Raw genomic sequence first — 72,089 nt, 5'->3', positions numbered from 1 at the left:
GAGGGGGACTCAGTAACTTGTGTTGTTACAAGCCCTCCAGATGATTCTCACATAGACTGAAGTTCCAGACCACTGACTTAGACCAACCCTTTCCTGTTGTCCTCCATTTTACAGACGAGAAATGTTGGCACTCTCTTCTCTCACTTTGGGACCTTGAGTGTTTCCGGAGGGATAGTGCTATGATCCCTAGATGATTGTGAACAGGGTGGGATGACAGATGGTAGGGAGCTATTGAGGATGGGGCATCAGTGAATATGGCCCTTAAATCCCTCTCCCTCCCTTCAGAGTGAGGGGTCTTGCCTGTGTAGATAAGGACTCATGTTTGCCAAGGGGATTGCTGAAAGGCACAAGCTTCTGAAGAGCCGTGCCCCTGTGGTAAAGCAGAGCCTGGTGTTAATAGTGACTTCCCACTGAAGAAATCCCCTGAGAACCCAGACACCAAGAAGCCCCAGTTCCCTCTAGACAAAGACATGTTTCACTCTTGGAGAGGTTTCAGCTCTGCTTTTGGTGGTTAGTCTCTGCTCATTCTCAGGGTGGTTGATGAAAAACTTCTAATTAGTGCTGACTAAGAATCATCTGAAATTGTAACTTATGGGTAGACACTGATGTGGTTTGGTCACATATCTTCCCAGGTCACACTGGTGAGAAAGAATGACATCCCTGGTAAGCTCAAAACCAGTGTTCCTGAATTTCAGTCACTGATTACAATTTTCACAGTGTTTTCAATACTCAAGTAAAATATGTTCTATAATTTATTTAACATTTCTCATTTACTCAACTTTAAAAAACTCTTTTAAAATAGTTTTACATTTACAAAAATTTTACGAAGATAGTACAGAGATTTCCCATATACCCTACACCTGATTTCCCTTATTATTATCTTACACTGGTATTCTATACTTGGAATAATTAATGAACCAATCATGATACATTATTATTAACTAAAGTCCATAGTTTATTCAGATTTCCTTAGTTTTTACCTAATGTCCTTTTTTTTCTGTTTCTTGATCCCATTTAGGGTACCAATTAAATTTAGTTGTCATATTATAATTGGGTCCTAACCCAGACCTATTCTTTTTTATAACTTATTTATTTTATTTATTTATTTTTGGCTGCGTTGGGTCTTCGTTGCTGTGCGTGGGCTTTCTCTGGTTGCGGTGAGCGGGGGCTACTCTTTATTGTGGTGCCCGGGCTTCTCATTGCGGTGGCTTCTCTAGTTGTGGAGCACAGCCTCTAGGCACGCGGGCTTCAGTAGTTGTGGTACACGGGCTCAGTAGTTGTGGCGCACAGGCTTAGTTGCTCCGTGGCATGTGGGATCTTCCGGGACCAGGGCTCGAACCTGTGTCCCCTGCATTGGCAGGCAGATTCTTAACCACTGAGCCACCAGGGAAGCCCCTAACCCAGACCTACTGAACAGTGAACTGATGCAAAATGATGATACTCTGGCTAATGCTATTGCTGTGAGTGTTAAAGCTCTTTGTCTCTGACCCAGGAGTCTCATGTCTGCTGCTAGCATTGAAAAGATGTTGACAGGCTAACTTGTTAGCTTCTGAGTAGGGTAAGCTACCAGACCTCTTACCGTTCTTGACAACCTGTGTGTTATACAATTGAAGTGTTCAAAAGGATATGGAATATATTAAATGTATAAATATCTAAAATAATTCAATTAAATTGTAAAAGCCCTCTTAAAAGTGATTGTTAAAAGTTGACAGATTTGTAAACAGGAGTAATAAGGTTTATGAGTTGAACTTAAAAACAAAGAATAACAAGGGATTTGAATTTGCAGTTTTCATAAATCAAGAATTAATTAAAAACAATCCCAATATCCCCTGAATAATTTTTTCTGGCAAAAAAAGCCATTGCTAAGGATGCCATAAACCTCATATAAATAATCCCAAACTGTGTGATCTTGGGTTGCTGTCCTGTGAGAACCCATCCTAGAAATGAATTTACACCATGAACACCTACCTCAACCCTATATTGAGAACTCTCTCTAAAATTCCTTCTCATCAAAGTGGGTATGTTTTTTCACAATCCCAATTTCACTCCCTCTCTCCTTTTAAAGAAAACCTGGGGCGGGACTTCTGGACTTGGCCTCTATCCAAGGAGAGCAAACAATGCCTAGGAAATGACATTCAGTTGGAGGAAGAAACAATTACTCCAGAATAGCTCTGCTCAGAATTGCCCAAGACCTTGTCTCTGCTTATCTCCATCGTTGCATCTCTGTAAAGAATGGCTCATTCTCCCACACTAACCTGTGGAGGAAGATAGGCAGCAGATTGTACAAAATGATAAGAAAGACCTCCCCACCCCGTCCTCCTCACGAACTTTCCCATGATGTCAGTGGTTCCACTCTTGCTTCATTAAATTATCTCACAGATATTAATTGAGCACAGATATTAATTGAAGAGACAGCTGTGGGAACAGAACAAAACAAAACAAAACAAAATGACAGACCTGCCTTTACATTCTAGTGGAGGAGGGAAAGACAAACAATAAACAAGATGAACAAGTGAACAACAGTGTGTCAGGTGGTTTAAGTGCTGTGAGGGAAAATGAGGGGTAGAGAGAGTCACGGCGGGTAGTTTGCCATTTTAAATCGAATGGTGAGGGAAGCGTCACTGATAAGGCCACCTTGCAGCAAAGACCTAGTGGATGTGAGGGCGCTAGCCTATGGATAGCTGGCACAGCTTTCCAGGAAGCAGCTGGTAGAGAGGCCCTCAGGCCAGAACATTTGCATTTGAGGGCCAAGCAGCAGGGTCTGTGTGCTGGAACAAAGTGAGAGTGGCCAGAATTAGGGAATGAGGTCTGAGCGATTAGGAGAAAAGGAATCAGATCACCCAGGGCCTTAGAGGTCATGGGAAGAACTTTGGTTTTTTACCTCTATGAGACGGGGAGCCATTGGAGGGTCAGGAGCAGAAGAGTGACATGATCTGATTTATGTTCAAAGCATCACCCGGCTACCCTGCTGAGACCAGACTAGAACGAGGCAAGAGCAGAGAGGGAGACCAGCCAGGTGGCTCTAGAAATCATCCAGATGAGAAAGGATGTTGGCCTGGAATAAGGTAGGTGTGAGAAAAGTTATATTTTGGAGTTTAGAGCCAGTAGAATTTATTGACAGATTGACTATAGGATGTGACTGAAAGAGAGGAAACAAAGATGGCCCCAAAGCTTTTGGCCTGAGAACCTGTAAGAGTGGAATTGCCATTTGACCATCAGGCAAGATCAAGGAATGCCTGAAGTCCTGCTCAACACCGTTTGCTCATTTCTGGCTGGAACTTAGTGTGGGTCTAAGAAGTCTAATTAGGATTTCATCTGACAGAATTTACAAGTCTATCCTTTAAAAAACCCAAGTAACAGATATTTCAAAATACAAAGCAAAAAAATTAAAAGATTTATTGAAATAGTACAATATATTCCTAACACAATGAAGAATGTAACAGTTATCATTTTTTACAAAGTATTTTATTCTTGCCTAAGCATGCCTAAGTAACTTGCCTAAGCATGAAAGCAAAGACAAAGTACAACAAACATAAAATAAAACTTGATGCTACCTATTAACTTTCGTGAGGCAGCCATAACTGTTTTTATTTATGTATGTATGTATGTATGTATGTATTTATTTATTTATTTATGGCTGTGTTGGGTCTTCGTTTCTGTGCGAGGGCTTTCTCTAGTTGTGGCAAGCGGGGGCCACTCCTCATCGCGGTGCGCGGGCCTCTCACTATTGCGGCCTCTCTTGTTGCGGAGCACAGGCTCCAGACGCGCAGGCTCAGTAGTTGTGGCTCACGGGCCCAGTCGCTCCGCGGCATGTGGGATCTTCCCAGACCAGGGCTCGAACCCGTGTCCCCTGCACTGGCAGGCAGACTCTCAACCACTACGCCACCAGGGAAGCCCCCATAACTGTTTTTAAATCAGTCTTCAGGACTATTGAATTTCAAAAACTTAAATGCTGTTGGCCACGCACAATCCTTACTCAATACCCATCCCATTGCTCTTAATTCCCCCTCAAAAGGACAGCAAGCAAAAAACAAACAAACAAACAAACAAACAACGTAATTCAAAAACATAGATTAAAGTAATTTTTATCTCGAGATGTGTGCTCAAATTCATTTTTTTTGACCACATGGGAAAGCGGTGAAAATAATTCTCTAGCTCTTTCTCTGTCTCTTACTATCTCCCTCCACACATTTCTGAATTTTTAATCAGTTTATTATTGTGTGTAATTGTATATAACCAGAAACACTTAATATATTTTTATCACATTTTGTAGCAATGTTCATGAGGAATCGTACAAATGTTCTACAATTCATATCTCTTCACAAAATAGACAGCCTTAAACACTGAACCCAAGGTGAGGAAGGCAGCTTTCTGTTGCTACACTGAGCCCGAGCCCATAGACCTTCACTTGTTGGGGCCTGGAGCTGCTAGGAGATTGTTGGTGGGCTTTAACTGGCTCTACAATCTCTGCCAGCACCAGCCCCTCTCCCCAATAAACTCACCACCCATGCTATGCTTTCAGCTGCAAGTCAACTTCTTAACCTGGTCCCCAACCATACCCTATGTCCCCAACCAAACTGTCATTCAAAAGATCCTTGTATATAGAGATTATGAAGATACCACTGGCCAGGGATCCTTCACCAGGAGGATTGAGTAATGAGTGTGGTATAAATTAGAGTTAAACGTTCTTTTTTACTTTGTTGCTGAAAAATCTCATACCTGACTTTGAGAATAAAGATACATTCTTCTCAGGCAATATTAAAAAACAAACAAAAACAGAAAAGAAAACCTTAATGTGAGTATGTGTTAAATGAAGGAAATTGTATTGAGTAGGCATCCTTTGGTATTTAGATGTTATTGCTGATAAACTTAACCTAGATATCAATCCAGAAATCATGAGAGGCTTTTTTTCAAATATTATTCTTATTTACATAGAATAGAATTTAAAAGAAAATATTGGTTCATTAAATAAGAATATTATATAATAGAAAATGAATATATGGAAAGTATATTCATATAAAATAGAAATATATGGGAAGATACTCATTCACATAAAAATTCCACTTATGTGAAAGTTGAAATATCTACGTCAAGTTAACTGTCAATAGATAGTGAAAAAGGATTGCATCAGGATTGCTTGTCTGTGATGCTATTTTAAAAAATTCATTCAACATTTAAAAACATGCCTACTGCTCCTTGGTTCTTTAATTTTTATTTAGCTGACTTAGAAGAATGGGGATTATGTTAGAGATGTTACAGTCAGAAATAAAGTTCTGTATTTCACAGAGCCTTTTGTTTTCTGCCTCTTCTTTAAATTCTAATGGTTTTTTTTGGGGGGGGGGAACTGCTTAAATTTAGTTTACACATAAAATATAAAGGAAGAAAGAATGATTAAACAAAGAGTTCTATGAAGTATAATGGTGAACATTGCATTAAGAATATATAAAAACTAACTAGCACAACATTGTAAATCAACTATATTTCAGTAAAAAAAAAGAAAATATAAAAACAACTTTCAATGAGATTCTTCAAAACGAGCCGTCCTGTTCTCAGAGAGTTTGAATTGCCAGTCTGCAGAGCACTTCAAGGACTTTCCACACATCTCTGTTGGCTTCTCTGACTTCTTCTGTCTAATGTGGGCTGATACATTTCAGCCACTATACAGTAACCAGTGTGAGGTGTTAGAGCTTCAATTTCAACAACGCTGTGAGCTCCTTCATATACCTTTTGCTCCTACACACAAGGGGGAAAAATGAGATGATAAATGGTTTCCAGTAAGTCATTGACTTGCTCTATTTTTGATAAAACTAAGTTGTTCATGACCAGTTTAGATGGGCTGTAGGGTTTCTTCCGAGACACATCTTCCTTCTCCAGAGTCCTAGCTCACAGACTGAGAAAGGGACAGGTCACATGGCTGTGGAGGAACCACAGGACTTCTCCCTAGTGATGCTGATTGATTGACCTAGTGGTCAGAGTCTCTTTTTTAAGAATTTGAACTGTGCAGTGAGGAGAATGGAATCGATTTGGAGACAGTTGTAGACATGTGGCATGTGACCACAGAGAAACAGAGTGAGATTCTTTACAACTTGCTTCTCCATTTCTCCTTCCCAGTGACTACAAAGCCTGGCAGCACTTTATTTCTTGCTTCTGGCTGTTGTAAGATTGATCATTACCTCCTAGTAAAAATCCTTCTCTCCCCTCCACTTTTCTATTTGAACCAGTTTGAATGGATTTCTGTTTTTTACAGCCAAAGGAACCCTGTCTTATATGACACTAAAAAGAAAAGGAACATTCAATTAACCACCAAACCAAAATAAAGGCACCAATGGAGGATTATAATATCAGAGCAAAACTGGCACTAATATATAATGCTCTGATCCAAAAGCCACTTTAAAATAAGGTGTGTAAATTTCATAGAAATGAATATTTGTGACAATCAAATGGAATTAAATATTGTTAATACCAATCTTTAGATATGCAGGGAAAATCAAAAGGAAACCAGCTGAATGACAGAAAAGGTGCAAACACACGTACACACAATTCTGATGGCGATGGTAACCACTAATTGCTTATCAATGAGGGTGAAAGTGAGAAGGAACTAAAAAAAGATAAGGAAAAATAAGAGGGGATAGAGTAGCAAAAGACAGGACCTATTTTATGGCTAAAATGTTGCTTAAACAAAAGAAAAAAATACCAAACTTATCTATTCATCTGAACTTACCTTTTCCAGTGAATTGTTAATTACAAAGACTCGGTATACTAGCCCATAGTATTCCATTGATACATTTTTTCTTTTTTGGTCTCTATATGGTAAGTTGGGAGCATGGAGATTCACCAACAAAGATCCATTAACTTGGGTTATATTCATGACTGGAGGATCTAGTTTTGCTGAGGAAAGAATAGGAAAATTTGACAATATCACTCAATAATGTAATATTTCATATGGACACATTATGCATAATAACAAATCATTATTAAGTTCAGGGATCTGGCAAAAATCATTATGAAGAGATACTGCTAACACCTAAAATATAAATATCTGAGAAGTTTCTTTGCAGATGATTCTTTATTTGCAAAGACATATACTCTGAATCAGCTTTAAGAGGACATTTATCAATCATTTCCACAGCCTGCAGTGATTGTTTTGGAAAACGAAGTGTAAAAAGTTATTTGGGTGAAGATCTTAGTGTAAGGCAAATATTTTGTAGGTCCTTAAAGTTGTAAAATTTCAAAGCAGCTTGAAAATGATTTGAAGACTTGTTGCTATAAAATTATTTCAACAGAATTATGTTATATACTATGGAATAGCAGGAGAAGGATCAAGAGAGAATTTTTGTTTCTTGCATTTGGTGTCAATAATCAGATGATCGTTAACTAGGAAAGAAAACTAAATAAATTAATAGTCACTTTAATTTCCCCCAGATTAACTATAGTAATTCTAAATGATTTAATTCGTTAATGGGTTTTGTTGTTGTTTTCTTGTTCCGCATTCATTATGTATTTTTAGTTTGTAGATCCATATCTTTCATAATTCTTGAAAACTAGCCATGATCAATCAATTTAGAGATAGATAGAGATAGAGACATACATGCCATAGCCTTGGATTTGGCAAAGAATTCTTAGATATGACACCAAAAGCATGAGTAGCAAGAGAAAAAATAGGTAGATTGGACTTCACCAAAGTTAAATACTTTGGGGCTTCAAATGACACCGTTGAGAAAGTGAAAAGACAAATCACAGAATGGGAGAAAATATTTGAAAATCATATATCTGATAAGGTAATGGTGTCCATAATATACAAAAAACTTAAAACTCAGTAATTAAAAGACAAATCATTCAATTTAAAAATGGGCAAAATATCTGAATGGACAATTCTCCAAGGGAGATAGGCAAATGGCCAATAAACACATGAAAAGATGCTCAACATCACTAATCATCAGGGAAATGCAAATCAAAATCACATGAGATACCATTTCACATGCACTAGAACTGCTATAATCAAAAAGTGACATAGTGATGCTAAGGATGTGGGGAAACAGGAACCCTCATACACTGCTGATGGGAATGGAAAATGGTGCAGCTGCTTTGGAAAACAGTCTGGCAGTTTCTCAAATGATTAAACATACAGTTACAGGGTGACCAAGTGATTCCACTCCTAGGTATATACCCAAGAGAAATAAAAACATGTCTACACAAAAACTTGTACATGAATGTTTATAGGAGCTCTATTCACAGTAGCTAAAATGTGGAAACAACTCAAATATCCATCAGCTGAGGAATGGATAAACAAAATGTAGTATATCCGTGTACTGCAATATTATTCAGCCACAAAAAGGAATGACGCACTGATACATGCTACAAAATGGACAAACCTTGAAAACACTATGCTAAATGAAAGGAGCCAGTCACAAAAGATCACATATTATATGATTCTATTCGTATGAAATATCAAGATGAGGGGACTCTTTAGAGACAGAAAGTAGATCAGTGGTCACCTAGGGCTGAGAGGCCAAAGGAGGGAGAGAATAGGAGGGTGATAGCCAAAGAGTATGCAGTTTCTTTTTTGTGGGGATGAAAATGTTCTAAAATTGACTATGGGTGATGGTTGTACTTATCTGTGGATATAGTAAAAAATTATTGAATTGTACACATTATATGAGTAATCGTAAGGGGCGTGAATTATATCTCAATAAAGCTGTTTAATAAATCTAGGTGGAGGCAATGAAAGCTTGTCTGCCCGATGCCCCACACTTGCTCGATAGGCTCATGAATACAATGGCAGTGTGAAAGGGATGGAAGCCATACAGACTCAACAATGCGGACTTCTTCTTGCCGAGACTGGACTGGCACTCCTGCGTGTTCAGCTTCCCAGTTAGGAGGACCAGTGCTGAACCCCTAGTATAGTTCACTTTATATAGCAGACTTTTTTGATCCCTTCCAACAGGGACGGGACAAGAGACACTGGAATAGATACTTTTCTGACTCACTTTCCCACCAGGGAGAGAACCGCTGTGTCATGGTCCAGCCTGAGTGGACCCCAGCCAGGGTCGTCCTCACTCTCCCGTAGTAAGGTTCCCATATGTCTGACGTTTCATTGGTAAGGTCACAGGAGAACTCTCGAATACCCCAGCAGTCCTCTTTATTTTTCCATTGTCTCTGTCCATACCTATAGAAGGGAAAAGACAAAAATCTGAATTCCTTTATTCCACTGAAGGAGTCTTCAGTTTTTTCGGTCTATTCAGTTTTCAGACTGGCTGTAATTTGTCCTCCAATATCAGCACCACTGTCAAAGTTGACAGCTGCTCTTAAGTATCTTTAAAAATTTTTTTCTTTTTGTTAATCAAAGTGCTATCTTGTTGAAATATAAACTCAAGCTTGATACCTTCTGTAACATTAGCATAAGGGTTTTTGGATTTTTAGTACTTAGTGAAGTTTTTCTTCTGGGGTCTGAACCAACTTCCATTTTTGACTACGAGCTCTCCACGTCCTTCAGGCTCCTGAGGTTTCAACACTTTGTGGTTTTCCTCACTTCTCATCAGCTTGCTGTTGAGTAATGTGGCTGATTCTGAGAAGTTGCTACCACTTTTCATCTCAGGTGACACCCAACACATAACGTCAATCTCTTTTTTGACAACTGAACGAGGGGTTGTAGGAAGGGCTCTTTAAGGAGTTTTGTAATTAGAGGCTGGGAGAGACCGAGGAGAACCCAGGAAGAAAAGGTAATGAGGCAAAGCGCCAGATACGTTGATTCAGCCTAAGAGTGTGGGATGGTGTAACAGCAAAAGGGAAGATTAATGCTTCCCTTCCTTACCAGTCACAAATCAAAGAAAATGCAATAAGATGATGGTGGGAACAGAGCAGGAATTAGAGGCTGGGGAGAAAGCTTCCAAAATATTTGTTGAAGGACTTGAAATATAACTTTTTAGCCATATAATGAAGAGTATTACTGATGTCTGTACTCTGTAAACTATATGCTGACAGCAGTTTCATTATATCAGAAGACACCATAAGAGCAGAACCAACAACATATATTAAGCACAATTTAATGTTTTCTAACTCTTATTAGACATTGCCTTTGCTAGCTGAATTTAGCTGTAATGACTGGCTTCTTTTTTAGTGTAATACCTCATTTTTTGTCCTATCTTAAATGGGACAGAAACTTTCAGTAGACCCATGAGAACTGGATAGACCCAAAATGAAAGATTTTGAAAATATAAATCTGCATTGTGCTATTGAAAATATCACATAGGTAGGAATGGATCCAGGTATTCTGAATTTTATACAAGTTTAAGAGCTCTATTTAAGAAAAAGAATTACAACTATGAAATTTTTCCATGGGGCCCTAAAGTTTAATCTTCATTAATTTCATGGAAAAGCAACGTCTAATCCACTGTTTATGTTGAACCATAAATAGGTCCACTTTGGATATGTTTATACTGCCTACAGGGGAAGAATAAAAAGATCACCAATCCCCACTTCCTACAGGGAAGCATTTCCAACGATGCACAAATCTGTTTTGGAGTGGAGAAATCTTTATTGTAAAGATTTGTGAAGTTTACAGTTGCTACACAAAATATGTTGAGAAAAGCAGCAGTTAAAGACTGAGAAACTTCTGGAGATAGTCCTTCTGAAGTCAGTGAGAGCTTGATAAATGGAAAAATCTGACTTTGGATCTACCCCATGCTGGAGAGACATGAATGAATTTATGGCATAAAAATTGCTACTTTGGTCCGTAGCTACATCTAATCTTCTGAATTTCTAATAGAAAATCATAAAAGCTAAACTGTAATATCTCCTTTCTCATGTTCAGCTAGAATCTCAATCTATGTAAGAGAAGGAAGAGCTTCAACTCCTATCTGCATACTCCCACCCCCAGGCCCGTGAACAGAGATGTGTGAAGGGGAAAACTTGCCATTTGCAAATCAGGAGCTTCTGTTTCCAGGCCTCAATCCAGGAAAGGAGTAGATTATATCTGAGTTTTGGCAACGATCCACTAGAATTAGTCTGAAGATCACACAGGAGGAACATGCCTCAGCGTGTTCCAATTTGCATTCATGCTTACAGGAGGCATTCGTTTTTGAAAGGAATTTTCTAAATAGTAAACCCACTCTAAAGAAATGACCTTTACATTGAAAATGTAGTTTACACACTCACATCCATGTGTCCCACAACTTCTTTTTCAACTATCAATAGCTTCAATTTAATTGAGTACCTATTAGGTGCTAAACAAGTCTCTTCTAACATTCAGTGGACAAATGTGTATTGAGAGTCTCTGTTGTGAAGCCAAAGGCTGAGCCTGTGAAGTCTCGGTGCTGGGTCTCTGAGGGATGAAGTATCTCCCGTCACAGACTACACGTCATCATGCATTTTGTGTCACCTTCAGGGAAGACACACTCCTGCCCCCACCTCTGCTTCTTCTCAACCCTTCTGAAACCGACAAAAGCTCAGATCCTAACACTCCATCACCTTCTAGAACATGGAATCTTAGTGGCCATCTCTACTAGTTGGAGGAAGCTCAGATTACTTACGTTTTATACTGCACAAAATAGATACTGCTGTTGCCGGGACAAGCCCGCCCAGGCTGCCAGTGCAAAATGTTGTGAAAATTTTGGGACTGAAAATGTACTCGTTGAGGTTTCAGAGACTCGTGGGCTGGCTGAGTTTCTAAAATAATAAGAAACGGAGCAACACTGAACATTGACATGAGCGCCATCGTTATTAGCCATAATTTTCAATGTAATAATACCTGCATCAGGATTCCTTGAAATAATTGCTATAGGGGCAGATGGTGGAAGTGGAGCCCAGAAATCAACACTTTTGATCTTTGATGTGATGATTTTGATGCATGCTAACGTCTCAGGACGGTTGTGATCCAGACCATAAAAACATACGTGATAAACTCCCACCCCACCCCTAAGCTGGAGAGGAAGTAACGGCAGTGAAAAGATAGTACTGTCCTTAATTCCACCCCTGGTGGTGATGGAATGTAATGACTGAGATGAAAGGCCTCACCAAGGCCACTTTGCCCACCTTCCTAGGAGACCCTGCATTACTGCTCCTCTGAGGCAAGCTTCCGCCTGGATTCTATTCTGCCTCCAGGACCTCAGCCTGGAACTTGTCCCTCCTTTTCTCTGGTTCTTGCTTCATCTCTTCGTCCTGCTTCATTGTCCTCCGCCTCTCTCCGCTGACCTGGCTTTATTGCATGGAGGCCGGTTCCACTCCTGAGTGGATGCTCTTACCTGCCTGCATCCTGGTGCCAAGTGCCCGAGCATAACTGCTCAGGTGGACGGGTCCAGGCTGCGGAGGGAAACTGCCCAAGGGCTTGCCGTGGAGCCCAGCATTCCTGAGAAGAGTCTCGACAGGGGTCATGGCAGGAAGGGGGATAATTTCGCACTGGCATAGTTTGTGCTTTCTTGGTCAATTCATGGGACAGGAGAGCTTAATCTCACCTACATTTAGTCCACTGGAGGCAAGAGACCTTTGACAAAATTTTGTTCTAGGGTCTGAAGAAAACCAGAATATATTACCCCCAAATATGCCTCTTTGACATAAAAATTATTTTGAGCTGAAGGCAATTAAGAAACAGCAAATGCAGGAAAAGCTCTCTTGACCTCCCCCTTTTTCTGCCTAAAGGCAGGATATATAGGGCTGGCCAAAAATTTCGTTCGGGTTTTTGGTAGGCTCTCGCGGAAAGACCCGAACGAACTTTTGGGCCAAATCCAATAAATTCTCCTTTTACTTTACTGGAGACAGATTCTTATCAGCCCAAAGAAGGCACCAGAAGAATCTGCAAATGAAACTTACTCCATTAGTTTTCTCCCACGTATTTACTTTCCCGCAAATTCCTCCCTTGGAAGACTAAAACTGCTTTCCTCTGTCCTGTCATGTTCCTACAGGTGTATCGTGCTTTCTTGAAGATGCTACAGAAGCTGGAATTCTAAGCCGCCATTTTGAGTTTCTCTTCATACAGGATCCCCCCTGGTGTTGTGTGCTGCACGCATTAATAAACTGTTTTATTAATCTGCCTTTTTGTTAAAGAGTCCTAGCCGACTTTTTTATTGAATAAATTTAACATGAAACATTGTGTAAGTTAAAAAAAAAAAAAAAGAGTCCCAGCTGAAAACCTAAAATGGGCAGAGGTAAAGCTTTGCCTCTCCAATAGGCCCAGAGTTTCTGCTAAGGGATAGGTGGTGGGCAGGACGAGTGAGGAAGCACATCCCCTGTCTCTTCCTCATCTTCTACCACTTGCCACCTGGCTTCTCCAGAGCGGCCTCCTTTCTCCTGGTCCACCGTGCTGGGAATGGCCCCATCCGAGGCCTCTGCGTTGGCCCTTCCCTTTTCCTAGAATGCTCTTCCCTGGATTTCCACATGCCTCATTTCTTCATCTCCTTTAGGTCTTTGCTCAAATATCATTAAGATGGAAGCAAATTCTCCTAAGCCCATGGTCTCAGCTCTGAACATTCAAGATGTGTTATTTTCTGATGAATGGGGCTGTTTCCTTAGGTAGTTATTTTTACCAACCAAATAGTGTCATTACTGGTATTTGGTTTTTGTTTTGTTTTTATTTTTATTTTTTGGACCTCCTTCAGTGCATCAAGTGGTGATGTGTACTCGGAAAGAGTCAAATGCCACCATTGGTTTTGCTCACCCAGATCTCTACCCGATCAATCGTATTTAGCACATAAAATTGTACTTAGCAGAAGTTTTCAGGAGGTGACAAGCATGCACAATTTCTGGAAGATACTTCCTAGAGTTGATTTGCTATCCTGAAGATAGATAGTCCAGTGTCCTTTACCTCGTCTGTCTTCAGGTTTCTTCTCTCATTTTTGTAACACCACTGCTGACCTCCATCAAAGAAAATAGCAATCCCTCTGTACCAGACACAGGGGATTTTACCTGTCTTCATTGAGTCTGCCCAGCTCATCTGTGAAAAACATATTATTGTGGTCTTCCTCTTACAGACCAAAATCCAAGCCTTGGAGAAGTAAAAGAGCTGGTACAGCTGCAGACGGTGAGGCTGATTTTGTACCTAGGCTGTCTGGCCCTGGAGCCTGCCTCTCACCTGTCACAGCAAACCAACAGAAAAGCCTCAGGAGAGAGGAGCTAATGGAGGAAGCAGAGCAACGAGAGGATGAAGATACTCCTTCTTCTTTCCCTCCTCCTCCTCCCCCAGGCCGGCCTTCATTAATCACTGAACATATTTGAACCTTAAATGTATATCAGGCCCTGTGCTCAAAGCTTTACATCTTCTTTCATTCTTACAACCACCCAATAAGGTAGGTATTTTTATCAGTACGTTTTACACGTGGGGAAACTGAGGTCTAAAGGAGTTGCGTATCTTGCCCATATGGTTACAGGTCTGGTAAGATGCAGAGCCAAGGTCATTTGGGTAGCACTTGAATTCCTGCCATATTCTGCTAGTTGAGTTCTTGGTCTGACCAAAGACCAAAGGCATAGTCTACTCAGATCCGCACATTTCTGGGAAATGGAGGATTGAATTGTTTTTATGTTATCAGTCACTGGGCAACTGTACAGTCTTGTGAAAGTTACTTGAGACGCTTATACTGAGAGGTACCCATCTGTTAACTGGGGGCCCTAATGGCCTTGCTCAGAGCTATGTTGGGATGGTAAGATGCTCTCTGCTCTTGACGAGTTCTCCATGAATGCCAACAGCAAATTCTCACATGTTGTTTATGGTCTATTCTGTGCTAGGCACTGTGCTAAGCACTTGTCATGTATTAACTCATTTAATCCTCACAGTGACCTACAATCCCCACCTTACAGATGAAGTCACTGAGGCAGAGGGGGATTAAGCCAGTTGCCCCAGTTTCCCTAGATAATCAAATGACAGAGTTGAAATCCGGATTCAGGCCGTCTGGCTTAGGAGCTATGCTGGTAACCACTATGCTATCTTGTCCTTGAAGGCGAAAGAAAGGCTAAGGAGACAGAGCGGGGCGTATGTTTGTCCTGTGTGAAGTTTTTGCACCCACAAGAGTGCCTCCTCTTTAGTAGCTACTCGTGAAGTCCGCATGCCGTTATTCAGGCTGCAGAGAGAAACGGACCCCATGTCTGTCCGGACCAGTTTGTGACAGGAGAAAGCTGAAATTTTTTTGCAAAGCCCAGAAATGCACCACTGCCATGTCTAACAATCCCCTTGAGCAGACTCAAATGACAAAGCTGTGAGCAATTGAAAAGAAATGAAGCACTTACCTACCACACCAGGCAGGGGGACACCGGTGAGGTAAGCCTAGAAAGCAATATTTAGGTGTCATGGTTGCGAGTGACCGGTCAGGCGACCAGCGTTCCCCTCGAGGAGAGAACGGCTCTGGACAGGAGAGGAAACTCGAATCCTCCCACTCAACATCCCCTTTTGGTTGTAACCATGGTTCTTGAAGCAGATCCAATTTCATTTTGTTCATAAATTACATTGTATTATAATTTGGGGGTAATAAATATTAAGAATCATTTCAAAAAACATTTGCTGTTAAGTCACTTTGATGTGGACGCTTGTTTTCTTGGGAGCTTTGCTGGCTGAGAAAAGGCAAAACACTGAGGATTGGTGGCCCGGAGGGCAGGTAGGGTTAGGAATTATGCAAGATGCTCGCAGGTGAGTGAAGGAGGCCTTCAGGGATTCTGGCAGAGAGGGCAGAGGGGCTGCCAGGGTCGGGACGTGGCTGATAGGGTGATTCTGAGTAAAGGGCTTGGGCAGGTGCAATGATCAGGGCCCCTGGCAGTGGTTCAAGCAGGTGGGGTCTCTGGTTGATTCTTCCTTTTCCTGCCTTCATGGAAGCTCCCCGAGTAACCTCCCTGGTGTAGACCTCATACCCTCTGCCCCCTCAGCCTCTCTGCAGGCCTCCCTCCCACACTCCACAGCCATCCCGGTCAATGGGCTCCACTCAGCTCATGCTTCTTCCTTTTCCATTCCTACCCTCGGTTTCCAGCAACCTAGCTGATAAAGATTTTGAGCCCGTCAAACCAAGTAATTCCTTAAAAGGATGAATTCGGGGGCAATGTTCATTTTTGAACTACATTAAATCTTTGTCCTATCTTCTTATCTAATCAAACTAGGTCATCTGTTCTTTGCCCATGATTCACTACATCAGTTTTCTTCCCCCAAAAAATTTTTTTTACCACATGTTTTTAGAGACACTAAAATTATACATTAGAGCACAAGAAAGTCATAAAGATTTTTTTAAAGAGGCTTTTCGGGTCAAAAGAAGAAATATATGCTGGTTTCTTTTTCCTCTTGGGTAGTCAAACTTTCAAGTTCTTGGTAGAAGAGCCCCTTTAGTAAGGAATAGTGATGGCTGCTGAGTAGTACTAATTAATCAATAATTATTTAAGTGATCATTCATTCATTCATTCATTCAAGAACATATATTTGCTGCCCTACCATGTGCTAGGCATTGTTCTCAGCAGCAAGGATGCAGCAGCAGATAAAATAGACATTGCCCTACCTACCCAAACCAGACTTCTAAAGGGGGAAGTAGGCATACTGCCCCAGCAGGATGGAGGGTTTGCGGAGATAACGCCAGGTTTCCCAGCGCCGTCGTGCTGGGTCAGACTTCTGAATCCAAACTCCTTATCTCCTCCAGGTGAAGTTTCCATTGCTTCTAAGCTCGCTTAGGCTTTCAAAGAAACAAGCAGCCTATCTTAGGTGCCCTTTGCACCTTCTGGGGACTCCTTGTCTCCAGGCCTTCTCAGCATCTCCTTCATTTCCTTGCTCATGTTAGCCACTGAACTCTAGACTTTTCATTCACCTTGGTTTTAAATGGGGAATAGAAATCTGGGTTTCAACTATCGATGTTCAATATCTTTAATGCCAATAGCTCATGTTTTGGAGCAACCAAATTGCTTCAAATTCCAGTTAAGAAAAAAAGAAAATATCTTAATTTAGGGCTTAGTAAGTAGCAGCAGAGAAGGAAATTGGGGTTTCCACTGGGTTCCTGATATTGTAGAACAAATAAGAGGAAATGGGGGGAAGAGAGCAGAGCATCGAATATACTAAGAACTGAATTCTCTCAGAGATGTGTGAGCTTCTGTGCTATGTTAAATTTCAGAAACCAGGGACTTCCCTGGCGATCCAGTGGTTAGGACTTCACCTTCCAATGCACGGGGTGGGGCTTCAACCCCTGGTCAGGGAGCTAGGATCCCACATGCCTCGGGGTCAAAAAAACAAAACATAAAACAGAAGCAATATTGTAACAAAATTCAATAAATAGTTTAAACAATGGTCCACATCAAAAAATCTTTAAAAAAAAAATTTCAGAAACTATAAACTAGTCTTGTCACCCTTAGATGAGCTCTCTGTGTGATATCAGAGTCTGCATAAAAGCCACACTACCAACTGTGACTCAAGGTAATGAAAAGATACAATTAAATTCTAAAATCTTACCAATCTGGAAGCAGAGGAATTGGTACAGAATTGTTTCAAATGAAATTAGATTTGCTTTGGGAAGTAAGAAAATTACAGATAATGGGAGACCCTTGCTTTACTTTTCTTCAGGCATGAAATGCTGGCTTCAAACTTATTCCCTCCCCTCCCCTCTACCTCCCCCCCCACCCACCCTGCAGCCACCAGACCCTCAGCACAAAGAGACCGCCTTGACAGTGACAGTGGATGCCTCTATCATGTTGGGTCTGGAGAGAACTTACCTAAAGCCCTGCCTTGGACGGACTCGATTCTCTTCTTTTCTCCTGTGGCTTCCAGCCGACCAACAATTCATCTAATTTAGGAATCATTATTAATCTATTTTTAAGTGTGATATGGGATTTTGGTTATTATTATTGTTTTAGAAATAGATATTGAAGTATTATAGATGACATGACATAATGTCTGGGATGTGCTTCAAAATAATCCAAGTGTTTGGGGAAGGGGTTGACCAGCCATGAGCTGATAATTATTGAAACTGGGTATTGGGTGCATGGGGGTTCATTATACTCTGTACTTTTGTATATATTTGAAATTTTCATAACAAAAGAAAAAAAATTTTAAGCTTATCTACAAGTTGTCATCTTTATAAAATTTCTTACAGTAACTTTAATGACGTTTTAGTGTTGATAATAATATCTAATAATTGTGGGGCACTATGGTGGATTCTTTTCATACGTTATCTTTTTTTAAAGTTAATGAATGAATGAATGAATTTATTTATTTATTCTGACTGTGCCAGGTCTTAGTTGTGGCATGCGGGATCTTTAGTTGCAGCATGTGGGCTTCTTAGTTGTGGCATGCGGGCTTCTTAGTTGCAACATGCATGCAGGATCTACTTCCCCGACCAGGGATTGAACCCGGCCCCCCTGCATTGGGATCTAGGAGTCTAACCCACTGGACCACCACGGAAGTCCCATTTTCGTACATTATCTTACTTAATCATCACAACAAGCCCCGGAGGTCTGTATTATTATCCTGATGTTACAGATGAAGAAACTGAGACACAGAGAGGCTAGGAGAACCTGACGAGGCCCTATAGCATGCAGTGACACCGTGAGGGGTGCAGTCAGATCTCGCTGCCCTCAGGGTGTGAGGTTTATTATAAAATCATGCGTTGTTTTCACTTGTAATGTTGATTCCGTAAAGAAAGATTTGACCATTCATTCCTTTCTTTATTCACTCAGACAAATCTTTACGGAGCATGTGCTGCGTGCCAGGCCCCAGGTTAGGCATCCAGTACTGAACAAGTCAGCAGAGCCGGTCCACAGGGGGCCAACATCATCTTCTTCATCCCTCCTTGGTAATGAAGGGCTACGTGGTCCTTATTCTCTTCAGAAAAGTCTACAAATTATATTTTCTTTAGAAGAGTGTCCACTTCATTTATGCTTTTCAATGTATTTGCAGAGAGTTGAGCAAATTATTCCCTTAGGATGTATGCAATTTCCCGTTTCTGTAGTTTCCCTATTATAATTTCCTACGTTAAGTAGTGATATTTTCTCCCTTGTTTTCTTATTTTTAGTTAGGTTAGCTAGTTATTTATCTTTAAAATTTTTTCAAGGAACCAGATTTTATGCTTAGTTATATATTCTGCTTTTTAAAAATTTAATGTCTCATTCACATCTCCTTTTACCTTTTAAAATTCCTTTCTTCTATCTTTCTTCTATTTAATCTGTTTTTCTTTTTTTTACGAAAAACTCCTTTTGTCAGATGTCTATTTCATTTGTTTTATTCTTTATTTTATATCCGTACAAGTATTCACACTAGGAATCTACTCCGGAATGTATCCCACAGGCTCTCCCTTTGGCTCTGAAATATGATTTTTTTTCTCTATTTATTTCTTTAACAATTCTGCAATTTAGATTCCTTTTTCTGATCCAAGGGTTTTTACAGAGAGAATTAAAAACAAACCTTCCAAGTGGAGAAGCTTTTTAACTTCAGTTCTCATTGTTGCTTTTTCATGATTCCCAGGGAAGAAAAATATGCTGACTTTGGCAACCATTTGCAATTTGGAAATCCCCTTTCCTATTGCTTTGCTTTCTGGGAGTTGAAGGGCAGAGAAACAGATTAGTATTAATTTATTATTCATGAACAAAGGTAAAACATCCAGACAGTACAACAAGATGGACACTGAGCTTCTAAACAAAATTTTTTAAATCCTCATGAACCTCAGAGTAAGGAAAGTACCTTTCCCGTTTTAAAATAATGCCTTTATGTACTATTTTACTATAGCATCATGAGTAACCACCATAAGTAACTTATTCCAGTGTATTTACAGCTTCACTGAAGGCTGTACCTGGAGGTAGGTGCCTGTTGTCAAAGTTAAAGAATAACGTATATTCAAAGACAAGTGGAAGGGTTAGTGTCCCTTTGTTTACATAGGAAGCTAGAGAGGTCAGACCACAGTGGATAAAGCCTGGACTTTGGAGAGAAGTGAAACTCGAGTTTGAGTCTCTCAAAATACATCTCTCTGAGATTCATTCCTTTGCAGCGGGGTCCCCATCCTGGTGCTCAACGTCCTATAGGATGCCATTTCTTATCCCCCTCCCCCAGATGCCCAGACAAACCCAGAACACTGACTAAGTTTTGATTTCTGGGGTCTCTGGACTCTTTTAAACATCCCATATTCCCCAAAATAGGGACTCCACCTTCATACTGCAGAGGCCGCCTGCCTTCCCCCCATCCCTGGGGGGAGGGATGTGTCCTTCCCTCAGCCCAACAGACTCCCGCAGAGGTAGCTGCTCAAGGCCACGCTGGCTTCCTGTCTCCCACATCCCAGAGCTTGGCTGACTTAGCCTCTGAGCTGCACCTGCCCCCATGCCCTAGCTGCACAAGGCCTCAGCCCTGCTGTCCTCCAAGTTTTGTTTGCATTCTGAGTTCCTATTATATTCCCAAGGCATACCTCTGTGATTTCTAGTTTACCTAACAACCTTTAACTTTCCTGTGCCCCAGTTTCCTCGCTTGGAAAAAAACGTATAAACGTGCCTCACCAGGTCTCTAGGGGATCAGTAAGAGAAATTTGCCAAACATCTGCTTATAACAAAGACTTGATAAACATCAGTCCTACTTGCAGGCTGCGTGTGTGGGGACAGCTGTCGTAATGTTTCCCAAACATTCATCAGGAGTCAAGTGGGAATCCTGCCATGTGGAACAGAAGATCCCTAGAGATCTGGAGAGCGAGTCATATCTGGTTCCATGCAGCCCTGCACGACAACACTGGAAGTGATGGAAAAGAACGGTTCTATAGATGGCATAACACAGGTGGAATTGTTGAGGTAAAATCAGTTCACTGAGTTTGGCACCCTGTCATGGAACGTGGAGATTGGTACTCTTAAGAAATCGAAGAGCTGATTTTGGACTTCCCTGGTGGTGCAGTGGTTAAGAAGCCGCCTGCCAATGCAGAGGACACGGGTTCAATCCCTGGTCGAGCAGCTAAACCTGTGGGCCACAACTACTGAGCCTGTGCTCTAGAGTCTGTGAGCCACAACTACAGAGCCTGCGTGCCACAACTACTGAAGCCTGCACGCCTAGAGCTGTTGCTCAGCAACAAGAGAAGCCACCGCAATGAGAAGCCCGCGCACGGCAACAAAGAGTGGCCCCCGCTTGCTGCAACTAGAGAAAGCCTGCGCACAGCAACGAAGACCCAACACAGCCAAAAATTAAATCAATCAATCAATTAATTAATTAAAAAAAAGATTTATGCCCATTTGCATACGCATGGTATCTAAACAAAAAAATAATAGCAGGTACAAATCCATTAAAAAAAAAAGAGCTGTTTTTTTGTTTGTTAGTTTTGCAAATTGTCTAGCTTTTCTTAGCATCTGACTATAATTCCGCACATTTTTGCCATATTTTATTGACTCAGTTCTGGCTTGCAAGAACTTCCGTGATTCTGCGGAAGTTCTCAAATTTTCTGGAATCACAGAAACAGACTTCTCTCTCTCTCTTTCGCTCTCCATACACACACACACACACACACACACACACACACACACACACACTTTTAACTGCTGCAAGAGGAGTAAAACCGACATGGACATAATGATAAGCCAAACAGAAGTGATTGTGTAGACAATTCACTTAGTCAACAAATGTTTTTTGAGCACTTGCTGTGTGACGGGCACCGTCCTAAATTCTGGAAATATTACAGTGGATCAGACAAGTTCTTCCTCTCGTGGAGCTGACATCCTAGCATCTGCGTGTACGAGGCAGACAAGGAACAGACACGTGACTACTTAGGCCACGGCCAGCGCTATGGAGACAAAGCGGGGTGCAGGGGAGCGCGTGCCAGGAAGATGCTGCTGCAGATGGGGGGAGGGGAGGCCTCCCTGAGCAGGTGACACGTGAGCAGAGGCCTGAGTTGGGTGAGGCAGGGAGCCCTGCATAACCTAAGAGAGGGGAGAAAACAGAGCTCAGGTGAAAGAGCGGTGGCCCCGTGGCTGGTCGGGGGAGGGAGTGAGGTGCCAAGCACTGGCCGTGAGGCCAGGAGCACGCAGGAGCCTGAGCCAAAGGCCCTGGATGCCACGGCAAGGTCTTTGGATGCATTCTGAGGGAAGGGGAAGCCACTGGAAGGTTTTGAGCAGAGAACATCTGTAATCATAAAATGTCACTATGAAGGCGGTTGGGATGGGAACGTTTCGGTTGTTCCTCGTCCGAATCAGTGCCCAACAGAACCCATTTATCTTTTGCCTGTAAGTGGCCACACTTGACTCTGCCTGACAGCACTGCTGAACTGTAAGAACAAAAGGACAGTTTGAAATGGGAGAGAAAGGAACTGGATTAAGAATAACATGTACATTTAAAGAGGAAAAAAATAGTGTTTGCAGCTCAGGACCCCACACTTGTTGTCTCTTAGTTTTGGAAGTTTCTTCTCAATTCACTCTCCCTGCACCCACCATCCTTTTGAGGCTTCGATGCCACCTCCTCAAGAGCCTGACCTGATCCCCAGTCTCCAAACTTGGTCCCCTTGTTGTGCTCCAGCTGCACCCTGTGCTTACTCTTCATTACATCTGTCAGTTTGCTTCTAACTAAGAATTTGATGATTTAATTGGTGATTCCTTCCCACCCCTAGGGTAGCTCATTTTTATGAAGTGCTTGCCATGGGCCAAGTTCTGCACTAAAGGCTCTATGAGATGATCTCCTGACCATACTTACTATGTGCTAAGTACTGTTATTACCGCTGCTTCATAGTAAACTGGGACAAAGAGAAGGAATCACTCGGTGAGAAGCAAAGTTGGGGTTCTAACTCAAGTGCTCTGACTTCAGAGCCCCTGCCCTTAATGAACCACTGCCCTACACATATTCGGGACTAGGGAGCACCGTGTGTGCTTGGCTGTTAGTAGGTGCTGAATAAATGTTGGCTGAAAGAAGAGATTTCTTAGACCACATCATCATTTGAAATTGATCCATCACTGAGAGTTTACATTTAGTACTCCTCTTCTCCAGCCATAACCTCTAACCTAGGGTGGGTTAGAATCAGTGACGCCTGTTGCCACAGGCTTTGCCCTACCCATTGTGTGCGACATGCTGTTCTTGAGCCCCTACCAGCAGGAGAGAAGGGCCAAGTCCATCCTCCACTCAGTGGTGCTCTAGATTCCCTCTCCTTCCTGGAGCAGCTAGTCTGGCAATCCCTCACCACTCTCCTCATTTTGAAGAAATGGCTTTGCATTATGTGGCAAGTGGAAGTTACTCTTCCTCTCCAAGCCTTAGTTTCTTCATTTATCAAATATAGGTACTCTGGGATTTTAGCAATGAGGTAGCACGAGTGAAGCTCTCAGCATAGTGCCTGGCACATAGTCAGGACTCAATAAGTGTCCATTGTTGTTTACTCCTCAGCTCCCAGGTTACAGAATTTTCTAGAGAATCTCAAAGTATCCCCTCAAACCTAAACATTAATCTTTAATGGGGATCTCAGTGCAAGCCAGCAATCCTTTTTCCATCTCCTGTTGGCATAGATAATTTATAAATTTATCATAGATAATTTACCTTCCTCTATCTGCTTAATTCCTCCCCTTTAGTTTTTAACTATTTCTAAAATATTTCTACTTTTAGAGTGTCTGAACACAGATTAAACATCCCAGGTAACATCTCTACTCTAAGATCTCTCTGCCACTAAACATGTGAATAACCACCAGCCGGCAGCTGAGATTTACTGGGGAAAGCACTGGAAGCAGACTCCCCTTTCCGCCACTTACTGGGTAAGTCTCTTAATCTGATGGATTCCTCACCTTAAATGCGTACAGTAATTCCTCCTCATGGGGTGTTGTAAAGGTGAGACAAGGTGGGGCCCTGGGTATTTTTGAAAACAGTTCAATAATTATACATCTGTTTTTGTTTGTTCATTCATTCCCAGCTGGTAGCTCTAGTGACCAAAAGAGTCCAAGCTCCAGAATGTAGAGGCATAGAAGGGGAGAATGTAGAGGCATAGAAGGGGAGAATGTAGAGGCATAGAAGGGGAGAATGTAGAGTAAGTCCTGCACCTCATAAATGAAGCTAACTAGTCACCGAACAAACGAAGCTGGGATTGATGATCTAAGTCATCCATTTATACTCTTCTTAGGCATAAAATCCAGTATCCTAAAGGTGACACAGGCAGTAATCTTAGACAATTTAACTTGGCATGAAATGATGATGCAATGGCACGAGTTTTTGGAAAGCAGTAATAATTTAGGGGAAAAATTAGTTTAAGAATCAGAACTGTGTCAGGAAGAGGATCCCCTTATTAGTTAATGTAAATGGAAACACTGATTCTTAGAGCCAAAGGTAGAGAGAGTTTAATCCAACTCCCATTAGGCTAAGTGATTTACCCACAGTCACCAGCTTTTGACTGATTTAGTAGGTATGTTGCTCTAGAGAAATAGACTATTTCAATTTATCAAAGTTTGAAGACAAGGGAATAAAATACAAAGTATATTATTGGCAACAAGAAGGCAAGATGATACTTACAGACGACACAGTTGTGTACTGGGAAAACCAGACAATCAACTGAAACTTCATTAAAAAAAAGTTCAGATGTTGGCTGGATTAAAAACAATCTGTAACAATAGTTTTCTTACATACAGTCATTTAGAAGTCATAATGCAAGATTATATTGCCATCAGCAACACAAAGTATCAAGGACTAAATGTAAGAAATGCCATACACCTGTAGGAAGCATAAAACTCTAATGAGGGATATAAGACTTGAATAGAGAAATACTCTATTCAATACTCCATTCTTGCAGAACATCAAATTTGGAAAGTGCTAGTTATTCCTAAACATTGTACAAAGTCAATGCAGGTTAATAAAAATCCCAAAAGGACCTCCAAATTTTGGGGCAAACTTGGGAAAAATTTCTACCGCTCACCTGAAAGAACAATCATTTGTGAGAAACATGAGCAGTGAACACTGACCGAAAGTATTAAGGAGGGGCTCACAAGGTAAAACAACCCCAGTAGAAAGCTGTAAGAATTAAAACAGTGTGGTATGGCTACAAAACAATGAACAGTCCCAGGAATACTGAGAATCAGCATATGACAAATCTGACATTTGAAATCAGCACAGAAAAGTTGGATGTTTTAGTAAGTAGTGTTGGGACAACTGAGTAATTTATAAGAGGAAAATAGATGATGAGTTTGAATTGTGTGTCCTAAAAAGATATGTTAAGTCGTAACCCTTCGTAATTATGATTGTGATCTTATGTGCAAATAACCTATTTGCAGATCTAATCAAATTAAAATGAGGTTTTACTGGATTAGAGTGGGCCCTAATCCAATGGCTAGTGTTTTTATAAAGAGAGACTTGGACACAGAGACACATAGGGAAGGATGTGATAAGAGAGGCAGAGATTAGAACAATGCATCTACAAGTCAAGGAATGCCAAGTGTTGCCAGCAACCCCCAGAAGCTGGTAAGAAGCAAGAAAGGACCTTTCCAGGGAGCTGTCAGACAGAACTTGGCCCGGTCTCTGAAATGTGAGGGAATAAACTTCTGTTGTTTTAAGCCACCCAAGTTTGTGGTAATTATTATGGCAGCCCTAGAAACCAAGATAATAAAGCTGAATCCCTGTCTCATGCCTTATATGAAAAAAAAAGAAACTAGACAGATAAAAGAATTAAAAGTAGAAATGAAACAATGACTCCCAAATAGTAGAAAACATGGGTGAAAATTTTTATCTTCTTGGGAAAGGGAGTTCTCTTAAGAATGAAAGGAAAAATGAATTTGACTTTATAAACGTTTTAAACATCTATGTAGTAAGACTTGGGTGAAAGGCAAGAAATTATAAATGTGTAACTCATGGTAGACAAAGGATACAGTCAATAAAAAAAGATGTACACAGCCCAGAAAGAAATGGACAAAGGACAACTTTAGTTGTCACAGAAGTATAAACACCTAATATATAAAATATGCCCAACTTTACTAATTATGAAAGAAATGCAAATGAAGGCATTAAAGTATTTTTTCTACAAAGACTGGGAGCAATGAAAAAGATTGTTATCAGAATTAGCTAGGGTAAAAAGAACAGGTACTCTGTTTACATTTGGTGGTAATACCTATTACCATCCTTATGAAGAGTGGTAACTATCACCTTATCCTTGGCTACATCCATTATTTTCATATTTTTGCTTTTTCCCATTCTAATGTCTACATTTTTCATTTGCCTTAAAAATTTATTTTTTATAATTTTCCTACAATAGACATGAGATTCTGTAAAGGATATGGATTTTTATGGGATGTTATGTGTACTCTTACATCAGTTTAAAAAGCAATTCATAAGACACTGTCCCCCAAATGAGTATACTAGTACTTTTTTCCCACTAATAAACCAGCAACTCGTTTCAATTTGCACTTTTAAATGCGGAGAAATATTGTTTCCATGGCTTGTTAATTTACTCACGTAATTTGTATTTAACATTTTTTTTTAGTCAGTTAATTCATTTGAGTCTTAAAATTCCTATCCTCTTAGTAATTCCCAAGAACTTTTATGTGGTATATAAACTCTTGGTTTGCCTCTGGTTCGGGATTCTCGCTCCACGCCACGTGCTACTTAGCTCTTCCTCAGCCACTCCTGTGGTTCTGACCACCATCTTTATGCTAGAGACTTCTCACTCTACACCCTCTACAGCTAAATCTCTGCTTTTCCCCCCAAACAGCTTGGGACACACAGCTTGTGTGTTCTGCACACTGATTGCTAAATATTAAGATACAGATATAAAAGGACCATTTTTAAAGACTAGGCTATTTTTAGGACTATTTTAAAGATTAGAGATGAATAATTAGAAAATGATTCTATAACATTAATGGATGGAAAGAAGCAAATGAATAAAAAATATTCTAGTTAACTGAATAAATGAATACAAAAATGAACTTTGAAGTTACTTTATTATAAAAACCCTTAAATGCAATGTTCTATAAAAAATATATACATGTTTTTATTTACACACTCTATTAACACTATTGATTTCAATTCAAGTACAATTTTGAAAAGCATTCATGTTTTTTCTGAAAGTATTAGGAAAGACTATATACATAAACTTCCAAAAACAAATACCATGCTGAGGCACAGAAAGGAAAAAATCCATTTTGTCTCTTGAAGTGGTTACAAAGGACCCTGGGGGTAACACCTACCGTTATAGGAAGCAGGGTTATTAGAGACCGTTCACTGTTACTGTTCACAAATCTAGATGGAAAGGTTCACACGTGACAGTGGTTTTTGTTTTTTTTTAAAGACTCTGCGGTTTTCCGACCAAAAGTGACAGTGTCAAACAGGCTCTTTACACTTTTATCCAAACCATGACATTCCATTTGATTAATATCGAGAAGACACAATTTCTGAAATCGTGATCTTTTCATGAAATCAAAGCAGAAAAACTGTTCAGGAAAAGCAGATCCTTCCAAGCTGGTGACCTTGGTTGATCTTACGAAAACTCTTTGGAATCTGCTGTAGGTCTATAACCAATCAAGGACTCTTTACCACCTTCATCTACAAGCAGATCCACTAACACATGGGGTTTGTCATAACCAAAGGAGGTAGTAGTGTTTCTCAGCGTTATGGACTCTTCTTGTCCTTCTGTCTTTATTTCAGTTTTATTACTTGGGGGAAATTCTGAGTCAGGGCAGTTGTCCGATACCACAAGGCCACTATCAGAACCATTTCTGGAGTGATACGCATTTAAAGTGATGCTGCAGGTTTCAGACTGGTTACTGCTTGCACGGATAGAATTTTCTCCCTTTACTGGGGTCAGAGAGCTACCAGGGGCCAAGTCCGAAATATTTTCTTCAGTGATCACCACCTCTGTTTCACTAGAAAGATCTTCTCCATGTTCTGCTTTTCCTGGATTGTCCTCAGTACACACGCTTGAAATTGTCCCCGGAGAGAGCTGCTCATTTTCTATGGCAATTGGTTGGTAGGTGATGGGCGATATATATTTTGATTCAGATTTTGTCTCTGAAGAGGCACTTTTTACCACAGACAGCTAGGGGAAGAGAAATCAGTGATTAAAAATAATAATTTATTAAACTTAAGTGCTTATCCTCAAAAGAAAAATGGTCTAATGGTAATGGTTAACTAAATATACAACTGAATGGCATATTTAGGATAACAGTGTAATAGAATCTGATAGTTGCCTTTTCTTTCTTTTTAAAGGAAATATATTAAGATTAAAAACAATATTTTAGAATTTTTAGAAAGTCACTATCTCACCAACATATGTTGCTTTTTGTGTACTACCTTCGACATGTATGCATGTTACATTTGTAATGGGAGCGCAGTTACTTATTTTACGTAGTATTTCACCATTTGTCTTCATAATTCTAATCTTCATGGGCTCAGTAATTTTACACTGATGGTTAAATAATTTCTCTAATACTAAGTATTAAGGTGTTCCAATTTTCACCATTTATAGAACATGCTGAAGTGAATATTTCTATACAACTTTTTATTTATGAAATTATCTTAAGAATTAATTCTTAAGAGAGGAATTACTAGATCTAAGAGTGTGGCATGTTTAGGATGCTACTACTCTGTACACCCACTGTATGCTTACCTTCCCCTCGGGGCTATAATTACTTTTTGCCAGCATATACCAGTTTTATTACAAGGTACTAATGGATATTCAGGTTTATTTTTCCTTCTCTAGTGGGTGTAACATAGCATACTGCAAGGTTGGTTTGTGCTTAACTACTAGTAGTAAGAATATTATAATTCATAGGTGAATTGTCTACTATTGATAGTTCTTAACCCCTCTACTTAAAGATAATGTTTCCATAGCAAATTTAAATATGCCCTTTGCATATCACAGATATTTTGCCTGTCATATTTGATTTAAATAGTTATCATTCTGATACTTTTAAATGTTCTTTTCATCAGACAAAGACTTTTAAATGTTAGGCATTAAAATGTCACACTTCTTGTTTAGACTCACTGCTGGGTCATCTTTCCTTCTACCCTCTAACCACCATGAAGAGTTTCTGTATTTGCAGATTTTCAAAAGCCACGCTTTCCTGACACTGGGCCTTAGCACACACTGTCCCGTAGTATCTGGGTAAACTCCTATCTGTCCCTCAAGACTGTTCAGGCATCACTGCCTCTGGAAAAGCCATGACTAACCCTACCCTGCAAAGGTAGAAGAAAAGAAGTCCTCACTGGCATGTATATAAACGTCTATCTTTGAACCTACCGCACCGGACAACCACTGAATACTTATCTTTTTTTCCCACTAGACTTTAAGCTCCTTAGCGCTGTCTCACTATGCCTCCTCCCCATGCATAAAAAAGCATAGTGCATAGTAAAAAATATGTAGTTTTGGATGTGTGGAAGATTGAGTTATTTATGATAGGTGACATGCTGCTGAATATCATTCTACTTTAAAAAACAAATTTTAAGAATTATCAAAAATTTCAAATTAACATTTTAGTGTACATTTGACCCTTAAGCAATACAAGGGTTAAGGGCACTGAGCGCCTATGGAGTCAAAAAATCCACATATGACTTTTGACTCTCCAAAAACTTAACTACTAATAGCCTGCTGTTGGCCAGAAGGCTTACCGATAACATAAATGGTCAATTCACACATATTCTGCATATTATATTCATATCTACATCTATTTTATACATTCATAACATACCTAACTTTTTCTTAAATTTTTCAGTATTTCTCGGCTATGTGGTTTGTCTGAGAGTTTTTTCAAATTCTCACAAATCTCAAAAAAAATTTCCAGAATATTCATTGAAAAAAATTCAAGTATAAGTGGACCCACACAGTTCAAATCTGTGTTGTTCAAGGGCCAACTGTATATAATTAAAGAAAAAATATTTAAATATATTACCAAGGATTTGGGTAACATGATGTTTTCTCTCTTAAATGGATTCATCTTCTTAACGAGACAACATACAGCTACCAGGGCAAGTACTAGAAAGAGTAGTAAAGCAGCAACAATTGGAATCCAAACAGGATCTAAGAATAGGGAAAAATCACAAATTAGAATTACAATGGAACACTGCTATATCCATCAAATAGTTAGAAAGTCTTAGTGCTATTCTTTAACAGATTTACATATCAGGTAATTAAATGGTCAGAGTTTTAAAGAACACTGACACAGAAGTCAGGAGAGATGAGTAAAAAATTACGTACCTGTCCTGGATATCAACATGATTCTTCCCAGCTTTGACATTCTAAACTTTCTGTGACTACACTGTCATGATATGATGTGGCTAAAATAACTTTTTCATAACAATTTCCTTACAGCCCCAAATACAGAGTGTTTCTAGAGTTACACTTTTCTCTCAGTTGAAGAGGCAAAAGAAAAAAATTTTAAATGTATCTCTTTAGAAATAAATTCTGGCAATGTCTCTAACTCTTAAAATAATTTAGTCCCACCCTTCTGAATTCTTAAATTGTTAAAGATTACAAAAACTTATAAAAATACACAGATGTGTACACACACACACACACACACACACGCACACAGGAAAGTTGAACAGGAATAAATTCCCACTGAATGAAAACCAGATACAACGAATAATATAAAATTGGGACGATCCGTTTCAGAGCACAAACATCTATAATCACGGTTGTATATTTTTCTCTAATGCTGCTTTTTATTTTCACAGCACAATTTTCAATATTTTTTTTTCCATAGTCCTCTCTTCCAGATTAACAGTACTCGGGACTTCCCTGGTGGTCCAGTGGTTAAGACTCCGTGCTTCCACTGCAGAGGGGTGAGGCGTGGGTTCGATCCCTGGTCGGGGAACTAAGATCCCATATGCCGTGTGGTACGGCCAAAAAAGAAAACCAAACAAATCCAAAAACAAACAAACAAACAAAACAAATTAACAGTACTCTACATATTGTGGTGGTGTTTTCCCTCCTTCATAGCATTTTATTACCTTTAATTTCTATTCTAATAATGACTCTGGAAGTTACTCAAATAAATGCCTCTATCACACCTGTTACAGGAGGTGAAAAAAGTTATTACAATAGGAAAAGATAAAATAACCCCATAAGCAACACTGGCACGTTGCTTAGAAGCACTGAGCAGGCAGGTAGGGAATGCTGCGTATGAGCCACGATGGCGCCATCATGTGGACACAATATCAGCCCAGTTTGTAACTCAGGATTTTTTTTTTTTAAATAAATCTGGGGCATTTGCATTATTTCAAATTTTATGCATGAATTAGGATTTTCTTACTCCAAATAGTATAACACAAACTGGTATTAAATGCACTGCATTATTTTAAGTCACCTATTTGAAACCCTCATATAATGGCCTAAAACTTATTAGTATTAATTTTAGGTGTTTGGTCTGATTCTTCAGCCTAGATTTCCATTCTTCAAAAAGAAATTTGTACGGTGTTATTTTTTGTACACTTTTTTAACCTAGAAAATATGTTCTAAAAACATCTGAGCAATCAAAAAAATTATATATACACCCAAAGACAATCACCAAAGCATGATTTATCATAGAGAAAAATCTACAAGTAATCAAAAGTCCAAAAATAAAGGAACATTAAATAAATATGATCTTCATAATAAAATGTCCTAGAGCTATTAAAAATAATATTAATAAAGTATGTAAAATAACACGGAAAAATATTTATAGCATATGCTTAGAGCAGTATACAAAGTTACATATACTACATAATATGATCAAGGCTACAGAGCAAAAGAAAAAACAGGATGGGAAAAAACCACCAAACTGTGAGCAACTGAGTGTCTGTAATTTAGAACTACAGATCATTTTGTTTCCTTCTGGCTTTTTATATTTCATAAATTATCTATAATGAACATTTAAATTTCATACCATGGAAAAAAAAGTCCAAATTTTTGTTAAGGTACCTGCCAAATGAGAATGCCAGTTCTGAAGTTCTATCATATGTATCCCCCTCACACACACAAGAAATAATAAAATAAAAATAATGATTTTAAAATGTGTTATACAATTGACCTACAATCCACATTTAAAGCTATCTATATTTATTTTTGGATGCTAATTTCCAGTGCTTGTCCAGTTCACATATGCCACAATTTTAGTCAATGAACATTGCTGCTTTTAGTTTTTAAACTTACTGTCCTCATAAAGAACATTTTAATGGATACATAACAACTTGTTATATTGGAGTAATAAATTGACTTATATCATTATGCATAATCCTGAAATGCAGACATTTATGTACATGGTTTTATGTTTTTGTTATATTTTTTCTTTCCTGGGTCAAAAGGTCATCACATGGCTTTCTAAATTGGTTGCTTTGTATCTCTTAATGCCTGAAAAATGGCCTTATTTTTAATTTTGAACTTCTCTGAAGAATGGAACTACTGAGTATTTTTTAAAAGAGCAGAGATTTATTGAAATTACAAATTGCCTCTTTTTACATTACCCTATTTTAGTGATCACTCCCTATATTTAGGAAAAAATGGCAAGAACTTACCTCCTGTGCTGTTATTATCAAAAACGGTAATACAAAGTTCTTCTGACTTCTCAGTTGTAACAGCCCACATTTCTGAGACTCCTTCTGCGGAAACACAGTACTCAGAATTCAGCGAGGACACAGGAATACTTAAGAAGCACTGAGTCTCGTTACAATCATCTTCTTTCTTTATGTACATTTTATCTGTGGTCTGGAAAGAGGAAAAAACAACAATGAAAATGCATGACTCCTTTTAATTTGGAAAGAAAAAAATCAATCATTCAATATGATGAATGTTGAACATGTCTGAAAATAGTGTTGATATCAAACAATAAGTCAATTTGTTACTTCAACATGGCATGGTGCTATATATCCATTAAAATGTTCTTTATAGAGATAATAAATTTAAAAATTTAAAATAGAGATTATGAATTTAAAATTCAAATAGCAGTAATGTTCACTCTTAGTTGTCAAACCAACAAATGTTCATTAGTCCTGTTCCTCTAGTGCTAGAAACTTAGCTGGTGAGAGAGAAAAGCATCTCATGGTAAGAACAACATAGGTATTATGCAAAGGCTTTATCTCTTGGCAGTGATACACAGAAGGGATTGAAGCAATCTCTGGGAGTTGATCATTCATTCAACCAGCCACAGTGCACGGATCACTGTGCTACGGCCTGAGAACACAAAGGTAGGGCAGTGGTGCCTGACCTCAAATAACTTATGATAGAGTGTGGAAGAGAGATAAGAAAGAAATGTAAGAGTAACAAGTATTCCAAGAGGACCACTCTATGGAACAAGGAATAACCAGACCAGAGAAGAGGAAACAGTCCACCTTGTCAGAAAAGATTTCGAAGGAGAGATGATATGCCAGCTGAATACTGAAGAATGAGTAGAAATTTTCCAAAGTAGAAAAGGTGGAGAAGGGCATTCTGTGAAAGAGCAGTGTACCTGCAGGAAACTACGAACAACAAGCAGTTCACCAAAGCACAAATGAAAATGAAGGTGGAAGGAATGGGGAGACAGGTAGCTGGAAATGATGCAAGAGGCCAAATCATGAAGGCCTTGCAGGCCATGACATGGAAGAGGATTTAGATATTTTATTTTGTAGCTGATGGGGATTTGTTAAAGAGTTTTAAGCAGTGAAGTAATATGGTCAGATTTGCACTTTAGAAAGACATCTCAGCTACCAACCAAAGTGATGTTTTAAAACCTATATCAGATGTCATTTTTCTGCTTAAATCTTTCCAGAGGCACAATGTCTCACTGCGAATAAGAGTCAAATCCCTCCAAAGCCGTTAGAGAAGTGGCACCTAGTGAACTCTCCGACCTCATCTGCCCCCGCGCTCTAGCCAGCCTTGCTGCTCCCTTCACATGCCTGGGCGCTATTGCCAGGCTCTGCCTGATGCCCTCTTCCCACATACATCCACAGAGTTCACCTCCTAACCTCCTCCAGCCCTGGCTCCAGTTAACACTTCCCAGTGAGGCCTGGCCACCCTGCTGAAAATCACTACTGCCCAGCCCTCTTCTCTGCTTTGTTGTTCTCCACAGTACTTATCACTGGAGTTTTTTTGTCTGTACTGTTCACTGCTATCTCCTGGTGCCTAGAAGGCACCGGGCATGTGCTTAACAAATATTGTTAAATAAAGGAATGGCAGTGCTGTGGAGAATGGTTGGAACAGAAAAAGTCTAGTCAAAGTGTCGTCTGCACACCAGTGCTAGAATGTAATCATATCCCACAGTAGTACTGTTAGTGTTTTCTTTCAAAAACAAAGATTCCAATTAGAGCTTCATATTATTTCACATCACTACATAACTACCGATGAGGAAGAAAAGATTAAAACTATCCTCATCTTACCAGTGGAGAAATGGAAAAACACAGGTTAATATCCTAGATTAGGACCATGCTGTTAAAAGAGGCAAAGAAAAACTTAAAATGTTTTCACATGGCCAGTGTTAAAGATTACCGCCAGTACTGATTCCCTTCAGCAGCATTCATATATTTCTTTTTTCTTAGTAAAACTTATGATCCATGAGTCTTGCCTGAATATTCATGAACATTCCACTTTCATTACACCACATATAGAAACAACTTATGCTAGCAACAGAAAAATTTCCATTTTGAAAAAGATGAAACAGAAACATACCTCACTTCCATTTATTCTCACAAACACATTGTACGTGAATGTATAACAAGTATTTTCATCATCATATATGGCTTCTGGTTCGTTTTCATTTACCGTAATTAAAGGGTGAAATATATCAACAATGATTTGGTCTTCCTTCTTTCTGATACCCAGTTTAGGTGGTCCAATTTTCCCTGAGGGGACAAAAAAGGAGTAGAATTTGTACCAGCCTTGGAAATTCAGTGTATTACGTATCACTACCAAAACTCAATCAATCAACCTACTCTTTTTGTTCTTGTTGTTCTAAAGCAGGACCACATTTAAATCATTCCACAGATACCTAGAAGATATTTTAACTGTCCTTAGTGAATCTTGGTAAAAAGCCTTGACATAATAGAAGCTCTATGAAGTTATTTTTCCTTTATCTTTGCTTCTGTAGATTAAAAAACATTAAACAGAAAACAGAAAATGTTCTCTCAAAAACGTTTCAGAAAAGGCATTTTTAGTTATCTTTGAATCTTCACTGAAACTCTTTGTATTTCCAATGCCTATGGATATCTGGAATGAAGGCTCTATAAAAGTTTGCTAAATACATTCAATTTTTATTATGAAAATCAGAACTAGATATTCACTGATTCCACAAATATTTACTATATGTCTTTGATGTCTGGAACCTTGTAGGTGAACCATTTATCTATTCTTCACGTATTCATTGCACACCTACTGTGCGCCAGGCAGGTCTGTTTTTACTCACCAATGTATCCTCAGGAACTAGCATACTTTCTGGCACATAGTATGCCCTTGATAAATCTGTGTGGGAAAAATCTGACATATAGAGGGTATAATTATCAGGTGACAAAAGCATGGACTCTGGGGAAGAAAACTACTTCAAGGGCAAGTAGAGGAGGGGCCTGTAGAAGAGACAAAGTAGGCACGATCCAAAAAGAAGGAGCAGAACCAAGGTGGGGGCTGAAGCTGAACTAGGATGAAGGCGATTATGGAACTCTAAACTTTTTAATGTATTAAATTGGTATTAAAATTCCCACAGGCCTTGAGGACTTAAGGTAGAGGGGAAGACGGAGAGCAGCTCTCACAGTCCTCAGTGAACGCGACTAAGGGAGGAGTGACAGAGGACAGAGAGGGGAAGGGGTGCAGAGTCCAGACCCGCACGTGCATGGGGTGGAGGTGGCACAGCTTAGCAGGGACAAAGCGAGGGGAGCCTCTTAGCCCTATTTTGTGGGGCTTGGGAGAAGAGAAGACAGGAACTCCCTAAATTCCTCCAAATGTTTCTGGGGCATTCTGATAATTTTTAGCAACTGTTTATAAAAGCAAATATATACAGAGGACATGCATAAGATTAAAATTTAGACATGTATACATTCCACTCACCTTCTTTGCATAAAATAAATTCTCTTGACTGTGCATAGACGGACTCCTCTTGTCCAAGCCTAGCTTTCACTCTAGCCCAGAGAGGGCTTGACGGATCATCAATTATGGAAAAGATATTACAAGAATGATGGGAGGTATTGCAGGCATCAATCCACTGCCCGTCCCTAAAATGAAGAAGAACAAAGAAACACAAAGGTAACTTTTATTGTTAATACATAAACTTGAACCATCTCTGTCTGTGCTTTGCTTTTCATTCATAGCATGGAGCTGGTAGAAAGAGTTGAGTAAGAATAGGATGGAGAAGCTAGACAAAGTAGGAAACCTTTACTCTTTGGTTAGAAGGTCTATAGTAAATTCATTTACAATGAAGAGGCTCAATTCAAAATAAGACCTGTACAAACCACATTCCACATGTAATTTTTAAAAATCTGTTCTTTAAACAAATCGATTTCATTGAGTCATTACTTAATTACAGAATCCAACATATTACAATCACTCCTAACACTTGTCAAAAATTTTTTGAAATTTTTCTTTCTATTCGACAGTACATACACTATAGGAAGTAAGAGGACTTCCCTGTTTTTAATACAGAACTGTAACCTTTATTTGTCATGCCTTAAAATGTCAGAAGTTAGTGATACTCCTCTAGGTCAATTCTGACAGGAAGAAGAACTAAATGGCAGGAAGTATTCTGAAAAGAACTAATTTGCATCCTTATTACTTCTGGAAGTCTATAAGCAGTTCAGGAAGTACTGCCACATGGGAAGGAACAATGATGGAAGTAAACAAGTCATGAAACGTGAAAGGACCTGGGCAAAAACAGAATGAAAAAGATAAAAGAGTGACACTCACCTATAGGTCATCACCTGTACGGTAAACACAGGGCTCCGCGGCATAATTGGGTAATCCCAAAATAGAACAGTATTCAAGTTATAGGCCTCAATCCTAAGATTGGTTGGTGTCGGCACTGTAAGATGGATGGATGTAAGAAGCTAACATTAACATTAGAAAACCTCAATATAAGAAGCCAAATTAGCCAAATATGTACTTGAAGAAAAGAATTCACCAGAATAGATAATAAATTTATTTAAATTAAGGTATTTCTAAAAATTAATTTTATTTAAAAATGTATAGAAGTGTTTGGATTCATTTTAAATTACTGAAACAACACTGTAATGCAAGGGGAACACAAATATAGTATGAGCAATAAATTCCTAGAATGTTTGAGGAGTTTTTATAAATAACTGCACTGCCTGTTGCAATAATAATCCTCAATTCATTCAATCACTAGAATTTTCTATATTTGATACCACAGACTGTATTCAATGTCTAGAGAGGAACTGGCTACAAGAGGGATGGTCAATTTCACTCTAAAATACTACCTGGGCTCTCAACCCTCCAGCCAGTACTATTACACACTTTTACTACCTTTTCTCTAGCACAGCAATAGATGCCTAACAATTGCCTGACGGAGCCATCAGGCATTCCAGTTTCATCAACATTTTGCTCTCTGAGGTGTGCAGGGCTTTTTTCAAAACATACCCTGTATTTCTTCCTGCTTTTGCTCTTTTAAACCAATTTAGAAAATGTTTGTTGATAAGACATGAAAGTGTTACACAAGAGAATAGGCAGAAGTCATTTTAACATCTTATAATCAAACACTACAATGACCATAATCTAGTTACTAAAAGCAGCTATTTTTTTCCCCTGCTCAGTGTAAAAGGTTACTGTTCACCACCCCTTAAAACACTGAACACACACACATCTCCTCCCTTCCTCTCTCTCTCCCTTTCTTTCCCTCCTTTCCTTCCCTTCTTCATGAATGAACATGAAGGTATAGACAGAGTTAGCAATATGACCCGAAATTTAAGCTTATTCAATCCTATCTATCTGGAAACCTCCACTAAACATGATGTGCTTATACAACTAAAATAAATAAATGAATAGCAATGTGGTCAGGTGCAGTGGCTTCCAAACATAACTTATCATCCTAAAAAATTCAAAGACAGCCAAAAGTTTATACTTTTTTGAAGTATCCCAGATGATAATGATGATCACTTATGTTTACACCTAGTAGACTGCTCTAATAAGAAAAATATTCCCTGGGTTGGCTATTAAGAAATCTGGGTTCTTTCCTTGCTATACTACTAAAGAGTTACTTCAGAATTCCTCACCTGTCAAGTGAGGTGTTAATTTCACACACATAGGATATTTGCTTACTGTTGAAGAAAACACCTACTATATTTTTTCCCAAAATAAAAAATCCAATATTTGAACCCGAACTGGTACATTGTCTTAATTTACAACTATTTAGCACCTGTATTATCGTTTCAAAGCAGAACATGGATCAAGAGTTATATGGACTAAAGGACAATTAGATTCTACTGCCATTTTTTCCCTTTTTTCTGATTATTTTTTCCTTTACATCAGTGGTTTTCCACAAGGGGTGATTTTGTCCCCCATGGACAGCTGGCACTGTTGGAGACATTTTTGGTTCTCCTAACTGGCTGTTAGTGGTGGGGTGCTACCGGCCTCTAAAGGATAGAGACTAGGGATGCTGCTGATATCCGATAATGCACAGGATAGCTTTCCACATTTTGGCAGTCCAAAATGCCATCAGTGCCAAACACTGAGAAACCCTGCTTTATTATAATTTTAGGAATCTTTTTTATTTAGGAGGAAAAACTAATTTAAAAACAGAATGCAATAAGAAATCATCTCACACCAGTCAGAATGGCCATCATCAAAAAATCTATAAACAATAAATGCTGCAGAGGGTGTGCAGAAAAGGGAAGCCTCTTGCACTGTTGGTGGGAATGTAAATGGGTGCAGCCACTGTGGAGAACAGTAAGAAGGTTCCTCAAAAAACTAAAAATAGAGCTACCATATGACCCAACAATTCCACTCCTCGGTATATATCTGAAGAAAACGAAAACACTAACTTGAAAAGATACATGCACCCCAATGTTCATAGCAGCATTATTTACAATAGCCACGATACGGAAGTAACTCACGTGCCCATCAATGGATAAATGGATAAAGAAGATATGGTGTATATATACACAATGGAATACCACTCAGTCATAAAAAGAACGAATGAAATTTTGCCATTTGCAACAACATGGATGGACCTAGACGGTATTAGTGAAATGAGTCAGAGAAAGACAAATACTATATGTTATCACTTATATGTGCAATCTAAGAACAAATGGCAGACTGTAACAAAACAGAAACAGGCTCACAGATATAGAGAACAAACCAGTGATTACCAGTGGGGGGGGGGGGGCAAGATAGGAGTAGGGGATTAAGAGGCATAAACTATGTCTAAAATAAATAAGCTACAAGAGTATACTGTACAACACAAGGAATATAGCCAATATTCTATAATAACTTTAAATGGAGTATAATCTATAAAAATACTGAATCACTATGCTATACACTTGAAGCTAATATAATATTGTAAATTATACTTCAATAAAAAAAATAAATAAATAGATAAATTAAATAAAACAGAATTTTTTTGATAAACCAGTACATTTTATGTTTCCCGCTCAGCGAATAGCTTTGGTTACTGTTGAAATGTCTAACTTCCATATGACTCACCAAAGCAGCAAAACAATTTGTGCCTAAAGGTTGAGATTATGAAGCTGGAAGGATGTCTCAGATTCAAGTACTCAGTAGGTACAACATGCCCTTTGATCTGCAGCCAGTGATCAGACATCTACCATTTTTCTACTTACTCTTTCTTTCTGGAATACTGTTGATGGCTGCTGGTACTTATCATCTTTGGTTCTCTAAGCAATTTCCTTGCAGGTGAGTCAGGAAGCACTGGTCTTGCCAGATTTAGCCCTGGTTTTGGTGGAGTTCCCATGGCCATACACAGCAGGGTAGGCTAAGGCCTCCTTAACAGGGTTCCTTTTCCTATGGTGTGTTCACACCTCAACTTCAGAAACAACCATCTCAAACAGCTTACATTCTATGGTTGAGGAGGAAATTAAGGCACCCCCCTCCAGGTTCAATTCAACATTGATATCAAATAATAATCACACATACAAATATAATTTTGCAACTAGATGAAAAAGAGAGGTACCTGATGTTAAGCAAACTCATAATGAATCAGAACTTCCCTCAGAAGCCATTTCTTAATTTTAGCATCTTTTGCTTCTCTCGTGGCTGAGAATTTGCAAACCATCAGGTCCTGGTTTCTTTTTGTTTAACAGTCCTTCCCTTGATTACTCTCTCTAATCTTATATTTTACAAGAAACAAGAAGAAACCACATGGCACCTTCAATCTGCTTGGAAACCTCCTTCACTAGGCCACTGGGCTCACCAGGCACATTTCCTGCTTTCCCTGCTACTGAAGGTGATGGTGTTGCTAAGCTTCCTGCTACTGTGTAACAAGGATCCTCTTTCTCATTTCCAGTGAAGTTCTTCACTTCCTTTTAAGCCCCCTTTAAAAAAATTATTCCCAATAGGAATGACATTTTAACTGTATGTACTCAATCTGAGATTAATTTCTGCATTTGAGGAAAAGGCATACAGAAATCAATCTGTATTCTAGAATATCAAATAAAGTGCATTTAAATTTAAGAGGTTACTGAATCATACATTATAAAATACAAACAGCAGTAGACTTGTGCTACATTAGATTAGTTTTTCGTGTGAGTCAGGTGATATTTCCCATAATTTAAGTGAAAGCTTGACATGGTTAGACTAGGATAAGGACTTAAACCACAGCTTCCAAAGCAATCAAGACAGGTGGTAGAAGAGGTTTCAATGGAACCAGCAAATAGAAATTACTACTAGATTATTAGGAGAAACTTTTGAATATTGACACCAAAGGATGTAACCTGTGGTTTTAACGCTACCAGAAGAGAAACCATGCGGTTATTAAACATCTGCCTTTGTCATCTTTGCTAAAATCTCATGATAAATTGACATGAGTAACTCGTTTTCTTAAGTTTCAGAATTTTATAACCTAAAGTTTACATGGCTACATATTCAGATAAATAATTGAGGCTTACAGCAAACTTCTATTCATAAAAAATTTACCCTATGTCAATAAAAATGTATGTAGAAATAGCAAGAGAGTGTGCAGTTAAAGAAAAGATCCTACTAGAGTATTTCATGAAGTAGAATAAGCTTGCAGATTTCCCTATCTCTTAAAAATGCCGACAGTTTTCTGTAACACATGTTGTTTTTGGAAATGGGTTCAGAGCTATTTGGAGCATTATATCTGCATCCTACCCAGAGTACACTTTAGCTCTTTGAAGATCTGCTTCCCAGAACTCCTCTAGGAACTAGCAGCTGAGAATTAAACAAAACCAAACAAAGGAAAGAAGAATCACTCTTCATAACGTTTTAAGCACAATGCAGACAAAAAGGAGAGTTCTGGTTACAACTAACTGCTTCCTGGTGATAAATATGAAAAAAGACCAAGGTATAGAACAGAAAAGACATATGAAGATCAGCAAGTGGTGAAGCAGTGCCGCTGGATGCGGCAATGGAGATGTCACGGAAGCCCCCAAAGCAGCAGCCAGAACAGCTCTGTAATAATTACCGGGGAAGGCAGCAGAAGGGGAAGCAAACAGCTACAGACATTTCCAGGTTTCCTCTGCATGGACGGTGACAGAAGCATGGGCTGCCTCCTGTGCTCCACCCCATAACCACCAAAAGTATCTGTGCCTCTACTGGAAGAGGCACAGCCACAGTAGTTCACCGATTTTTACACAATAGCTTTCGAAGACTAAATAAAAGATGTGTACATATAAGGCCAAACAGAGCTCTGTACTCTGTAGACACCATGTGACTATCTGCTCACCAACCTCTCTATGGGAAGGACAAACTGAGAAGCATAAAGAAGTAAGGATACACGGCCCAGTAATTAAATCGTTTTGGAGGATTCTAGGTCATCTGACACTACAACTCAAAAACAAACACTCTAAATTAAAGCATCCAGACCCTTTACTGAATAAGCAACTCTCAGAGAAAAGAGCTAACAACTTCCTCGTGTTAAAGATGAAGGGCCATGGACGTTTTCACAAAGGTCTCTTCTTACACTGCAAAATGAGAAATGGCATGAGAAATCCAGGCAGAAAAAGTGAAAAACATCAAATCCGGACTTTGGCATTTTTTTCAGATATATTTATGATTATGATCTATCTACTGAATGGTTTTATAGTGCTGATAAAATAACTTTTTCTTAATGCTTTCCAACTTTTTCTCTTAGCAAGTAGCAGCGTCCTCTAGACTTAAGATGAATAAAGACATTTAAGAATTCTTGCACATGGTGTTTCAAGCATTCATGAAAGTTTTAAAACTGAAACATATCAATATTTTGGGGCTTTGAAATGAATCATATCCATCACTTCGTGAAACTAATGGAAAAACGGTCCTTTTTCTACTTCCTTCTGTTATTTCCTTGTACCTTCAGAAAAAGAGTACCAGAACTAAGGGTTCAAGTGAGGACATCTAAAATATTTCAGGACTATTTCACCTTCCATATGATAGCTCCTTAGCCGGGTCAACACCCCTAGTATCCCAGCAGTCTTCTCCTCCTCCTGACTGTCTTCACGTTTTACCACTCACTCTCTCTTTCTTAAAATGTGGGGTCCAGAAGTAATGCAACTGATGTGAATGAAATACTTTTCCTCCTTTCTTTTTTTTTAAGAGATGGGCATATCAAATAGTGGCTTACACTGAACCCATAATTAACTAAAATCCCCCCAGATCTTTCACTCAAATCACCAAGTTAGGGCTTATCCAAAAAATTTCTTCCCAGCCACTTTTCTGATCTGAAATGCAGGGTTCTATTATTGTTCCTGTTTATTCAGTTTCATTAGCTGGGTTTGCTTGGCAGGCCAATAAATTCTAATTGAACCAGATCCGCCTAGTCCCCGAGAGAAGTCATTTCTCAAGACTAATTCCCTTTTGGACTAATGCATTCTAAGTTGAGAAATAGTTTAGGAACTGAAAAAACTAAAGAGGCCTTTTCAGTCTATGAAGAACAGGAAATAGGTGGAAGGAGTTAGCTGCTGAGCTTACTTTAAATTTCTCATATTAATCTGGATGAGTTTGTTTTTTTAAAAGCTGATACAATTTCTCATTCATAACTAAAACAATTTAATATTTAAAAATATATTTGTGAAAATAATGATGCACATAATTGAATGATAGTCACCAACATATATTAAACATTTACTACACGACAAGCTACGAGCTCAACTTTGTTACGCATTATCTCAGTTAAGCACCAAAACCATCCTAGGCGGGAGGTAATATTTACCAAAAAGAGAAAAAAGGCTTAGAGAAGCTACTTAAAGACTTGACAATGTGGAAAGTTTTGTTGGTTTTAATTAACAAAAGCTGCTTAAGCATCATTTCTATGATAGTTTAATAAAAAATGGGGAAAATAAGCTCCATATATAATAGGAACTGGAGATAATTGTTTTCTGATGACATCACAAGCATTTGCTTCAAGTAATTTTGCCTGATTTATCATACCATCACAATCACATGATGGCACTGCAAAATCTGAACAATGTATTAAATTATTTATTTAGAATGGACATGATTGAAATGGATATCTATTGAATAGTATTGGGATAATCTAAAATACACTCCCTTAATAAGAAAATTACAAGTAAACTCATTCCTTCTTGTCAGGAACTCATTTAATTCTGGTTCATCTTTCATTCTGATTCTTCGTCCAATTAAAATGGAACCATAAATTATCCATTTAGCTCATACAACAATTGCGCTATTGCTGCCAAACTGTATAAAACAGCTCTTTAAAGGGGTTATTTTTCTCTTCAATTCTTTAGGGTTTCTTTTATATAGAACCAAAAGGTGGATCTTTCAAAAATCCATACAAATCATGAATCAGAATAAAATGAAAAAACTATTATTAATACCCTCTTCAATAAATATAATTGAAATGCACTGATTTAAGTATTTTGAATCTCTGGAAAACATATAGATTCCAAAGAAAATAATGAAAAATTTCAACACACCCAGAGCATTACCTAAAGTTGGAGAATGAAGAGTTGATAACCAAGTGGAGAAGGTGAGTTAAGAGCCCCGCCCCTATGCTAAAGCATATGCTCTTCAGATAATACCCAGGGTGGAAGAACAAACTGGAAGAAGGTAGCTGACACCTGTGTTTATAAAATGCTGGAGTACAGAAGCCACAGAAGATCTTCCTGTGGGGGGGAAGGCAGGCAATCCTACTCCCAGGGCCGGCTTCAAGGACATACGAACTGTGTACTCACGAGGGGCCCCATGCTCAGGAGGGCTCTGTACTCAGAAGGAAGGGCCGTGCACTTGGTTTAATGCTCTGCCCTAGCCAGGAACTTCAGTCACCCTCTTCCTCTCTTCCCACATCCAGTGAATCACCAAGTTATGCTGACTCTGTCTTCTAATTTCTTCTTCTCCATTTAAACTGCCTCTTCCCATGGTCTCCTCCCAGACTTAAGCAGCAGGCTCCTAAGTGACCTCCCTCCTTTGAGTCTACCGCCAAACTATTTGGTAAGATGAATGGTCTTTCTAAATGGCCTATCTGATCCTGCATGAAATCATTTATCTCCTTAAAATAACCCCACGGCTGCCCACTGACTTGAGCAAGGGAGAGTGAGCCTGTTATTTTGCTGGCTAAGCACCTGTACTTCTTTCAGGAACATTATTGCTCTTCTTCTGGGAAGTCTCCTACTGCCACCACCTGTAACAATATGCTTCCCATGCAAGCTGGCGTCTGCCCCAAGCTAGGCAAATCAGAGCCTTCTTCCAGGATCTGGTTACGGTGGAGGAAGCTGCAAGATGTCAAAACCCAAAAGCTGTCAACATCCATGATTCCTGCCAAGTCGAGAAGACTGCCAACACTCAGAGTCAGTAGTAAGAAATGGAGGGTCTGGGCACTTTTGAGTTCCTGGTTCATCTTCCTGAGGCCCAGCTGGCATCTGTACCTTTCTGTTTAACTCTCACTTGGATTCTCTGAGCCAATAAATTCCTCTTTTTGTCTAAGTGAGCCAAAGCTGTGTTTCTGTCCTTTGCTGTTACACATGACAAGGCACTTCATTAATTGGTTCCTACCTCTCCACATACCCTTTCTCCCCTTATATCCTCACACACGTACTGTACAATAAAATGCTTAAGTTATTCCACTAGTTCAACCTGCTGTTTCACAGCCCTTCCTCTGCACACACAAGTCTCTCTGCAACTCCAGTTCCAACTCTGGGGTCATCTTTGTGAAGCCTTTCCTGAGTCCCCTGCTCAGAGCCAGACGCCCATATCCTGCTTTCCAGTAACCTATGTGTAAGTTCAAGCTCTTATCACAAAGGACTGCAACTGCCCTTGCGGATGACTAACTTGCCCCAGGTAATGGCAGAGTGCAGAGTTAAGAACTTGGACTCTGGAACCCAACTGCCAAGCTCCCCAGTGAATAGCAGCAACTTGGTTAGACCTCTCTGTGCCTCAGTTTCTCAGCCATATTTGGAGATACAACAGCACCTACTTTATAGGACTTTTGGGAAATGGTGTGATAAGAACTTACCACAGTGCCTGATAACTGTTAGCTATAAAATCACGATCCTTGAAGGCAGAAACTAAATAACTCCCATTTTTGTATTCCCAACACCTGGCACAATTTCTTTTTCAAGGAATGACTTAACTATTTGTTTGCTTGACTTCTAAACGGCAAGCCAAAGGAGAGCTGGATATGAATGGAGCACATCTAACAAATGTCACTGAGGAAGTCGTAACACAGAGGTGCAGACCCAGAGTTTGCCAAGGGTAAAGGAGGCTGGGTCTCCCTGACCCCTTCCAGGCAGCTGCTAACTGCCTGCACAGAGAAGACACTCAAGACTGTCCGGTTTTCTGATAATCTAGGTTTATCCCTTTTGCAGAAAAACTACTGATTTCACTGGAGCTCTTAATTATCATTATACCTAGCTTTAGGAAAAACATGTTCTCATCATGTTTCCTGGAAAATCTCAAAAAGCAGGCGGAGATAAACGAGGAACTAGGCTATGCGGAGAGACCTACTGTCTGACAAATGGGCTCGTGAGTGCACGCACTGGACCACTTCCAGATTTACACGTAAGAAGCAGTTTACTGCCTTTTCATAATTCTCAGCTGGCGAAAGAACTTCTAAGGATTCGGGGCCTACCTTACGAATATTTAAGTCATGAGCTGTGGCCACAGTGTACAACTGCTGACCAGGACACTCACTTATTTAAAAATTAATTAAGAGAACGTGTTTTGTTGTTTTGGTAACCACGTAAGGGGCCAAAGAAAGGGAAGTGAAGGCTGCAAACCGCGGAAACCCTGCGTCGCCTTCCCGGCGGCCGCCCCCTTAGGACCCGAAGCCACCGGGCGTCAACGACAAATGCGGGCGTCGAGGACAAATGCGGACGCGGCTCCTCCGCGGGGGGGAGGGTTCCTGGCCGGTGGGGTTCCCTCCCTCCCCTCCCGTCCCCACCCGGTCGCGGCGCTGCCGCGAGCAACAATACCCGAGGACAGCTTCTGATCCGCGGCGCCCATCTCAGCCCAGCTACCGGCCTGCACGATAAGGACGAGGAAAAGGAAGAGAGCCATGCTGCTCCGGACCGACTCGGGTGCTGCCCAGAACTGCGGGCAGCCCCCGGCGCGGCCCTCGGGCCTAGGCCTTGCGTCATTTCCTCCACCGCAGACCATCCCGCCAGCGGGAGGCGGAGCGTGGACGGGAAAGTGGGGCGCGGACAGCGAAGCCGCGACCAGGACTGGGCCGCCAGCCTGGGCGAGAGGCGGGGCCAGAGCGGGGGAGGCGGGGCCGGAGCGCGGAGGCGGGGCCGGGGCGCGGAGGCGGGGCCGGGGCGCGGAGGCGGGGCGCGGAGGCAGGCCTGCGCGTGGTAGTTAGCACGCGCGGGGTGGCGGAGGTGCCCTGGGGAGCGGAGCCTGGGAGGGGAGGAGGACTACAATGGGAAGGCGGCCTCTTTGGAAGCTCGGCGTCTGTGCTCGCGACCTTGGCTCGCAGGTTTGTGAGTAACTTGGGTCCAAAGGTCATGTTCTTTCAGGTTTCCACGACGTTCCGTGATGCATCTTCCTCTTCTTGCAGTGTTCTGGACTTGCAGAACTTTGCCCTAGGCCACAACCCAGCCACAATGCTTACTTTATCTTATATAAGACTTTGGCATCAATGCGTCTGGGAACTTAGATTTTAGGGCAGAAAGAGCCCTTACATGCCTTCTCTAATCCCTGCATTTGTAGCTGAGGAACCCGAAGTTTCGCGGGTGAAATGGTTTGTGCAAACTTGCACAGCCCAAATAGAATTGGCTCGGCCAAGAACTACTTTATTCTTGGAGGAAAAATAGCTTGCATTACCTTTACAGCAATTAAATATCAAATAGCGATTTATTAAGCAGCCTCTCATCATGAGATCTTTCCTCTCTGACCACATCTCATATTACTCTGCATCATCTCACCTATTCCACTCGAGCCGCATTGGCCTCTGCCTTTACTAGAACACTCCAGGCTTGTGCTCAGGTGTGCACATGGCTAACTACCACACCTGCTTCAAGTCTCTGCTTATCATGGCCTTCTGCAAAAATTTGAAATTGCAACCCATCTTCCCGTCCTCTTTACACTGCCCTACTGTTTATTTCGCGGCACTTACCTTCCCTCACACTCTATGATATGCATATTGATTTTATTTTTCTCCCCCTTCTAGAATGTAAGCTTTGTAGGGCTGAAATCTTTGGCACTCATTTAGTATTTGTTGGATGAAAGAAGGCATGATTACACTAGCATTAAGTAAAAATTTTAGAGAAAAGCCTTATGAAGATTCTGTACAAACTAGAGAGGATTTATTTATATTAATTTATTTATATGAATAAATATTCATTTATTTATATGAATAAATATTAATTTTACTTATATGAATAAATCCCTTAGCTCAGTATTTCTGAAAATCAATGTGAACCACCCGGGTTCAAAATGCAGTTTGGATTTAGTTGTTCTGATTCAGGTTGGGCCGTCAGAGTCTGCATTTGTAGCAAAATACACAAAGAATGCCAATGCCACTGGCTCTAAGGCCACACTTTTCATAGTAAGGCTTTAACTCAACTAGACTAAGTTTTGGGAAATATTTTGTTTCATGTGTTTGTGATGTCCACTGTCTTAGTCTGTTTGGGTTGCTATAACAAAATACCACAAACTCAGTAGCTTATATACAACGGAATTGTATTTCTCACAGTCTGGAGACTAGAAGTCCAAGATCAGAGTGCCAGCATGGTCGGGTGAGGGCTACTCTTCTGGCTAGCAAGCTTCTAGTTGTTTCCTGGCATGACAGAAGAAGGAAGGATCTCTCTTTTATAAAGCACTAATCCCATTCATGAGGGTTCCACCCTCATGATTCAAGCACCTCCCAGAGGCCACACCACCTAATATCATCACTTTTGGGAGTTAGAATTTCAACATACGAATTTTGGAGGCACACAAACATTCAGATCATAGCACTCACTATATAAAAGTCACCTTCTAATCATTGCAAGGATGCAAGGATAAGTAAGAAATGATCGTTGCTGTTTAGGAGTTTATGGAGCATAACATTCAAATCAATTGAACATAATATTCAGTTTAGTTCAGTAAATATCTTCGTAGCAGACAGCACAGGTTGGGTTACCCATGAAGTAGACTTTTGGAGGAGATTGATGTGCGAGACATGCTCTTGTATGCTCTTGGGATCGATTCCTGTGAAAGGGAGGTGGAGGGAACAGGATTGAGCAGGAGAAGATGATGTATAATGCCATCCTAACAAAGCCTTCAGCTGACCCCTTGGAGCCAGGATGGCCTTCTAGAGGTATCTTTGAATTGGCACGAGTGGCTGGACCTTCAACTCCCAGCATTGATTAGTCACTGGATACAAACCACCCAGAGAGGGGACATGATTTGGGGTTGCCTGTTTCTTTAAGTAAGGCATTCTCCAAAGAGTACTGGCAGCCTAGGGTGTCTGCCGGTAGCACTCCCAGCAGCAGGGCGAGGCTGGAGCTAAACCTCCTAGTCCTGGGCAAAGCTTCACAATCAGCATCCATCGGCGGCACTGTGCTAGTCGCTTGGAGACTAAAGATATTTATTAATTCACTAAATATTATTGAGTGCCACTGTGTGTATCCAACACTGCTACACACTGAGGTGTAGACCTGAGCAAGATAGAACATGGCCCCTGCCCTATTGGAGCTTACAGTCTACTGAGGGATTAAGCAGGTGTTAATTAAGCTATTATAAGTACTGAACTTATAACTATTATCAAGGAGAGTCATGAATTTACAGGAGCATAAACAGGACATTAGTCTAAGTCTTAAGGAAATTCTTTCTTTAGGCGGTTACAATTACATTAGGACCTGAAGGATAAAAGAGGATTAGCCTGAATAAAGCTGGGGGAAGGGAGGATCACAGAGAGGTAAGAGGAAGATCAGTAAAATAATTTAAAAATCCAATAAATAAATCTTATATAGTCACACAGAAGGCAAATGAACAGTGCCAGTTCCCTTGGTAAACATCTAATGCCTAATGGCCAGAGAATATCCAAGTATACGTTGGTCCCCACTATGGTGAGTTTTTAAAACCAAAAAAAACCAGTGTGGGCTATGGGGTGGGTAAATCCAGGACCAAGTGTAAAGAGAAGTGCTGCTCAGGAGCAAAGCTGCATTTTGTAGGCCACGTTCAACATGTCCTAGAGGAAGTTAAATAAAGGCCAAATAAAATAATTTAAGAAATTAAAACTATGTTGTAATAAGAACAGAGACTGGGTGTACAGCACAAACTACACTTTTGGCTCCTGGCACTGTGCATTTCCTTCCCTTTTTCTCTAGAGCAGAAATGTCTGCCGCTTTCCCTGTAAAGGAAACAGATTGAAAAGTTTGTGGCTAAAGCATTTATTTTATTTTTTTAATAAATTTATTTATTTTTTATTTTTATTTTTGACTGCATTGGGTCTTTGTTGCTGCGCGTGGGCTTTCTCTGGTTGCGGCGAGCGGGGGCTACTCTTCGTTGTGGTGCGAGGGCTTCTCATTGCAGTGGCTTCTCTTGTTGCGGAGCACAGGCTCTAGGCACGTGGGCTTCAGTAGTTGCAGCACGCGGGCTCAGTAGTTTTTGCGCGCAAGCTCTAGAGTGCAGGCTCAGTAGTTGTGCCGCACGGGCTTAGTTGCTCCGCGGCATGTGAGATCTTCCCGGGCCAGGGCTCGAACCTGTGTCCCCTGCATTGGCAGGCGGATACCTAACCACTGTGCCACCAGGGAAGCCCCTGTGGCTAAAGCATTTAGTTCTGAATTCTGATTGTTCTGTAAATTAAAGCCGATACTCCCCTACCTTCTCACACTCTACCCTTGCCTCCACACTGCCCCTTACTTGACTATGTTTTAGCCATTATGTATCCACAAACACATAAGCACTGAAATTGTGGTGGTTATTACAAAGAGAAGAACAGGATTATTGGAGCATACACTCTCTCTCTCTCTTCCACTAGAAAGTAAGCTCCTTATTTTCTTCACTGCCATATCCCCTGCACCAGGGTAAGTGCCTATAATTCCATTAATATTTATTGAGTAAATGTATGACTGGACAAAGCAAGCTTGTGAACAAAGCAAGCTTGTGGGAATGTAGCAGGTATAGTTAAACTTATGGTTGATCAAGCTATAATTGAATCACTGATGAGAATTTAGCCATGTTTGGATATCATACTGGTACCAAACCAAGTACTATCCGTTCTTGCCCTGCACACAGCCCCCTTTTGAGGAGAGCTCTCACGCAGACGTCTGATCATATCAGATAAACCCTTGACTCAAAGGCAGTTATTCATAGACTGCAGAGTCTTCTAGTAGATGGCTTGTTTTGGAGCACTGCCTAAGATCAATGCTACATGCAAGGTTATGACTGTGGCAGGCATTGTTCATTGACTCACTGCTAATAACCTTTCTCCTTGCTTCCTTCCCACTGTAGAGTCTGTAAAAGCTCAATAGTCACTTTCCCAACCTTCCTGGCAGCTGCATAGTCATATGACATAGTTTTGGTCAACAAGATTTAAGCAGAAGTCTGTGAGCACGTGTGTGTGTGTGTGTATGTGTGTGTGTGTGTGTGTGTGAGAGAGAGAGAGAGAGAGAGACAGATGCAACAAGAGAGCTTGCTGGCTTTGACCCTTCTCTAATCTTCCTGCCTTAAATGTAGGCACATGATGCCTGGATCTGCAGCCGCTATCTTGCAACCATGAGGCAACACGATTAAGGATGAAAAACCAACAGCTAAAAATAGAAAACCTGAGATACTGATGTTAGTGTTGAGCGGCTGAACCAGTATCTGCAATCACCTACCTCTGGACTCTTGTCATAGGAGGGAAAATAAAGCCCTATTAATTCAAGCCATTGCCAGTTTGGTTTTCTGTTAATTAAGCTGACATTTTTTTCTCACTCAGTGTCAGACCAACCTAAACAAATTCTCTTTCAGAGAGCTGGGATGTAAACCTCAATGGAAGGAAGGTTGGCTGAGGCGGGCAGGGAGGGGGAGGGAAGAAAGAAAAAAGAAGAAACAAGAAACTCAGGGACAGAAAGTAGAACACTAGAATAGTAGGCAAAGAAGATCCCTTGTTGAGGGGACGACAAGAGGCTTCATAGCACTGCTGTGTACCCTGAAGCGTGCTCCCCCAGTGTGGTCCCTAAGGACCAGCTTCAATGGTGATTGTTTCCTCTTTTGACTTTCCCATACGTTTGCACCAAAATTCCTTGTCACTAAAGGTAATCAGAGTGTCTCTGTCCCTTGCAACTAAAAGAACCCACCTAACATAATGTCCAGCCATGTGTGGTCAGTTCCATAAAGGACAGCTATCGTGTTCTTCTAGAAAACATTTCTCAATATCACACAAAACACTGGGCTGGATAAACTGTTGCTGAGCAAGAAGGAAGCAATGTAAAGAAGCATGCAATTTGTCTTCAGTGCTTCGCACTTCCTCTTTCAGAGCTTCTTCCTCTCAAAGTGCTTTCCCACATCACACCAATGCCCTCTCGCTGCTTCTCAGCTACGAGAGTCCTCCTTTGAGAATACCTAGAATTGCCCTGGGTCACAAGGCTTCAGCTTAAGGTTTCTCTCCACCTTAATCTTTGATCAACATTTAGATAAATGATTCTGTAATCTGCAGGCAGATGCTTTTAGCTGGCTCTGAGTAAAGATGAATAAACAGATTAATTTATAGATATCAGCGTCTTGAAAGCCATTTTTGGGTTAACACTCCTATATATTTTAGCATTATAACTTTCTAACTAGCATAACAATGAATTTACAACCGTGACATTGGAGGTCTTGACAAAAACCGAGAGAGTAACGTATTTTGCTCTGAAAGAGGGGTCTTTTAGGTACCTTTAAAATTATATGACAACCCACTTTCCAAAAGACAGGGCACACCTAATACTAGTTACTTCAAACTATCAGCTCGTGGACTAAAGTCAGCCTGTAGACATGTTTTGTTTGATCAGCAGAGATAATTTTATTTTCGTTGGCTCTAGGTAGAGTATAGGTTCCTTTTAAGTTTTTGATATTTATATTTGTTAATATTATCCTGTACACCAATACTGGGTTTCTAGAGCAGAGCAGATTATTATTTACTTACAGCAAATAATCATCCCATCTCCCCTTTGTCCCAATTCTTATCCCTGGGCCATACGATGTCTTGTTACTTGTAACAGTGTCTCCTGTAGGTGAGCAAATCACTCTCCGCAAAATCAACCTACACATTTGTATATCTCTCCCTTTCTGAGAGAAAAAGTGAAATCTTTTGCTCCCTCTTGTGAACAAATTCTCCTTGAGGACACAAAGGAGACGGATCCTGGGTTCTTACCCTTTGGGATGTGAATAAATTCATCCACATACAAGATAAGACTAGAGTCTCCAGCTTTACATCACAGAAGATGTCTGCATGGTCCTGCAGGGGTGGGGATGAGGTGGGGTGGGTGTGTGAGGGGCTTCCATTGCTCTTTGACTCTAAAAAAACCAAAAAGCTCTAGGTAAATCTCTCTGGAATTCTCATTAGGTAATCACTCATAAATTCATGTCCAGTCTTGTTCTTTTAGCTCAGATCCCAAATGTCAGTAAAATTTGCTCAGAAAATCATAACATGAAACGTACATAAAACATAAAAATTTTCTCTACAGCCTACCATTCCCCAGTTGAACCACAGGCCCACTGTCTCATTCACTTCACACATTGCTTGATTTATGCTACCTTCTGGGTTCTTGTAGGCATTTGAGTTTGGGACCTCTACTTCATATCATTCTTTAATTTAAATTAACCTTTAATGAAAGCTTTCCACGAAGCTATCACGATCAATACTTCGATCAAAGAATGTATATGTCCTACCATCCAGACCTCTAAAAAGAGAATTGAAATACATTCAGTTTGTGTGAAAGAAGAATTCATAATACGATATTTTGGACTAGAAATCAAACCAAAATAAGATAATTTCTTACTACTTGCTATAGACTGAATGTCTGTGTCTCCCTCACCCCAACAATTCATATGTTACATCCTAACTCCTAATGTGATGGTATTAGGAGGTGGGCCCTTTGGGGGGTGATTAGGTCATGAGGTGGAGCCCTCATGAATGGGATTAGTGCCCTTATAAGAGAAACCCCAGAGAACACACTTGTCCCAGAAGATGACAGTCTATGAGCCAGGAAGAGGACCCACACCAATTCTGCTGGCACTTTGGTCTTGGACTTCCCAGCCTCCAAAACTGTGAGAAATAAATTTCTGTTGTTTATAAGCCACCCAGTCTATGGTATTCTGTTACAGCAGCCTGAACAGACTAAGATATTACTCCAAAGTGTGTAGAGAACAATTTTATCTACATGGAAATTGATCATGTGGAAGTGTGTTAATCTTGTTACAGAATCCAGGCTGCTGGTTAGGAGTGAGCAAGACAGTCTTTTCTTCAGTCAGTTCATCATCAGACATTTTATGAGAGAGACAGTACAGTGCAATGGTCAAGCATGAAGTCTCTGAAGCTGGTCTGCCAAGGGTTCATCACCATTGAATAACCCATGTGGTCTTGGTCAAGTTGCTTAATTCCTCTGTGCCTCAGTTTCATTACCTGTAAAGTGGAGATAGAATAATGTATACCACATAGGATCATTGTGAAGGTTAAATGAGATAGTTTTGAACATTGCTTAGCCCCAGGCCTGACAGGAAAGTAGATAAATGTTAGCTGTATTATTATTTGCGCAATATCCCCCAACACAGTGATAGAGATAAGAATAAGCTATCATTCCTTTTCTGAAGGAACTTATTTTATAAGAGAGAAGGGGGGAGTTGTAAACTAAAAATGGTATCACAGCTTTATTTGTCTTGTAATAGAAGTCTGTGCCAGCTCTAGGGAGAACACAGCAGGGAGTGGTCAGTTCTACTCAAAGTGGTGGAGAATAATCAGGAAATTCTTTACAAGAGGCAGGGATCTTTGAACTAAATCTTGAAACCAGTTTTTACTCTTACCTTGGTCTCCTAGCAACCACCAAATAGTGGCAGACAAAATAAAATAGAAAATTTCAACAGTACGTTTTTTGCTATTGACTACTAAGAAATGAATATCTTTGACCAAAAAAATGCTCACCGCCGTAAATTTCAATGATACAAGTACCAAATCTGCTTGCATTTCCCCTGTTTTTGCCTTTTATAGCTCCTGAACTACAGACCCACAAACTCAGCACCTCTACCACGCTCCATTCCTTAGTCATTCATGTCAGATTTAAGAACGTTGGCAGTCAGGTAGAAGACCATAAGAACTTGTTTGGTTTTTTTTTGAGGTATAATTGACATATAAAATTTTATTAGTTTCAGTTGTACAACATGATTCAACATTTGTATACATTGTGAAATGATCACCACAATGTCTAGTTAACATCTAACATCACACATAATTACAACATTTTTTTCTTGTGATAAGAACTTTTAAGAGCTACTCTCTTAGCAACTGGCAAATATACAACACAGTATTATTTAAATTTTTTTTTTGGCTGCACAGTGTGATGCGGAATCTTAGTTCCCCCACCAGGGATCGAACCTGTGCCCCATGCATTGGGAGCATGGAGTCTTAACCACTGGACCACAAGGGAAGTCCCTTCGTAATTTTTTTTTTTTTTTTTTACAATACAGTACTATTAACTAGAGTCACCATGCTGTACATTACATCTTCATGACTTACTTATTTTATAACTGGAAGTTTGAAGTTTGTACCTTTTGACAACTTTCACCCATTTCACCCACCTCCACCTCCCATCTCTGGCAACCCTTCAGTTTGTTCTCTATCTATGAAGGAGCTTGCTTATTGAAATCAAGATGTAATGAAGTTAACACTTATCTCTTAGGCCAAAAGAGGGAGGAACAATTTAATTGTGACTTAAGTGAAGATATTAGCATAATTTAAAAAAAACTGCATCAGAAGAAGAGGAATGGTTATGATGGAAACACAGAAAAAAACGTGGAGTTCAGGAAGGTAAAACTGTTTAGTGTGCCCCCAGCAGAGTCCCAGAGAGAGATGTCATTTCCTGATTGTGCACGTATGTAGTCCCTTTGTCAGAGAATACTGCAGTTAATTAAGATTGTGGTAAACCAGACTGCCTTGGCTCAGATCCCAGCCCCATTATTTAATAACTTTGTACATTTGAGTAAGTTATTATACCTCTGTGTGCCTCAATTTTCTTGTCTGTGAGATGTGGATACTCACCTCAGTAGGGCAGATGTGAGGATTCAGTGAGTGGGTGTAAGAGTATTAGTGCAATGCCTGGCACAGAGAAAGTGCTTGAGAAATCATAGCTAGTATTTCTCTTTTCTTAGCATCATCTGGTCACAGTTTCATCATCTTTCCTCTGTCCCCAAATCCCAGCACACTCTATATACAAGCCCATTCCATTTTGACATTTCTGACATTAACTTTGGTTATTTAGTGGGGCTGAAGCTGAGACTTTGGCTAGTGGTGTTAGGTGTGATGGAAGAAATTTTCACATACTAGTGTATGTGGAAGTCATTCTGGCTTATACATGATTTGGCTTGAATTTTATGCTAACTAGAACAGCCTGTCTTATGGCCTGTCAAACATGCATTATACATCTGCATTAACCATTAAAGACAAGAATGTATTTAAAAATCAAAAATGGAGTAAGTGTGGTCCAGGCATCCAAAATAGAGCAAGGTGGCCATTGTGAATATAGTTTCAGGGATGTTCCTGCATCACTGAGAACCTGAATTTTCTGAACTGTATCCAACTCAAGGACAACATCAGCTGTTCTCAAAACAATATCTGCTAGCAGCTTCCAGCTGCAACCTTATGGTCTCAAGGTAACTATGCAATCAGTTCGGATCCCAACCAATCCTTGCATAACAATCACCCTTATTTCTTGCCAGCTCCAGTGATAATTCTTGACAAACGACTTATGTAATTTTGCAGGTTTTGCCTTTATAAGACTCCCCCATTTTGTGGTCCAGCAGAACACAATTCAAGTGCTTCTTGAATCTGTGTCTCCCAGGCTATATAGTTCTCAGTTTGGCTCAAATAAAACTCTTTTCTATTCCTGTTATAGATTGTTTATTATTTCTGTCAACAGTTGAAAGCCTGCTAAAACTCCTCAGAGTACATGGAACAAACAAGCCGAGGATGGTCATGGAATGTTGGGGATTTGCTGACTGTCATGAAATGTTCAGGAGCCTTAAACAGGTACTAGGCCATATCCTCTGATTTTTTTTTTTTAATTAATTAATTTATTTTTGGCTGCCTTGGGTCTTCATTTCTGTGTGCAGGCTTGCCCTAGTTGTGGCGAGCGGGGGCTACTCCTCGTTGCAGTGCACAGACTTCTCATTGCAGTGGCTTCTCTTGTTGCAGAGCATGGGCCCTAGGCTCAGGAGCTGTGGTGCACGGGCTCAGTAGTTGCAACTCATGGTCTCTAGAGCGCAGGCTCAGTAGTTGTGGCCCACGGGCTTAGTTGCTCGGTGGCATGTGGGATCTTCCTGGACCAGGGCTCGAACCCGTGTCCCCTGCATTGGCAGGCGGATTCTTAACCACTGCGCCACCACGGAAGCCCTGATTTTTTTTTTTTAAATATGTATGTTTTACTAAATCACTTTGCTATACACCTGAAACTAACACAATATTATATTTATTCATTTATTTATTTTTTGGCTGCGTCAGGTCTTAGCTGCGGCACGCGGGTTCTTTCATTGCTGTTGTTGGGCTTCTCTCTAGTTGTGGCATGTGGGCTCCAGAGCGTGCAGGCTCTGTAGTTGTGGCGCGTGGGCGTAGTTGCCCCGCGGCATGTGGGATCTTAGTTCCCCGACCAGGGATCGAACTGGCGTCCCCCGCACTACAGGGCGGATTCTTAACCACTGGACCACCAGGGAAGTCCCTGTATCCTCTGATTTAAATGGGACTGGGAACCTCTTGAGATGACCTTGAACCCTGCCTGCAACTGGGACTCAGGAACATAGACCCTGATATGAAGGACCGAAGAGGTGAGAAGCAGGCCTCTGAGAGATAATCACCATGAGAGAGAAGGCTGGCAGGGGGACCCATGATAGGCCACAGGGCCGGACAATTAGTGAGGACCTCATTCAGTGAGATGAACGTCTTCATAGAATAGTGACTGACCTCCCACTACAAGAAGGAATTCTGCCAGTGACAGCCTTCAGACTTGAACTGCAACATTGGCTCCTGGGTCTCCAGCCTGCCAGCCCACCCTGCAGATTTTAGGTTTGCCAGCCTCCATAATAATATGAGCTAATTCCTTGAAATACATCTTGCCTGGCTTATGCAATCATGCTTAGTGTTTCACACGTTTAGTTGGTTACTTATAGACTATGCTGATAGCCTTTCTGACCAAGTCAGGGAGAGTGTGGGGACCTGCTCTGAACGCTGTGGTTGTCCTTGCAGCACCTCTCCCAGCCCTCCCCTGCTACGTAGCAGTCATGGGTTTTGGGTTGAGTTGCCCCAGCCGTACATTCTAGGCCCTCCTCAATTATGCAGGGCAATTTGCCTTCTCAAGGTCCACCAACCTAAATGTAAATCTCATCCAAAAACCCTCTCTCAGAATCATCCAGAATAATGTTTGACCAACTATCTCAGCACTGTGACCCAACCAAGCTGACACATAAAATTAACCATAGATACTAAATGTAAAGTTAGACTCTGAGCACTTTCTCAGGATAATACAATTCACTGGCTCATAGGTTTTTCCTACTCACGCAGGTATTGGTTTGCGATATGGACAGAACTGGGTCTTGCTACTGCAGTTTGGGGGGTCTTTGTCTCCAAGCCGGCTAAGGAAGAGGGCCTATAGGGACTGGCATAAAACCAAATTCCAAGAAGCAGGCCTGGGAGAGTCAGAAAAGGCCTAACTTCCTAGCTACACAGTTGAACTTGGACCTGACTACCTGTGAGAAGCATAACATCCAGAAAAAGGCAAATTCGTAGAATCTGCTTCAGGAAGAAGACAATTGGTGTCCACTACAGTTTTCACATACGTGCTGGGCATGGTACCTCAGGAAAATTGGAAATCTGAGACGGAGGCAAAATTAAGGAGGTGAATAGTATCCTGATCTTGACTTGCAGGACCTGGGCCGAATTTCTGACTGGGTGAGGATGCAGGTAAAACCCCCAATCCTTAAAATTTTCAGCAATGTAATAGTTTCCTTATAAAATGATTATTTTAATGATGACTGTATTACATTTAAGTTTTTTTTTGTTTTTTTAAGTAAAAAAATGAAAATAGAGAAATAACAATTTTTGATGGTAAAAATTGTTGTCATTTTCTCTGTCGAAAAAAATTAGAGCCTAGAAGTTTATATAGCTATAGCGAGGCGTTTCCTTTTTCGAAGGTGTTAAATTCTAATCATTACTTCATCATCACTTCAAAAGATTTGTTTTTTTTCAGCTCTGTGGTTGAAAATGCGTGTGTTAATGCGTCAGCAGTGAAGAGGAGCTGGGGGCTTGGTTGAGCTCCACAGCTGTAGTTTTTAACTAGATCACTCACTGTACACATTGCTTTAGTCCAGATTTACGTGAAAGAACACTTCTATTTTACATGGAAGATTTTGGAACAACAACAAAAAAAATGGACCGCGCATACAATGTATTTTTAAAAGGTGAAGATTTTGATTTAAAAATCTGTAAACCCAGTGTGGTTTGGAGGTTAGGAAATGAGAAAGAGTAAAACATCTAAAGATGTTTGAAGAGCCTAGACTTGCCACTAGCTACTGTGGCCGCTGAGCACTTTTAATGTGGCTTGTCCAAATAGAGATGTACAAAATGCTTACCGGATCTGGGAGACTTAGTACAAAAAAAAAAAAGTAGGACATATCATTAATATTCTTTTAATTTTGATTATATGTTGAGCAATCATAAATTTTGAATATATTGGGTTAAATAAAATATATTATCAAAACTAATTTCATCTGTCTCTTTATACTTTTTTATGCTTATCTAATGTATCTATTAGAGAATTTCAAATCACATAGGTGGCTCGCATGAGTATCTCCCAAGCTAGAAAATGATGTCCTTCATTTCTGCCATTTTCTTTACGTACCTGTGGTCACCACATTGGTCTCAGGCTCTTTTGCTTGGTTACTGTTGAGGTTTAAAAACAAGTAAGCAGAGAGAGGAGAAAAATAGCCTTCAAGTTTTTCTTTTTCCTTCCCTCTTTTCATGAGCAGTCTTACCATTTCTTACCTGCCACAGACGTAACTAATTCTAACAACTTTTTGTTAAAAATTAATTTTATTTACCAACATTGTAGTTTGCTTTCCCTACCATGTTCTTAACTGACTCCCTCTGTATAGGTGCTGATACATATATTTCACAAGGTAGTTTTTCAAGAAACCTTTCCTGTTAGTGTTCGGGTGTGGCCTTAATTAGACAAACCTAACGTTCATCACTCTTTTCTTCTATTTCTCTTTGGCTGTTCTCATCCTCCTCCAGCATTTTACCCATTTGCAAGAAAGTGTTATGAAAGGTGAACTTACTCCTTGCCAGGAAGGAAGAACAATGCGTTTTCTCACCAGTAGAAACACATAGATGAGTCATGTTCACAGCATAATTCTTTCCTGCATGTGTATGTTCCTTAAACATTTTCTTGCCAGCCTTTAAATGCTTTTTTGTGTATTTAGTATTATCTGTGAGAATCTGGAGGACTAGTTAGCATTAAGGTCTGAGCTGTTATTTTTCTTACCTTACTTGCTGTAGTGGGATGAATGAAGTCTCTACTGAGAAAATAGATGAATTGGACAACGTTATGTTTGGGCATAGTTTTATGAAGACTCGGCTACTGTTACTCTTTCAGCTTGTTCCTAATTGAAGCATCCTCCATACACTATACCTTGGGGCCACACAGACTCTTACACTTGAACTTAATATAGTAGAAGTTTGACATAAAGCACACTGATTAATTAAAGGCAGTTCTCTTTAAGATTTTATTTCTGGCTACGGGAACTCACTAATGTTTACTTTGATGATTCTTTGTAGAGGAATCTAACTTTGAATGACTGATTTTGACTCCTAGCTTAGGCAATTTGAATAGAAAATTCTACAGTTATATGCAAAGGTAAATTTGTTCTATGTTCTTTTAGACTCCCAATCAATTTAAAAATGTACTATATTGCGAGTTTTCTTTTTTTGTTTTATATCTGTGTTATCTCAACCAGAAATGTATATAGTTTCTTAATCCTTATATTGACCTTTACTCTCTGCTCTAGACTATAAATTTGAAATCAAATGTTTAATAAATTAAGGCTCTAGAATGGGCTACTTACTGTTTCCAGAATTTTTGTATTAGAAAATCTAAAGAATGTTCAGCCTAAAATCTAGAATTAGATCTTCCTTCCCCCCTGCCTTATCTCTTCCTGTCCTTTCTTTCTCTTTTCTTTCTTTCTTTCTTCTTCCCTCCCTCCTTCCCTCTCTCCCTTCCTTCCCTCCCTTCCTTCCTTCCTTCCTTCCTTCCTTCCTTCCTTCCTTCCTTCCTTCCTTCCTTCCTTCCTCCTCTCATTCCTATATTCTTTCCTTTCTATAAATACTTACTATGTGCCAGTCACTGTTCTAGGTGCTAGGGATAAAGCAGTGAATATAACAAAGTACTTGCCCTTATGGAACTTCCTTTCGAAAATTAGGTTTATGGAGGTATTATTTACATGCAGTAAAATTCTCCACTTTTAGGTGTACAGTTCTATGATTTTTGATAAACCTATACACTCATGTAACTAGCACCACAATCAAGTTACAGTAATTTTTCCATCACCGAAAAAAGTTTCCTCAGGCTCCTTTGTAGTCAGACCCTCCAACCACCACCAGGCCCTGGTAAACAGGAATCTGTTTTCTCTCTCTTTAGTTTAACATTTTCCTGAATGTCGTATAAATGGAATCACTTGGTATGTAGCCTTTTGTGTGTGGCTTTTTCTACTTAGCGTAATGCCTTTGAGATTCAGCCATGTTGTTGCAGGCATCAGGAGTTTGTTCTTTTTATTCCTGAATTGAATTCCATTTTATGGATGTACAACAATTTGTTTATCTGGTCACCATTTAATGGTCATTTGGGTTGTTTCCAGTTTTGGGTGATTATGAATAAAGCTGCTGTAAATATTCACTTATGGGTTTTTTTTTAACCTACTTTATGGGTGTATGTGAATATATGTTTTAGTTTCTTTTGGGTAAATACCTAGGAGTGGGACTGGTGGGTTCTATTTTAAGTATTTAACTTTATAAGAAAGTGCCAAACTATTTTCCAAAGTGGCCAAATGGTTTTGCATTCCCACAGGAAGTGAATGAGAGTCCCAGCTGCTTCTTGTCTCGGCCAATATTTGGTGCTGTAAGGTTGGCTTTGTTTTTGTTTTAATCTTACTTTAATCATTCTACTAGGTGTGTGAGCTTATTTTTTTTATTGGAAAGCATCAGTCCTTTGCCCAGTTTAATCAGCGTTGGTATTTTTCAATCTCCCACATTTCCTGGTAGATTAAGAGAGTCCATCAAATTGTGGCGGAGAGAGAGGGGTCCAACCATTCTACTGGTGGTTCAAACTGTGGCTTCTTTTCTGTGGGGTCCAGGCAGACCTTTGCCATTCACAGGTTCATCGGGCTCTGCTGGGCATCTGGAAGGCATGTTCGTGCATTGGAGTGGGGAAGTGGGTGAGCAAAACCTCTTATTAGTATGTTTCTGATGACAGCCAAAGCGCTTGGGGAATCCCTGAGAAGAGCTTTGTTCCAGGATGACTAATCAGGATGGGCTGCTGGAGAGGAGACTAGAAATCAGGAGGTAGTGTAGGAGGGGACTCAGGAACCCAGTCCTGAGGTCACAGGGACCTGAATTAGGTTGTAGTATTAGTAAAGGCTGGATAGGATTTTTTTTTAAAAAAAAGATGGATAGGATAAAAGTATAATCTAAATTAGAAGCTGAATATTGGGGTGAAGATAATAAGGTGTTGATATGCTTGAAGTTTCACATTTAAAGAATAAGAAAAAGGATTCCCATATTAAAGAGAAACAGCATTTTACAGAGTCCTCGTCTTACTAAATCCAGTGGTCAGGAAATCCTCCAGTTGTGTTTTACTTAACTTATCACCAGCATTGACGTAAGTCAATTGACGCACCAGATACCCCTTTCTTCTCTTAACCTTAAGATACTACTCCTTCTTGAATCCCCTTCTGCAACACTGCCTGCTCTTTCTCATTCTCCTTTGTTGATTCCTCCTTATCTCCTCCACCTCTGAATGTTTATATCTCTAGCCTGAACCTTTTTCTTGAACCCAACTTGCATATCTAACTACCTACCTAACACCACTGTCCTCGTGTCTAATAAGCATCTCAAATGTAACATCTCCACAGCCAAACTCCTGGCCTCCATAATCCCAAACTTGTGTCCCCCTGCAGGCTTCCTCTTTTCTTCTAAACGCTCAGGCTCCAAACCTAGAGATCAGCCTTGACTTCTCTTTCTCTCACATGTCCATCACCTCCATCAGCATTTGCTTTTGGCTTTACTTTCAAAACATGCCCAGCATCTGACCATTTCTATCTGCCTCTGCTTACTACCACCCTAGGCCAAGTTACCTACTCTAAAGAGGTAACTCCTCACCTGTAAAACGGAGATAATAACAATAACAATAACAACAACTACAATGTCTTTTTCATAGAATTCTACAAAGAATAAATCAGGTAACCCATGTAAAGCAGTACAGCATCTTGCACACAGTAAGCACTAAATAACTGTTATTTATTATTTCTGTAACTTACAGAAAGAGGTATTCCCCATCAGAAAGCACATAAAGGTACATTTCAAAAAAATTGTCCCTTTTCCCTGGTCCCTACTTTGGATCTACAGTTTTCAGTTGCTCTCTTTTAAGGATCTGACTGTTTACACTGTGACAGTTTGTGGTTTGGTTGAAGGAAGTTGCACAATGTACTCTATTTATGCTGACCGTTTAAAAAGTTTCTCTGTTGTTACAGGGAATTGAATAGTTGTGAATAACCTAAAACATGGCTTAAAACTGGGAATTTTGGGGTTACTGAGAAGAGCTCTAATGTTTCTAAATTGTTGTTCAACATTAGAGTAGAATGGGAAATGCTTTCCGTGGGCAGCCCATTCTTCTGATTGTAGAGAATAGAACATGTGAGATTTATTGTCTCCTTTATTTTGCCTCTAAAGCGAGGCTTCTAATCCTTACACTGGATGTTCCTTTATTAAAAACTGGAAGATGGTTTTATTACCTATTATTTGATATGGAAACTTATTTAGGGAGAACTTTTTTTTTTGTAATTAACCATAGTTATCGAGAAAGAGAAGCTATACATGCTCTTATTCAAACTCCCTTAACCTTTTCAACCCGAAGATATGAGGTTTAGATTTTGTAAAGATGTCCCACATAAATGTTCTGTTGGCCACTAAAAAAGTCTTTATTATTGACTCATTATCCCTAGGATATAGGTTGATTTTCTGGTCATGATTTTAAAACATACAAAAAAGGATGTTCACACAAACTTTCTCTCAGTTCTTCATGTGAAAACTGACTGCCTATTAGAAGAGGCTGACCAGGATGTGAGACACAAACTCTAGCCACTGAAAGGAAAGCTAACTGGCGATGAAAGCAGTCTGCATCTAGCTGGAGACAACAATGTAGGGCTGTGTTCACTCTAACAACATCTAATGTGTGGTAGTCAAATACTTGAGGGGACAAACCATAGAACTATGTTGGCTTCTCGGAAGTTCTTTTTGCTTGTGGATTGTCTTGACTGGCTGTGACAATTGCTGTCACCGTGTATTTGCTAGAATTGTACCAGCTCAGTGCTGGGAATACGCATATATTAAAATGAGGATATGCCAGAATCAGCTGAGCCTTGGTTCATGGTCCAAATGAGGAGTCATCATATTAGAGCTAAGATTCAGATATGAACTTTACGTTTTTCCTATTAGGAGTTTCTAAGGAAATCATAAAGCTTTAAGCCTGAACATGATTATTTTTCTTTCTTTCTTTCTTTTTATTTTTTTATTTTTAGGGATTGAACCCGGGCCCTCGTCAGTGAGGGCGCAGAGTCCTAACCACTGGACTGCCAGGGAATTCCAGCATGATTATTTTTCTGATTGAAAAATATAATTAGAACAAGAATCAAAGAAATATAGATGCTTAAATATAATGAACATTCTCTACTCTGTTTCATAAACACTAGTTCTTCATTCATTCTTCACTGAAAAAAAAAATTCTTTAGTTTCTCTCCAGACCTCAGTGGTTCATGCCACAAACTCTCTCATGTTATGCATGTTTCAGAGCTTTGAGAGTTTGACTTAATTTGTGAGTCAGAATACCTAACATTCTTCTTGCAACTTTCTGACTGAGTATTAAAATTCTTGCCAGTTTTTCCAGCCTTTCCTCAAGGTAATTCTCAGAGGTTCTCATTCCCTTTCATTGAGATTTCTTTTTTCCTTCCTTCCATAGAGATTGCATCGTCCTATGAAGGGCTTTACTGTTGCCTGGATGAGCCCTATAGATATTGTTAACTAATCAGGAAATACTTTCTCTCTCAACCTCAGCTCCGGCTTTATTGTTTTTCTAGTGTATATTCAACAGTATCTTCACAGCCACCCTTCTCAGATGTTGGAGCTACAAAAGACACAGTTATAACAAGTCCTAACTCTAAAAAGTATATTTAAACACTTCTTTTTAAACGGCAAGATTTGAAAGCGTATGTAAGTCATATCCCCATGCAGGCTTATTTTACCATAAGTCCCATAAAGGCAGATACAGTACTATATATTTTACTTACGTATTTATAATCCCCCCCCCACCCCAGTTTTGTCTGTTTTGATTGACTTCTGTACTCTCAGCACGTAGAAAGTTTCCTGGCATATAAAAGATATTAAAATATTTGTTGAGTGAATGAATTAATGTCTTTTGCTTCCTTTATGGCTCCTACAGATGTTAAGGGTCTTACCATATCATATTATGTTGAAAAGATCGGTGTGAATGAGAGGTAAGAGGTTCCAAACAAGAAAGCCATATATTTTGGTTATTAGTCACAAAAAGATATAATTATATGATAGACGCATCTTATCTTCTGAGAATTCTGCATAGGAAAATTGAATAAGGTGTATTTATTTTAAATCTCATACAAATATAACATTTAGACACATAAAAGAAATTGGTGCAATAGTTAGAAGTTCTATATTCTGGTCTCAACTCTCTCCTTAATTACTTAGTTCTGTTAACAGTGTCCACCAGATTGGATTAAATATCTCCATTATCTTCACTTGGCCATGTTCTCATTGCACCCTGGTCATCAAACATACATGTTTCTTCCTATTTCCCACCTTACATTGAACATATCCACTTATGTGTGTTTCCCCCACTAGGTTTATGAAACTTGTACTCTACCTCGTAAAAATAATTGCTTCTATTTTTTAGTACTTTCAAGTGTCATATTCTAACTAATTGAATATTTTAAAGAAAACCACTAAATAGGTATATCTAACTCCATTTTGCAGAAGAGGAAATTTAAGACTTTTGAGAACTTAACCATCATGCCCCGGGTCTATAAATATTTGGGATTACAACCTCTACTCTGACCCCAAAGTCTCAGCTCTTAACCACTTTATACTAGATCCTAGTGTCTCTCTAAAAGACAATTATCATGTCCTGAACACCTACTAAGTGTCAAATACATAGATATTGATTATAATCCTGTAAGCCTTGCACAGTAGTTATGATTATCTTCAGCTCAGGATAGACCAGGAAACTGATGCTCAGAGATGACATGTGAGTAGTATAGCTGTGCAGTTAGTACATGCTGATTAGTCTAGAACTTCTTTCTGCAAATTATCACAAGACTAGTTGATATTTATGCTAGTTGATATTTATAATATTTATTCATCCTCTATCCATTCATATTCTCTTTTCCCTTAGCCAGCAGCTTAGCTGGTTGGAATTCTTTACAAAGTTGGATGATTATTTTACTTGGTTGAGTTTTTGAAACCTTCATTCCTGAAAGGCCTGAGCCCTTAGTGGTCCTAACCCTATTGAGTTGTTCTGGTCTTCCACAAAATTGACCACTTAATATGAAAATCTTGAGAGATAGTCCCAGCCCCCAATGATTTGCTGGGACTGAATTGGGTTGATTTGCTCCAGGAAAGAGACCAGACTTGTAAAAAGACCTTAATTGGAGTTGTCCCCCTTGTGATTTACAGTTATGATAATTAACAGGCATTCTCAAGACATATGTCTCCTTCATAGGCCAGACAAGTGAATTAAGTGGGGATGCCATAAGAGTCACCCTCCAATCCCCACATTTTCCACATCTTTGATGATGGGTGGCACTGATCTCTGTGATTCCCTTAGGATGTGCTATTGTTTTGATTGATATTTTAGGAGGAAGAGGCAGTCAGAGGGATTCCCAGTTTGTCTTTTCTACCGTAATATATCTTACTCCATGGCTGAAAGATTTTTATTACAACTGTTTATTACAACTGTTATACACCCAGGGACTGGAGAAACAGTCACAAGTTGAGTTTGCAGACTATTTGAGACCAGTTCAAGCCAACACTTCACTTTCATCTGCCCCCTTGGCCTCCATCATTAGGCCTCACTCTGACAAATGGACCCAAGCAGGGTACTGGTTCCACGGTGATTAGGGTCAGCTCAGATCCAGTGTCTAATTATATCCCCAAAGTCTGGGAGTGTTCTTTTCCCCAGTGCTTAGTCACCCTGGTAAAGGACCTCATGCTTATTTGTTAGAGGTTTAGGAAAAGATTTATGGTACATAATTATGGCAGTAATGAAGGGTCCTTCCTCAAGGGAGCTCTATCGGCTCCTCATTCAAGTGACTCTGCCTCTATAACTGGCCCATATCTGGGAGCTGGATGAGAGACCGTGATTCCTCATTGTAGTGACTCAAGTTAGGTTCCTATTCACTGGTCCCAAAGGGTTTTTAAAAAATACAATGTATAAATACATATATTCTGCAAGAGATACCTTGCTGATTGTATATAAATGTGTCTTTAATTTATTTAGATAGTATCGTGCTGTGATCTTTTTCCTTACTTTTAAAACTCAACACTCTGTTTTTAAGCTTGTATTCGTATTCCTTCCGACTGCTGTATAACAGTTCCATACCAGATTTTACTCATCTGTTCCTCTAGTATTGGACACCTGTAATGTCTTTAGCTTCCTGCTTTGTGAAGGAGTTCCTGTGTGCAGACTCAAGTCTGTAGACCTCCGTGGAGACCACTCTAGGAATATATAGCCAGGGGTAGGAATGCCTGTTCATGGGACCTGCTGAGGACAACCTGTGTGCTCTCCTGAATTGCTAAAACACTACATTCCCACCTGCAGTACATAATCATTCCCGTTTCCCTCTGTTTTTACTAAAACTTAACATTTTTTTGATTACCTAATTGTTGTCTATCTAATGTCTAGTTTATCTACCTAAATTTACCTAAAGTTCAATCTTTTTAGTTTGCATTTCTCCAATTAATAGTAGGGTTGAGCATCTATTTATATACTTGTTAGCCTTTGTATTTCCTTTTCTTTAAATTGTATCATATCCTTTGTCCATTTTTATATTGTTTCCTGTCTTTCGTTGACATGTCTCTGTTCTAGAAATAAATCCCTTTTAGATTTTAGGTATCACGAATATTTTCTCCCAGTCCTTCACCAATGAGGTGATCTCATCTGTGTGATTTTTGTTGGAAAATTAATCCTTAATTTCAACATAAGTTTATCTATCAATTATTTTTAAACCTTACGACTTGTAGTATTTGGGTCTTATTTAAAATACTCCTTCTCACCTTAAGTCTGCAAAAATATTCTTCTACATTTTTCTCTGTTACCTTATAGTTTTCATATTCAGTTCTTCAAAACATGTAGAGCTAACCTTAATGTACGATGGGAAGTAGAAATCTATTTTTCTCTTTATAATAAGCTAATCACCGACTAAACAATCCATCGTTTCCTTACTGATTACATGTGAATTTATACAAAGGACTGTTTCTGAGCTATTCTGTTCCTATGCTATTTTTAAAAGGTTGTTACCATGGCTTGTAGTATGCTTAATATCTGTTAGCAGGGAGCCCATCACTGTGTTCTTCTTTTTGAACGTTGTTTTATGTATGCATAATCTTTTATTCGTTCATATACTTTTTGAAATTAGTTTGTTGTATTCTCCAAAAAAAATTCAACTGGAACTTTTATTGGAATTGCATTAGATCAGTTTGAGGAGAAATGACATCTTAATAATGTTAAATTGCTCTTCTGTGGTGTCCTTTAGTAGATGTTTAAGCTTTTCTCCAAATACAACTTTCTTTGCTATTTTTATTGCTCTATTATTTTCAATCACATTTTTCTTTGGTAATTGCTTATGTAGAAGAATGTAAGTTGACCACATTTTTGACAATCTTACTAAATCTTCTTGTTATTTTCTGGAGTTATTCTGTTGATTCTGCACATTTTTGTTTTTGCTAGTTGATATCACTTACAAATAATGGCAGTTTTGCCTCTTCCCTTCCAATCATTAAACTTTTGTTTTTGTATGTTGGCCAAGGTCTTCAGTACTGAGTCAAGTAGAAGCTGTGATAGGGGGTCTTGCTCCTGATCATAAAATGAAAGCATCCAAAATTTCTCCATTAAGTAGGATATTTGTTAAAAGTTTTTGCTAGATAATCTCTTTTCACTTAAGGAAATTCTCTATATTCTTAGTGCTCTGAGATTTAAAAAAATAATAAATAGGTGTTGAATCCTTAAGATTCGTCCATTTGGCCTCTGCTGTATAACATTCCGTCATATGCGTCCAGCACATTTTATCCATCTGCTCCACCAGTAATGGAATCTGGGCTGCCTCTAGCTCCATGATACATAGATAGTGCTGCAAGGTACCTCCTTGGCTAGGTCTTCTAGGAGTCTTGTCTGTGTAGTTTTTCTGAAAGTCTTTTCAGGACGTTGTTTTACCTTATGCATTTATTCAAAAAATTACTTTTTTATTTTAGTATTTTCTTGTTGCTATTATTTCTATTTCATTAATTTCTAAATATATCTTTATTGTTTCCCTTATTATTATTTTTTTCCTTCTCTTTATTCACTCATGTTTTTCCTCCCTGGCTTCTTGAATTTCATATATTCTATCTTTTGATAAATGAGTTTAATCAGTTTTCCCTTACTGTAATTGAGACTTATTTTTGTGATGGTTTGACAAACAATATAGCTTTATCATGTAAAGTTAAACATTTGTACAGCTTATGCCCCAGCCATTTCTCTCTAGTTACATGCAAATGAGAAACTTGACACTGATGAATCAGGAGAGAAGCAGAAAAATATTAATAGAAGCTTGGGTTATAATAGCAAATAATTTGTAAACAACTCAAATTCTCATTTACCAGACAATGGATAAATAAATTAGAGTACATTTTCATGATAGAACAGTATATTACATGGGAAATGAATCAAGTACAATTGCATGCAACAATGTGAATTCATTTTAGGAATATAATGTTGAATCAACAGTTCAAATCAAAAAAGGCAACACATAGTTTAATATCCTTTTTATAAAGTTAAAAAACACATAAAATTACATAATAGAGTATTTATGCGTCTGTCTATTTTTAGTTCACAAATATTTATTGTAAAACAGAAAAGGCAAGGGAAGCATGAACATAAAATTCAGGATAGCTATTCCTTCTGAGGGAAGAGGGAGAGATAAGAAAGAGGAAAAGCAAATAGGAAGATGTAGATGGTTTGTAATGTTCTAATTTGTGGGTGATGTGTTCATGGGTATTCATTGTATTATTTAAAACTTTATATATAAATTTTTAAAAATTATAGAGGGTCATGTATAGAGTGATGAGAATGTGTAAGCCACGTACACATCTGGCACCTTAAATCTGTAGCTCTAGTCTCAGTTAACAACAAAGAATATTTGTATCCAAAGAATATTTATATATTTAGTGAACTCACCAAAAAGCTCTGAGTTAACCTAATTAAATCATACAAAAAAAGTGCAATTGAGGTAACATATTTGACAACAGTTTGAGTAAAATATTAATATTCATCCTTTGTAAGATTTAACTTCTAGCCCTTTATCAAATTAGATCACCAGAAATTAAACTATCTGGTCTGAATTAGTGTAGCTTCTTGTTAAATTGTCTTTAGCAATGTAACTTAATATTGTTGTCTTTGGCATTCTTGCGAATTGATGTAAGAAATACTGCTTACCATTCTTACCTTAGAATTAAGGATTCTGCACTTTTTTAGAAGTCTCTGTTGCAAAGATTAATAATCTAGCAAGAGCTACCATTCAGAAAATACACTATGTTCCAGGCACGTGCTTTACTGAATATCATTATCACTATAATCTTGCTAAGTGGATATTATAATCCTCCCTTTAAAGATGAGGAAACCGAGGTCAATTTAAACAACTTGTCCACAGCTAAAAAGTGCTTGACACAGGATTTAAACCCAGGTCTGTTTGATCTCAAAGCCTGTGCATTTTTACTGTACTACTCAGTTTCTCTAAGATAAGGATTTTAGTAATCAATTATTTGTAAAATGGCAAGAGGTATCTGCAGAAAGCAGACTATGGACACTATAGAGACAGAGGTCTGGTTGGGCAAGCCACAACCAGGATGATGTGTGGTGTTGGAAAGAAAGAATTTTCCTCTACTTTTCAAAGGTTCTTTCAGCTGGCTTAGTCATCAAGTCAACATGAGACAGATTAACAGGAGAAAAACAAATTTAACTTTATACATACAGGAACCCCATGTACATGAGAGTTTCCAAGACAGAAGGATAAAATGAAGTATATATGTCATCCTAAACTAAGGAATGGGAAAGTGACCCGGGACTTCAAAGAAGGGGAGGTAATTCATAAGACAGTAACAAGAGCAGATGTTTAGTAATTAGATATTTGCCTTGCCATGTAGATGGGTCATTCAGATAAAATTTATCTCTGGTAATAATTCTCATTCTGGGAAAGACCCCCAATTTAAATTCTTCTAGGTATTTAAGGGAGGAGCAGAGTTTCTCTTGCGCCCTCAGAGTTCCCATTGCCTTTAGTTCAAAATAATCCACATGACAAAGCAGCACATTTTGAGGAGGCTGGTTCTAATCCCTTTCAGTGGACCATGTAAGTTTGCCTGGAAATGGCAAGATTTCTTTTGCCAGGCAGCTAGAAAAAGAACTGAACTTTGGTCACTTAAGCATGCTGGGGACTCAGACTATTTATGACTTGGACATCAAACAGAAACTTGATTTCACAGGCAAGGATGTCTGGGACATTCAGGTGACATACACACAAGAGTTTATCTATGCTTTCAGAGCCTTTAATGAACCACGGGTTAAAAACTCACAATCTAAACTCCCCTCAGTTGGAGCATCTCCAGGACACAGGAGAACATGAGCTCAACGCCCCCGTCTAGTGATTTGATTTTTTTACATTTCAGAGTCCTCATCTGTAAAAAAAAGTACTAATAATCCTACCTTGTAGGTTTTCAGTAATGATTAAATGACCTAACACAGGTATGACACTTAGAACACTGCCTGAAAAAGAATAAGCACTTTGTAATTGTTGGTTATTACTATTGCTTAATTATGCTTTTGTATATAATTTCATTATAATTGGGAGTGCTGAAACTAAAAAAAATAAAATAAAAGAAAGAAAAATGACTTTATGACCACTGAATTTTGTGTTTTAACAGTCTCCTATTTAACTTTTATTTACTTACGTTATATCATTTTCACAGCAAAC

General features: G+C 39.4%; 2 protein-coding genes and 1 long non-coding RNA gene across 3 annotated transcripts; 1 reads left to right on the top strand and 2 right to left on the bottom strand.

Moving 5' to 3' along the window:
- Window positions 1–4,030: 4,030 nt before the first annotated feature.
- Window positions 4,031–21,408, bottom strand: IL22RA2 (interleukin 22 receptor subunit alpha 2). The gene is given in 6 exon segments (XM_082475057.1): window positions 4,031–5,733; window positions 6,722–6,888; window positions 8,988–9,166; window positions 11,529–11,664; window positions 15,211–15,244; window positions 15,246–21,408. Coding segments are annotated over 6 exon segments (840 nt in total). The 5' UTR covers window positions 15,420–21,408; the 3' UTR covers window positions 4,031–5,583.
- Window positions 21,409–26,771: 5,363 nt separating this feature from the next.
- IFNGR1 (interferon gamma receptor 1) lies at window positions 26,772–46,591 on the bottom strand. Its single transcript, XM_082474771.1, has 7 exons — window positions 46,337–46,591; window positions 36,684–36,798; window positions 35,832–35,995; window positions 34,464–34,636; window positions 32,339–32,528; window positions 29,737–29,864; window positions 26,772–27,884 (listed from the first exon to the last, which is right to left on the bottom strand). The coding sequence occupies exons 1-7, from the start codon at window positions 46,518–46,520 to the stop codon at window positions 27,327–27,329; spliced, it is 1,512 nt and encodes a 503-aa protein (XP_082330897.1). The 5' UTR covers window positions 46,521–46,591; the 3' UTR covers window positions 26,772–27,326.
- Window positions 46,592–46,618: 27 nt separating this feature from the next.
- LOC309666954 lies at window positions 46,619–51,216 on the top strand. Its single transcript, XR_014267413.1, has 2 exons — window positions 46,619–46,839; window positions 51,027–51,216. It is a non-coding gene; the product is annotated as an uncharacterized lncRNA (long non-coding RNA).
- Window positions 51,217–72,089: the final 20,873 nt, after the last annotated feature.

This window comes from Balaenoptera physalus (genome assembly GCF_965194825.1).
Source record: "Balaenoptera physalus genome assembly, chromosome: 9".
NCBI lineage: Eukaryota > Metazoa > Chordata > Mammalia > Artiodactyla > Balaenopteridae > Balaenoptera > Balaenoptera physalus.
This window is presented reverse-complemented; position numbering and strand designations above follow the sequence as displayed.

Excerpts from the sequence above, each read along its gene's own strand:
- IFNGR1 (XM_082474771.1), bottom strand. The coding sequence starts at position 46,520 with ATGGTCTGCGGTGGAGGAAATGACGCAAGGCCTAGGCCCGAGGGCCGC. Across the intron at positions 36,799-46,336 it reads GGATCAGAAGCTGTCCTCGG|TGCCGACACCAACCAATCTT; the intron begins GTATTGTTGCTC and ends TCCATCTTACAG. Across the intron at positions 34,637-35,831 it reads ATTTATTTTATGCAAAGAAG|GGAAAATTGGACCACCTAAA; the intron begins GTGAGTGGAATG and ends TTGTCCCCTCAG.